The sequence below is a fragment of the Pelecanus crispus genome, chromosome 7 (assembly GCF_030463565.1).
Source record: "Pelecanus crispus isolate bPelCri1 chromosome 7, bPelCri1.pri, whole genome shotgun sequence".
In the NCBI taxonomy this organism is placed as follows: Eukaryota; Metazoa; Chordata; class Aves; order Pelecaniformes; family Pelecanidae; genus Pelecanus; species Pelecanus crispus.
In genome coordinates this window covers 38,219,624-38,277,941 of record NC_134649.1, presented here as the reverse complement: position 1 = coordinate 38,277,941, position 58,318 = coordinate 38,219,624, and the positions used below count along the sequence as shown (strand labels likewise).

The 58,318-nt window shown below is 41.2% G+C and overlaps 1 protein-coding gene across 1 annotated transcript; it reads left to right on the top strand.

The window, feature by feature from the left end:
• Positions 1–22,682: 22,682 nt before the first annotated feature.
• KBTBD12 (kelch repeat and BTB domain containing 12) lies at positions 22,683–52,257 on the top strand. Its single transcript, XM_075714549.1, has 5 exons — positions 22,683–23,752; positions 24,705–24,975; positions 28,285–28,435; positions 40,193–40,390; positions 52,088–52,257. Exons 1-5 carry the CDS (start codon positions 22,683–22,685, stop codon positions 52,255–52,257), a joined length of 1,860 nt encoding a protein of 619 aa, XP_075570664.1.
• Positions 52,258–58,318: the final 6,061 nt, after the last annotated feature.

Below are 58,318 nucleotides of genomic sequence, written 5' to 3'. Positions count from 1 at the left end.
CACTTTTAAATTGTTTGTATTAATGGCACAGATTTAGGCCTTTTAAGTTTCATCAGGATACAATTACAAACTTTAATTTTTACATGCCTACATATACTTAGAGGTCTCAGGCCTTTTTAAGAAGAGGCAGCTATTAATATTTTTTAAAGCTAGGCCGCATGCTCACTGAGTCCAAACCTGGGAACAAAGGCTGAGGAAAGGAAAGAAATATATGCTAACAATAATAACAATGAATGTCAAACCTCAGAGATGACCCATATAAAAATAAAAAAGAAATCAAACCGAGAATTTTTCCTCTTCCAGTGTCATTTATATTAAATGCCCGGGGGGGGGGGGGGGGAGTTATAAAAGGCAAAAGCAAAATTACATATTCCTGTAACTGCTATTGTTTGGAAAAAAAACCCAAACCAACATTTATGGTTGTTTATAATGAGCGAGATTTAGGTCAGATGGGGTCTTAACCAGAGCTGTGGAAGCTGTACTTGGAGGTGTCCAATTTGCTAGGCCAGATACTGTCTAAGCACGGATGGGTGGAATTAGAGCTATCACAAGCCAGCTCCAGAGTTGGAAGGAGCAAGGGCATATGTATTTATTTAAAGGATACAGATCAGATAATAACGAGATTAAGAAGCAAGGAAAGAAGCCTCTTCCCCTGCTCACACAGTTTATCTGCCAGGAACACTTTACTGCTTCCCTACAGCCATCCGTGAAACCTGATGCCAGGAATAGGCTCCTCTCCCGCTGTGGCGCTGGGAATATCCGAGTTCCCAGGGCCGCAGAGAGGTGGGGGGAGACAAGGAAAAAATCTCTTCCTAAAATTCAGGATAAAAATAGCATCTCAAAGAAAATGACCTTTGTTGGGACACCAGGGCGAGATCCTGACTTTGAGAGCCTGTCCTGGTCAGTCCAGATATATGATTCCCTTGATACCCCGTTAACCTCCGTGTAGCTAATATTGGAGGCAGCAGGACTGTGGTCCAACCTACACTCTCTGCCAGGCCCGGATTCTCACCGTTGCACAGGAGTGGAGGATCAGCCGACCTCTCCTTCCCTTCTCCCCACCTTCCCTGAGCCCCCAGGAATTTGGGGACATTTCTTCTCATAGGTAGCACACCCTCCCCCATCTTGTGATAACATCATAAAAATGAATGAGAAGCAACTGCTGACTAGTTACCTCATTATTTTATGGCGTTTACGCCATGAATGAAAAGCCACCTGAGAAAACTGGATTGGGTCTGAAGAATTCACCTGGCTGATATCTAAACAATATACAGGGCTTTAGCAGAGCAATTATCGCATACCAGCTCCCTGCGAGAAATCAAAGGGATGTCTGAGCGTGCAATATTTATGAGACTGTAACATCTTCTCTTGTCTCTGTGGAGTGAAATACATTTTGGAAGTACAGTTTTAGCTAAATCAACTTAATAAAAAACGGAAATACACTTGGTGAAATCTTTATGCTAACTCAGTAATTGCTTAAGCCTTGTAGGGAAAGGTGTTTGGTTTATTAAAGGCTGAGCCCCGCTTAGTTTAAGTGTCTCCATTGACTCCCAAGGTACCCACAGGAGTATAGAGAAAAGGATTATGCCCTCAAATAAGGTAAATTTCAGGAAAAGAATCAATTGCTGGAATGACAGAGAAAACACATACAGTGAAAACTTCTTATCACAGCAAGGGGAGAGGGAGAAAGGGCCAGAGAGAAGAGAAGGGAGGGAGTAGGATGGATGGATGGAAGACAGCATGGCAGGCTGGCATGTAATTCTGATGGTGGGGTAAGGGAAGGAGTTAGGATTTGCTTTGTCGTTAGGCTTGCTTTCACAAAATGAATTTTGAATGGATCATACCCTGCTGGCATGTAAAGGTAAATAGACTTTATGAGATCCTTCTGCTCTGGTTGACAATACCACACTCTTAAATTGCAAAGGAGTATTTTTGTTTGAGAAGTGGATTTGATGGGGTGCGGGTGCTAAACCATTTGGGATTCTGCTCACCAGGACACAAAGAGAACTTTTGCTGACAAGAAGGAGGAAAAAATAATAGAGAAGGAGAACTCAATAATAACAAATCTAAGAAGTATGTAGTTACGGAAGAATCTGCTCCAACATAAAAATGCTTGAAGCTACAGCAGTCAGGGAGCAGCTGCAGAGAGCAACAGACAGCGCAAGCAAGAGAGCACATGGGAAACAATGGGAGATGGAGCATGAAGAGGAAAAATCAAGTGAAAAGCAAAGCAGCCAGTGCCACTAAAGCTGTCAGTTTAGAGTCATTATTTTGGATTTGCCCTTCTCTTTGGCTTTTATTTTTTAATTTATCCCTAGCCAGAGTCCAGGCATTCAGCTTTACTTATTTGTGTAATCTGCCTTTGCTTGCCCATTGGTATTCCTGAGTAAGACATGTACAGGGATGAGACAGGAATGGGGGCTGGGATAAACTGCTTTTGTTTTCCTGTAAAATATCTATTTGAATGCCTTGCAGCCAAAAAATAAACTTGGTGTCAGGCAAATTGGATTGAGGAAGAAAATGTTAAAGGACAATATTTTATTGATCAGGTGAAGATTAACAATATCAGGAGAAATTGTAACTAGCTTGGCATTGGTCTGCAATTCTGCAGTCTCATGTACCTCTTCGCAAATTAGTGCCAAATGAAACGGAGAAATGTTGAAGGGTTAGTGCAGGGATATCTGAGTATGACAGAAATTGTTTGCAGGCTTCCACTGATTTGTTGCCCATCAGTAATTTCACTTTCCCTAATCAGTGGGAATAGAATTATTAGATTAAGCTACAAACGGTTTAATACCCCTAGATGCAAACTACAGTCAAGTAATAAAGTATTTTTACCATGTAAATGAAAATAGTTAGTGGGAAAATAGTCCTAATTTTTTTGTAGGTAATAAAAATTCTGCAAATCATGCTGTCATTAGAAGTCGTTTACAAAGCTGTGGCTGCAAACAGTAGCTATATGAGCGAAGCGATCAGTATCTTGCCTGTGCTCCTTATTTGACAGGACCAAAAATACACACTTAAAAATACACTCTTTGAATATAGGTTTCAGTCCTTTAAACTGATGTATAGAAGATGACCCATCCTACATGGATGCTAATTTGAGAGCTGGTTGTTTTTAATTACAGAAGCAGTACCCTTTTTTGGGGGGAGTTTGTTTCAGTTTTTTTTAATTAAAAAACCCACAAGAATATTAATGCCATATTCTAAGGCATTCTTAGTATGAAGTACACAAAAGGCATCCTCCAAAGGTAGGAAATTCAAAATGAAAGATCGAAATTCTGCCCTAAAGTTTTGTCTGTAGAGGGGAAGTTGAGAGAGTTACACTAGCAACTCTCTTACTTGAGAATAACTCTGCCTTGGGAATAAATATGGTTTTTATAAAAGTCCGGAGTTGTGTGACCTTAGCAGTGTCCCACCAAGGGAGCTGATCCACACTGCGTGCTGCAAAAGCAGCTCGCTGGTGGATACTCTCAGGTGCACAAGCCCCTGGTTCATAGAAATTGCAGTTAAGTATTGCGGGTCTCGGCACTAGAGGGCACAGCCACAGCTTCTCTGTGCCCTGCGAGCCTGGGGACACGCCAGCCCTACCAAATCCCCCTTCCTCTGAACTATTATTTTTTTCTTAAAAAATAATTTTCCCCTGTATCATGAGAAGGTTTTCTTCAAACATTTGTCTCTCTTTATCTCTGCGGCTCAGTATTGGTTTCTAAATAAAAGTTTCCGGTGCTGGTATATAGTTAGTCCAATTTTCCTTCCAGAGTTACTCACACCACGAGAATAAACTTCAGTGGTTTATACCCTGGACAACCACATTGCTGCAGCACTTGAAGGGAAATCCTGTCCTTGTCGCTGTCAGGACAGACAGATTAACGAGTCTTTTATGGGATGGCATTTCCTATTTTACTGCGATATGACTGTATGCAGCCGTATTAATACTGATAAAATGTTGGTCACCTCGGTAGAAACAGGGTTTTTATGGCAGAATACATAATTAAAAGGTATCTTAAAGGAAAAGGTTCTAAGCTTTGAATTTTAATATGCATAAAAATCAGAATAAGACAACATTATACATTTTCTCCGGATGGAATTATGGTCTCAATTTTGAGAAGTACCTGACCATTCCTTTTCTCATTTCTATGACTAGGGATGACTGCATAATCCACTTTACAAACCCAGCATCATTGTATCGGGACTAAGTAATACAGCCAAAAGATACAGCTATTCTGTCATGGTTAGAGTGGTGCTTTATTTTGGTAGCCAAACTGGAAGCATTGACTGGAGAAGAGTTATTATTGTGCCGCCTGGTTTTCTTGCTGCTTTGCAATTGACAAAGCATCATTTATCATGCTTTGCATTCCAATTTTTCTTTGCATGTTTTCCAGCTCATCATAACATAATTATGTTTCTGTTTCTTCCAGCCAGGGGCCGATACTTTCTTTTACTAAGACAACAGCTGCACTGCACAACCTTGATGAATCCCCATAAGGGTAAAATGTGTCTGTGCTGCTTGTTTCTGCCTTGGCAACCCAAATGTTCAAGCTCTTTTTTATGACAAATGCTGTTCTAAAATGCACCCAACCCCGATGCTTTCATAGCATTTCTCAAAATGAGGTTTTATATTGTAATTTAGACTTGAAATATTAAACATCCTGTCTGGTTTGTGATTTTAAAGGCTTCTTTTGTAACATTTCTTTTTATAGTGTTTATAGGTTCATAAACACCAAGGTGGAATTTTGGTGGGCAATAGTTACTGATGTGCAATTTATTTTTTGAGCTAAATTGATTTTATGTGTGAAAATCAGCACAATCTGGAGGTCTGCTTTATGCCCCTAAAAGGCATCTTAAGGGAGCTTTTGTGGTACAGGTGCATCATTTCCTTACTTGGCCTCAGCTGGTCCAGCCACACTGCAACGTAAAGGTAATTATACCAACATGGTCTATGAAGTGCATTAACTGCTAGTAATGGAAAATGTCGTAAAAGACGCACAGTATTTTTATTATTACTTACTGAGATTTTTTTTTTAACTCTAATTTAGTACTTTGAACCTGAGATTTCCAAGTACTTCGGAAAGAAAGGATAAAATTTTTATTTTATGGGGGGAAATCAAAGCAGAGAAAAGTAGGGCTCAATGCTGGAGGCAAACTGAGGGCGGAATCCATTCTTAATGCTCCTGATTCTGTTTACTCAGTTATACCATTATTAACTCCCACCTCATCTCAAAATCTAACCATCAGAGTACTGTGAACAACTGAAGCAGTAACATTTTCCCTCATTAAAGATTACCCAGACTTGCAAGTATAAGGAATATTGTGTCCGGGACAAACCCACAGCCTGGATAACCACATTCTTCAGGGCAAAAATTTCCCTCCAATTTTGCTTTCTGTGCTAATTTCCTGGATGTTATTACTGCCGCCACCATCATTTGAAGATTGGTTGTATTTATATATAAAAATTACAATAATTCTGTACATGGAGGCAAGAGTTTTAACTCATATGGTCAGTCCTATTTACACCAATGTGTGCCGTGATCTAAGGATACTTTGGGATATTGGAGCATAAGAGTGTGTGTAGCAATGTTTTAGTTCTGTCCACCACATGGGTTACTGATGTAATTGCCTGGAAGTCTCTTAGATGTTGCTGAAGACTGTACCTGCCCAGCCGGGGCTAACTTCATCTTCTGTCCATGAATGGTGAATATAATTCTGCTGTTGCTAGAAAAGGTAGCAGGCTTGTTTTGGATATACAATGAACATATGGCTCATGAGAAGGGCTTGCCTTGTGCTGTTTCTTCCTTATAACCCCATGGCAAATTCTGGCAGATTCCGCTCAGATATACTGTAGCTTTTTTTCTCGCTTATCTTTGGTTTCTTTACTCAGTCCACTCACACATGTTCAGTGTAAGATGTGCATTTTCCTTCTGATTCATGTACAGTAATTACTTCCTAACATCTGCCTAACAGATTTTGTAAGAAAAGTAACTGCAAATATTAAGAAAAAATTAATGTATGAAATCTTTGAAATCTCTATTACTGGGGCTTGTTATCCACAGCTGACTGGATTCATTCCCAGCCAGGAAGCTGGTTCAGCAAAACAGCTGCATTAGTTATTTAATGGAGGCTTGATTCTGCTCTTGCTCACACTGATGTAAAGCAGGAGTAGTACTAGGGAAAATAAAGAATATCCCTAGTGTGAGATGCATGTTGGAGAAAAAGTAAGCATTATGGCATGGAACAACAAGAGAATTCTAGCAGATACTCTGCCATCCTGGCATAGGTGTTAGGCAGTATCTTCATGTCTTACAAAAACCTCATACCAAATACACTGCTCGCTCCTGGGAGCATTCTCCTGTATATATACTCTGGTAGCACCAAGTGGCAAACAAAGTAAGGCCCAGTTGTGCTCCGTGTTGCACCCTAATACCATGAAGTCACATGTGACTTATTCTGTACTAAGCACCACATTCATTACTGTTTGTATCTGGTTCATAATTGTTCCCTCTCAGTTATTTAATTTTTACAGTATCTGCTACAATTTACTTCATACGTTCTAGTGCAGGAAAACACACTCACTGGTTTTCCTCCTAGGCTGAATTAATGCATGTAATAACTAACCCAGAAGCACACTTTGAGAAAGGGGATGTCAAATGAGGAGCATTGCAGTGAAAAGGGAGACAAAGCATCCATAAGCAAAGTATTTCCTATATAAGGTGACAATGCTATATCTCAGGACAGCAAAGGATTGTTACCAGAGCCGCATGTGCTTTAGAGATGGACATCTTCAATCCTCAAGGCCTTTAACACCCTTTGTATTTGATCTTATTGTAAATTAGCAGCATGTGCTGTTAATAACATCAAAAGTTACCATATCTGAGAGTTCACCCCCCAACCCTCATCCTGTTTCCGCCAACACAAGATACGTATTATACTTGGCTACAGTCATTGACTCTCATGTAGCAAAGGTATCTGTGGGCTTGTTTGTGCTTTGGAGTCACGAGCATCTGCAGTTGCTGTGGGCTGATAATGTCAGTTCCGATTCCTGTTACGGACCTGTCGGTGGAGCTTCCTGAACTCCTGCCCATAGGAACCTGCCAGTTCACAGTACTATGTTTTGATACCTGCATGTGTTGATTATTTCTACTTGTTGACTTTTCCTACCACATTACTGAATCTTCTCTGGAGTTACAGTAACTTTTTAAATGGAAATCTGAGGTTTGGAGATGCTATCCTTTCAGGCAGAAGAGGAAACGCTCAGCTCCTGGGTGTAGATATCTGCATGAAACTCCATCATTCCCAGACCTCTGGAGGTTTTGAGGAAGAGGATAGCAGAGGGAAGACATCAACATTCCGCACCTGAGCCAGAGAGCACAAAGCATCTCTTCCGCTCCCGTGCTGTGAAATGTGTGTGAGACATGCTGAGCAACGTGTGTGTCCTCAGTCCCATCCCGAGACCCGTGCCCAGCACCTCAGCACCTGCAGGGATGGGATTACAGCAGCATCTACGCTTTGGTTTAAAACAGTGATAGACTCCTAGCCTTTGATTTTGTGGGTCTCAGTCTGAAATGAGACAGGGGTGAAACCAATCCAGCAATACCTGCCTGAGTCCAAAACCTCCCTCTGCAGTCCAGTTCAGACACATACCCCAGACTGCGCCCCAGCAGCATAGCTCTCTGCCATGGCTCATCTGCCTCCACCTCTGCCCCCACTTTCGCACCTCTTCAGCAATATGTTCTGCAACAAACAAGGATTTCTGGGGCAACTTCAGTAAGATCAGAAAGATATCCTTCTGCTGCTTTGAAATCTGTGAGCGTGAACAATTCATTCAGCACAGCACCTCTTGGCCATTCATATCTATCTGATGATCAAATATATTTTTAATTATCCATCTAAGGTGATTTATTTTTTTCACTAGACAATACCCAACTGTATTGTAAGAGCTGTTGGGACTGAGCCAGAGAATTTGGCAGCAAGATAGGGAACATTTGGTCTTTCGACACTTAGGAACATATGGAAAGAGGTTTGGAAGACTGCCACATGGGGTGTAACTTGGAAGATGCTACATTTCTTCATCCTTTTTTTGTGGACAGAAGTAGAAGAACTTTTTTTTTTTTTTTGAAGGATCCTAATTCTTGTTCATTTTCTATGATGTACTGCTGCTCTAGAATAAACCACTATGCTCAGTTGCAAGGTTCGAGCAAAATCAGCTGCACGTTCATGGGCAACTGTAGATGGGCAATTAAAAGAGTGACAGTTCCAAGTTTTTACCTCCTAGTCCATGACGTCCCTTGCAGGTGAAGTCACAAAGCTACAGTCTGGTGACTCAGATCATGGGGTGAAAGAGGATATCTGGTGCCTGGCCTGAGTCAGGATGTGTGCCATTTACCGAGGTCTTTGAAGATAAGGCCCTGCTAGGTGGTCCGCCCTTGCTCCCTGTGACCATCTATCTCCCCATCACCTTGACACCCATGGATGGATGGACAGTTCAGGCTGTCTGTCTGCCTCTGGGACACAGTTTCATCATGTGGGCTGGAGCTCCAGCACTACGCTACAAATGCCAGCCATAGGCAGGGCAGCAGGGGAATGGGAGAGGGGAGCCACCTCCAGCGCAATGCTCAGGAGGGACGTGTATGAACCACCATCATCTTCATACCTCTTTAGGGACAGATACCTCACGCCCATGATGGAACAAATCTGTGCCGCTCAGAGTTATTGCCTCTGTCAGAAAAGCGATGCATAGTTTGCTTCATATTTGGTAATTCATTCACAATAACCGCTGTGTAGGAAGGGTTTTTTAATGCATTTTTCATGGCACAGTTGTGTGCCAGGTTGGGGGGCTGCAGCAAATGCAGAATTTATTGGAACAAACCTGGATACCCTTCTTAATTTGCACAATTGGCACACAGGCCATGCAGCTTAGTGAATACTAATTAATCTCTCTGACTGGTAGGAAAGCATCGTCATCCTGGTTTAGCGATGAGGGACAAAGACCAAAGAGAGTTGCAGGGGCTTGTACTGGGAGACAGATAAAGTCACAGCAGCCAGAATTATGGTTGTCTTTGGTGTCCTGAATAGTAAATCACCGAAGTGTGCCAATATTACATCTGAACAGCAGGATGGAGGCACTCTGGGGCTTTTCCCTCAATCCCTGTCCCCGATAGCTCAGTTCAGGGCAGGCTGCAGCTCTCATCCCACCCAAGTGCCCAGGTTTCCCTTCCTTGAGGACTAAGAATGATGGGAGGAGGTGTATGCCAGCTCTGCCTTCAGCAGGGAGTTGGCCCGGGTATGCATTCACTTCTGGGAATTGGAAAGCACTCTCAGACGTTTTGGTTATAGTCTGAGTGTTTCTTGCCCACAAATTCACAGTGGCTTTTTTACTTGCATTTTCATGTGACAGTTTGTTTCAACACATGCAGCCAAATAATGACTATTCAAGGCAAGTTCCTGTTATTTCTTTGCTAACGGCATGCTGGGGGGCACTACGGTATCTCTAGGTTATGAAAGGGATAAGTGAAGACTAAGAAGGTGACATCCAGGAACAGAAATTGAGCATGGAGGAATTGGTGACCAGAGCAGAGGAAGAGCATCTCCTCCAAAGGAATTCAAAGACCTATGGCAATAGCTCTTGAGGACTGACCATGTAAGTCAGGAGAGCAAAAAAGCTAGGCAAACCCCAAATCATTTGAATGGGATTTATTTTAGAATGAAACCTTTGCCTTTCTGAATAAAACCTGGGAAAGATTGGATGAGTTTGGAGCATTTTTTTGGCCTTATATCCTGTGGCTACAGCATTTCTGAGCCAGCTAAAATCTGATTTAGATCATTTTTAATATTTTGCTTCCTCTTGTAGTACATACCCTGAGAAACATTATAGTTATTTCTACTTTCTGTGAACATAATGGCCCCAAGTTCTGCTATTCGGAGTGTGCACTTCCCTTCCTGAGTTTCAGTTTTGGTGTCCCTTTCTGACCCTAACACAGTTTTATCTATAATTTTCTTAGATTAAAAAGCACTAAAATTAATATACAGAACAGTATTTCCACAAACCCCATCCAGTTACATGCTTCTTTGCATCTCCATTCCCATCTCTACTGATCTAAAAGGAGAAAAAATGCTCTCCTATCAGCCCATTCCTTCTGTCTGATTAACTGGCGGCTATCACAGGTCTTCCTTCATGCTATTACAGTTTCATTTCCAGAGAAAAAAACTGATGGATGATGAGCTCCTGGATTGTGGCACCACTGCAAAAAAAAATCAGGTTTATGTTTATACCAAAGGGCCAGCAGTACTTCCTTCATCAGGCTGTGTGTTCATTGGAAATCAGCAGATATTTTGCCTAAAAGCCTCTGGCAGTGCAGTATAACTCCAGAATAACTGCTTATCAGGGGATTGGGGGGACACCCCAGAAGAAAGACTGTAGTGCAGTTAGAAGCACCGGTGAGTAGTTGACTTTGGGGGCTTTCTTTTGCCTTTTTTTTTAAGATCACCTGAATTTGATGGAGGCTCGCTCATTTAAAAGACAGAAAGACCTACAAATTAAGCAACATCTATCTCCTAATGTGTGAAACTGCAATTTGCATACATCATGGCAGCTGCTGACTCGGTCCTTATTACCTCCGCTGGAGTGTTAATTTAGCCACAACTTTCTCATTTATTTAAATGAAAAAGCAGCGGGTGGCTGGCATGCCACATTATCTGTCAGGCAACCTGGGAATCAGGTTGACAGAGCCAGAAAGAGTTTTCAATTCAGAGGGACTGCAGGGGTGCTGTCCCCTGGACCGGTGGTCACAGGCGAGCTCAAGATTGCCCTTGGTCTGCTCTAAAGGTCAATGCTTACCCCAAGAAAAAAAAAAAATCAATGTTGTATTTGGACTGACATAAGAGAATAGATAATAGGATTAAATTGGAAATCTCTCTGTTTCTGTTTTTTCTCTCCCTATGTATCCAAACTGGCACTGTATATACAGATATGATAACCAAAACATCATTACTGGTCCTAACATAATACAAATAGAATAATTGCCATTTGTAGAGCACCTAGTGTACTGTGGTCCAAACCCACCCCCAGGGCCTGAATGTGCTCCGGCTCTCTGCCCAAGCAGGAGGATGCCAAAGCTGCCCATGTGGGACGTGCCGGGCAGAGGGAGCAGCTGTGGCAGTGAGCGGTGTCGGTGCCACCACCGCTGCAGCCAGCCTGGAGGCGCTTCCACACACGGCTAACACCAAGCGGGTGAATGGACTTCATGGAATTACTCACACGCAGAAGGTCACGCAAACATGAGGTACTAGTCCCCAAATCAGAGGCTGAGGAGCCCCAGAGAATTTCTGAGCCGGGAGGAGTGAAGAGCAGTGGCCACGCTGGGGAGTCAGCCATGGGTACGGAGACAAGCGAGGGTCTCCTCTTCCAAGCTACAATGTTTAATTGTTTAATGATGCGTCTGTATAAAACTATGTATTTGTCACCAGGCAACGTGCCAGAGCAAAACTGCAGAGCCATGGCAAGAGTGACAGAGGAGGTGAGCTTAGTTCAGCACATTGTTTGCAATGTTTCACTGGCAGGAAAGAAAAACCACATCCTGATACCACCCAGAGTTTAAATGAGCTGATGTAGGTCTTCTAAAGCTCAGCTATAACTGACTGTGGCTTGTGGGTCCGCTCATTGCAAGCCATGGTGTTCCTTCACCTATGGACAATTTGCATGCACCCACCCAGCAAAACAGGTTTGCTTCTTTCGGATGAACGGTAAATGTTGCATATCTGTTCCCCAAGTCTTTACTCTGAAAAACATACTCTTGGAAACTGGTCAGACTTTTGCCTAAAAAGGGAGTGTTTTTCCAATAGGTTAACCACTAGCAGTTGAGATTTAGAAGGGAATTTCTTTGTCCATGCATTTCCAGGAGGGACTGTACGACCGGTGCCATGCAAAAATTGTTCTAAAACGTTAAATTCAACACATATTTCCTAAACACTGAAATATTCACATCAAATGTGTCTCTTCCGTCTCTGACACCTACTTCTTATCGTTGTTTTAAAATACATTATGTTAAAAGGTCAGGCATTTGTTGTATTACCACAGATGTTTTTCCCTTTGCCATTAACTTCACGAAGTTCAGCAAAAACTTTTGTCTTCGCCCACTTCTCAGCCATTCACTTTTATAATTAAAATCGCCATGACAACAGATAATGATATCAGAATGAAAGGATTACGACTTAATTACATGAAGAAGGTGACAACAGGGTTGGCTTACAGCAGAGAAAGCTTTTAATTCTAGCAAAAATATCATGGACCTGATTCACTGTGGTGTTACTCCATTTGTGTAATTATAAAGTGCTGCTGAGAGCTGCCCAGCGGTTGCCCCGCTGCAAGATGGGGCATCCCGGTTAATTCAGTGAAGTGCAAGGAAGTATTCAGAATTTCATGAGCGATAAAAAGGAATTTTGTCTTAAAAGCATTAGTTAGTGGGTTTGTGAAACAGGCTCATTATAGAAATTAGCTGAAGAAATGCACCCATAAAGGAAACATGATTATTATTATGGTAGCAAAGTGGTTTCATATAAATAAAATGTACTACATAAACACTCCATGTTAACGATCATGATACTATAAATTGTTCCACGTACAAGGAGAACAAGGCAATTTAGGGAATATGGTCCATTTTTATCACAGCTGTGGCATTTCATCAGTTCAATGTTCCATCTTGGCTTCTGTGAAAGCTATAGTATCAGATTGGATATTTTTATTTCTAAGATAAAGCTGAACTTTTAATAAGAACAATCTGGGAGTTTAGACAATATATATCTTTGTAATCTCATCTATCGAATTTTCTGACATGAGTAAACTTTAATCACTTTGATTTTTTCCCCTAGTTTTGTTGACAAATGATATGAAATATGCTTTTTAAAATGATGTATATCTTAATTTTTCCCCTAAAAACAACAAAGCGCTATTAACAGTTGAACATTCCTGAACAATCCCTCCATGGCTTTTGGAAAAACTCTGTAATAAAACCAGCAGACTAAAAATCTAGATAAGGAAATACATTTCATTTTCAATTTTCTCAGAAGCTATTATGATCAATCAACCAATTAGTAGAGCAAATAAATAAATTAATGCCATTTAAAAAAGAACATTCTGAAAACCCCTTAATGTCTTTCTCAACTAAAAGTATAGGCTCAACATTAATCAATTTTATAAGCCTAATTTTTGCTTAATCTTTTTTCCATCTTTGCTTAAACATATGGAGATATAAATAGTGTATTATGGCCCTCTCTATTCCCCTTTAATTTACAGAGTACAAGATCTGCAGCTGATGTAAATCAGTGTGGCCCCATTACTCTGGACCAATTTAGTGGATCTGTTTCTGATTTACATCAACACAAACAAGAAGATAGTCAGGCCTTACGTCTGATCAAAAATATACAGATAACACATTCAGTCGGGAATCCTTATTTTACGCACAACTTCAGCTCTTAGCGATCTAGCAAGGGCAGGCTAAACAGTTTGGGGAAGTTCCTCGCAGTTGTAGAGGCAGTGGCCTTGGTTTTGAGAGTGACTTGGATAGGGTCAACAAGGAACGGCATCTCCCCTGGTTTGGCACCCAGACCTCGGTGGCAGGCGAGAGTCAGTCTGACCATCGCCCGCGCTGGAACTGCTCCAGCCGCCCAAAAACAGCTGCGACACAGAGCTGTGCCCGGTTGCGTGCCCATGGCAAGGTCCGTGGGGTGGCCATAATTCTTTAGGTGGGCCACCGACACAAGCGGCGGCTGTGCCATCCCACAGAGGAGCCTGCTGCTTTTTAGCACCGAGTCTGGCTGGCGGCGGGCCAGGCGGCGTGCAGGCAGGGGGGAAGGAAAGCAGCACCAGTGCCAGTCGGCTGAGTCCTAATGTGGCCCTGTGCATGACATTAAAGCAGCTCCTCGTCCCAGGCAGAAGCCCAGCGTGGGCTATTTATAGCCCTGGCTCCTTGCTGCTCACCAGAAGTGCTGTGCTGCTGTGTGAGATCTCTGTTTGCCTCTCCCACGCACTCTCACAGACACCTGCTGCTCCCGGCGTCGGAAAGGTACATTTAAATCCTTTCCCCACTCAGAGCAGGAAAGAGAAGGGAGTTTGGTGCTGAGATGGATGGGCAATGTGGAAACATCAGGGCCAGGCTGCTTTGGTTTACTGGGTGCATGGGAAATTTGTGGGCAGGGGTACTTGAATGCATGTCTTGGGGAACCCTTAAAGGTGCTGCAGAGGGGACCTACACATAGTGATGCAGGGCCTGCTGCAAGGCAGCTACGTGGCAGGGAGGCAGCAGGACCCTTGTTTAGTATCTGTCAGTGCCAAAATTGAAGCCCTCTCACTTTTTATGGTGCCTGCTGTTTGGTTCATAATGGAAATGTAAGAGATTAATTACAAAAACAAAGCTAGGATGGGAACTCCCAAACAATATCAAACTTGGGGTCTGTTTGCAGCTATATGCTGTTTGCCAGCGGTGTGGAAATAGGGTCAGCCTGCGGATGCAGAAATTTCGGTGTCTGAGGTCTGTGCATGGGGTGGGTTCTGTGCCCTCCACAAGCCTGTAAACGCGTAGACTTGCTTCCAGCAAGAAAGCTCAGAGAAACTCTTGTTTCTCCTATCAAGGTATCTATATGTGCCTGGGACTGATCCTCACCGTCAAGAGGCTGAACATCTTTAATATGAGGATTCAGTAGGGATTGCAGATTTAGTAGGTATTGAATATATGTGTTAGAGCAGGGGCCATTTTGGAGATGGCTCTGTGTTGCTGCCATGGGTTGCTATGATTTTTCTTTTCTGTAGGTATGGTCATACCCAGATATTTGCTTGGTAGTGATTGAAATTGAAACTAGAGAAATTTATGGGGAAGGCTGGATTCAAACAGTAACTAATGGAATGCTGACGTCAAGTTATAAGGGTTTACAACTTGCAATTTATTTTAATTTCACTGCTGAGTGACAGGGATATTAAAGCTTTTACGTACTAGCATTTGCTCACCAAACGGATACATACTTCAGAGTTTTATATAAGTATTAGCAATTAGAGTTCACAATCTTTTCTGTTGTAAAAATGCCAATAGAGTCTAGTTTGCACCAAGTTATTAAATTATGTTTCTTTTAATTGTGATACAGTCCAATTTACACTGTACGACATAATTGTTCCAGAAAGTAAGCCTTTCCTATACTTGCCAGTATGTTTACACAAATGCAAAAAGAGAAACCTCTAAGACCTTTCCCAAGCTGCTTAAAAAGCTACTGAAATACATTTTAGAAATACATTTTCCTTCTGCTGGCATCTGTCATTGGATATGTAAAAAAACTTGTGCATCCTCCTTCTGTGAATGAGCACTTTGCCATTTCAATTAGTTTTGATATGTAAGACAAATGATCTGCATATATGAACCATAAAAGAAATGTATGTATATATTTAGCTTCTATTCTTCTCACGCAATTAATGCACATAATTGGCTCAGACTGGGATTTGTTTATAGGCATTTGTTTGTGAGCAGAGCCACATCCATTTTTTACTTAAATCTTGGGATTCTTTTGACTGACTTCAGTGAGCTTTGAATCAGAGTAAGATTAAGGTCAGGTGAAGGCATATTTGAAAAAATGGCCCACAGGGTCTTTCATTTTCAGCTGCTTTGATTTTTTTCATGAATCTATAACAGTTTAAAGAAAAAAAAACATGCCTGGTATTTGCTGAGATAGGATCAATATTAATCCAATCCCACATCTAGGCCTCTGTCTTGGCAGTAAACGGAGCTCAAACTGTCAAATCTTTCCAGAAGCATAAACTACCCCAAGGCTTTGAAAACTGATCAAAGCACCTTCAGGTCTCCAATGGTCAAACGTGTTCCCAAACACGGTTTCTAAAGCTTTGCAGGCTGCTTAAAACCTCACTGTTAGGTGTCAAGCTTCTCCTAGCCCAAAGAGCCTTGTTAAGTCCCATTTTATTTTTATTTTAAATTTAAAAAAAAAAAAAAGCTACTGTAGAAAGGACGAGCTGTGTATTATGTAGCAGTCTGGGTGGAGATGGTTCCAGTCTCTGCTGGCAGTGGGATGCTTGCAGCAGCAGGGGTGCAGTGACGCACGCAGGGGAACCCAACACTGCCACAACTGTCTACACCTACGGTCACCTTTGCTGCTTGCAGGTCAGCAGCCTGTCTCTCTGCACCGAGAGCTTCCTTTTATACCATTTGCGGGCTGTAAATGCCTAAGAAATCTCCCATGAACACGCCTAGCAGCCCGTGTCCCAGCAGCAGCTGGCTCATGCCTGGATAGCGTGAGACCTTGACTCAGGCTCCTCAGAATTAGGTGGCATGTGAAAATAAACAAGGTGCCACAGGGATTGAGGGAGAAAAACAGTTAAGATCTCTCTCAGAAGGATCGTCATACTTTATTTTATATAGGCCAATGATATGATATATTTGGATTTGTAGTGTTCACCATTCCAAAAGCTTACAATTCCTTCTTCCCTTCCAGCAAAAAGGGAGGATCACCTGAAACGTACCTGCTGTGGGGCTGATCCTGGGAAATCGATAGGGCTGAGCAAGGAGAGTTCTTTCTCTGACTTTAATGGGAAGGAGAACATGTCATCTGGCAAACCTTTTAAAGCTGCCTATGCCATTTAAGGCTGAAGTTTTACCTTTAAAAGTGATGCAGATACTTCAGTTCCTAAATTGCGTAATGAGCTTAAGTAGGACTTGGGCTTTTAGCTTAATTAGATGCCTTTGAAAACCCAGAAATCCCGGATCTCCAAGTAACTAGCAACTGACAGAATACAGAAAGCTTCAGAAAGGTACCCTGGCTGCTAGTAGTTACAGTGATGCTTGAGACACATCCAAGCGCTAAACGTCAAATTGTCACAGAGAACCATTTATTAGAGACACTTACCTGTATGCCCTCTCAAACCATATAGACATAAATTTCATAAAAAAGAATTGGCTGTTCTCCCACTTAATGCTCTACCACAAGTTTGTATATTTTATCTGGACAGAATGGATGGAGTTCATTCAAGAAATAATATCTAAGTCAAAGGAAGAAGGTAAGTATTCCCTGAAACTGAGTGACCTTTTCAGCACAGATCTCTAGGCACAGACTAGAAATGCTTCCCAGTCTGACCACCGATAACTATTCTTTGAATGTGCTTTTTCAGCTAGTTGGGCACCTGACTTATGTTGATTTAGTCAGTTGATTTCATCACAATTTGTTTCTAATGATATAATCATGTAGGACTGTATCAGTAACTTCACTCAAGACAAAGTATCTAATTTATCCCCTATTATTCCTGAAAAAATTAAGAAAATTAGATTCGATTGACACAATTTGTTCTTGATAAATAGGTGCTATAGAGTCTTTTATGACCTTATTGGCCTCTAAATTCTTATAATTCAATCATGTAATAATTTCTTTCCAGGTATCAGAATTGTCAGATAATTATCAGGATATTATCAGAATTATCAGGATAATAGGAACTATTATCCTATAGATATAGGAACATCTATGATCCCCCAGAAGCTTCCTTTCTGTATCTTAGTCTTATTACATCTTTTCCTTATATCAAGATTAGCATTATTATTTGCCCTTCGTGAGTACTGCGGGATCTTTTGCACAGTTTAAAATCTTGATCTTAAATGCCAGCACAGCCTTCATAATTAAACCCCCAGATTATAACATTATTATCATTTGGGTACTGATTTCTGCCTCGCTGTGGCTGTCAGCCAAATGTCATAATGCATACAATTAACAGATTTGCTTCTCAGCTTACCGATAACAAAGGAAGCACAAATAATTCATAGGCAGAGGCACTGGTTCTTTGATGTGACTGAACTCTGATCCTTTCAGCACCTGAAGGGAGGCAGGCTGAAGACAGGGCAGCCTCATTAAGGCAGAGAAGAAAAAAAAAAAAGCAGAGGAGGAAGAGGAGGATGCAGGAGGTGCCCCCTGCGCTGCAGCCCGCTGCCCCATGCTGGGTGCTGTGACCTCTTCTGGGTCAGGTCCCACAGCTCCCACCCTCCCACCACGGCGCGGGAAAGAGGAGATTCCTTGGAACTGGGGGGAAAAGACAAGAAAAATCTATGTCCCAGACAAAAATGCAGACAAAATAATGTCTCTAATTACAAGGTAGCTTTTTTTTTCAGAGGTTAAGGGAAATTCCTGATGAGATACTTCCATCTGGTTTACAGTCCCTTTGCGCTGGGGCAGTTCAAAGAGGCTGCAGTGTAACAGAGAATTGAGGACAGCATTTATTTATAGTTTGATAGCCTCATAAAAGCCGTAGAGCTGAGCTCACAGCAGTGCGCTTATTTATGTTTTGAACTACTCTTGCAGCACCCTACTGCCTTGCAAAACGTATGCTGTAGCTCCTGCATAAAATTATATATGACTCTTCATAAGGTTCATGACACAAAGGCAAAAAAAAAAAAAAAAAAGTGAAATTAGACTAACAAAAAGCTGATATAAAAATAAAAGTAGCAGCCAGAACTGGAGGAAAATTAACAGCATGTCTCTGAAATAAAGTAACATCAAATGAAGATTTGCACCTGAATCCATTTTTCACAATAGAAGAAAAAAATATCCAAAAACTCTGAATAAGGCAATAACTCTGATTTCAGCTCTGGTGACATTACGAAGCATTTGAGCCTTGCATTGGTTTTTTTTAATGACAACCCAGCCTCTGGCACAATCTCAGTATAGTGTCTCACTGCGAATTATATTTGTATCACATTTATCCTTTCTTTTAATATCAATGTACCATCTTTTTTCCTCTGTAACCCAGAGGGGAAAGCAAAGCAGCACCATTTCATTATTACCCTTTAATAGTCTTTCCAGTGATATAAAGGAGAATATTAATATCCTTCTAATGACCTCACCTAAACACTGCTAAAAGCCAGGAAGGGAGTGACAAGTTTGTAGCTAATGCACAGGGATGAATTTCTGAAATTAATGAAAGGATTTCACCCCTGGGTTTTAATCCTGTTTTCTTTTTAACCTTTTAGCTTCAGTTTCCTCAGATGTAGGATGGAGAAAGTAGACTTACATACAAATTGACAGCATGATTTTATTCAGCACAGTTCGGCCAGGAGCTTGGTGTGCTATCAAAGCAAGGAGATGAAGAAGGTGCATTCTTACAAGGAAAGGCAAATACTGTCTTCCTGAAAGCGTAAGGTAACCAAGGTGCCCAAAGCATTCTATGATTCTATGATTCTATAGCTCTAGCTGGGGAAGCAGCGTTGCTCTGCAGAGCTCAGCAAGGTGGGTGAAGAGGAGGTTGGAAGATTCCAGACTGCAAGGTGGAGACTCCTTGCAGAATTCAGCCCAAGGATGAAGTGATGACTGGGTATGCACCAGCCCCAGGAGAGAGGCGGCCACCCCATCTACCCCTCACAGGCTGTACACGGCTCTGCTGCTGCTCCTGGGGAGGGTGCCCAGAGCCGACCCACCAGCTTTGTGGGCACCAGAGGAGACCTCCCTGCACCAGGTGCAGATGGGCAGTGCCCTTCATCATCTGGGTAGCGGGTATAGGACTTACCCATCAGATAATTTGTGCCTAAAGTAGTGATGGCATGAGTAAATGGCATGAGCTACACTGTGCTTTAAGATTCCTATTGCTAACGTCTTAATGATGAAACAGAGGAGAAAATGGCTGTGAGCTTGTTGTGCCAGATATCCTGATCACTGGTAAATGAACACATAAAATTCACAAATCTAATGAACAGTGTAATCAAAGACAAAAATGTTGCTCTTAAGAAAGCTAAATTAACAGTGAAAGAAAACTTAAAGGTGACCAGCAAAGGAAGTGAAATCATAACTCAGTTCTACACACTGCTTCTTCCTGATCTGTACAAAAGTCTGGGAAAGATGATGATGATTAATCATCTCACTTGTTCTTCACATTAAAAATGCACATTTTGTCCATTATGAAAAAGCTGGAGGATGTGTGGAGCTCTGACATCACAAAAGAGAAAGGAGAGAAGCTGATAATTTTGGAGGAAAAACCCTGGTTAGTCAGATTGCTAAACAGGATGGGGGTCTTGTCTGTAGTTATTAACACTTTCATCCAGTTGGAGAGTGAACAACCTGATTAAAGATGCTACAGCTCATCTGCTTTAAGATATGCGTGCTTATAATACACTATCTTTGAGATATGGTGTGGTTCCTTTATCAAAGTGCAGTGAAGATCAAATATTACAAGGTGATAAAATTGCATGAGGGGAAAACGATAAACTGGCCATCTAATTATCATGTAGGGTTAAAAAAAGAGAGCATTTTCTATCTCGTAAAAGGATTCTGCTCACTGTAAAGAATCCTTCAGAGGCTGTTGATGCAGGATTAAGACCTACGTTTTCTCAAATGCAGTATTTCATTTCAATGCACCCAGAACAAAAAACCCCAAACAACCCAAGTTCTAGATTTTGGAAATACCATTGCTTTATTTTTTTGTACAAACTTACTGCCTTTGATTGATTTTAAAAAGTACCATAAGAAGAACTCAGAGCTTGGCCCACATTCAGACTATGAAGTTAATGTTTTGTCTTCCAAATCCATTTTTAAAATCTGGTAATAACCCAGATTCATTTCTCAGATGTGTTGCTTCTAGTTCCAGATTTGGAATATGGAAAGAATTGATAAAATCAAGGAAATGCTAGTCTTCAAGCATGCCTGGTTTTTAATTTAGCACTCAAAGTGAGGAATTTATGTAATTTGTTAAAACAGAATGATGACTACTTCCAAAAACAACTGAACAGCTAAAAGAGTAGGTCTGAGATTGATGATATAGCCATAGATTTCCTTTTCACCCAGGAAATAACTATAACATTTTAAAAAAAATCCATCTATCTAGATCTGTAGAGAAAGCTGGAATGTTTGTGAAAATACCTTCAGGTGGGTTTCAAAGAATTTCATATACTAATTTTTTATGTTGATACATATTTCTTTAATGAAACTAAGACTACTCTTCATGCTTCCAGGATTTGAGAAAACCAGTTCAATCTGTCATACAAGACCCTGATCCTGCAAACATTTAAGCTGGTGAGGACTGTTGCTCATTTGAATAGTCCCATTAAGCAATTCATAGCATGTTTACAATGTGTTTCAAACATGGTTATACCACAGCTTTAGGACTTGTCTGTGCATTGGTGATTCATGACAGGAGTCCTTAATGCATTTCCACAACAGAACTCTCTCAGTACCACATTAGAGACAGAAACTGTGTTAAGGCCTGGTATCGCTAAAGTGATGGGTAAACGTCATTCTCCCACTGACAGTTCTACCACTGTACCTCACATTCTGCAGCTTGCTGATCTGAGAGCCTGAGCGGTTCAGTAAAGCCCCCCCCCCCCCCAAAAAAAAAAAAAAAAACCAACCAGAAATGGGACCACGAAGTTCGTTCTGTTTTCCCCATAAATAAAACTAGAGGGAGTATGTGAATAATTACAATTTAATTAAAAATCCCATTTGAGGTTACAGTAAGCGGAACCAAAACTCTCTTAATCTGCAGCACTTGAGCATCCTGCTGAGAAGTGGGAGGACAGCTTGAAAGCTGGCCCCTATTTACTAAGCCTTTGTTTATCCCAAAGCAAACCACTAGCAACTCCGTGAAAACCAGTGAAAGAGTAAAGAATCTGGCCAATTAGACCAAGTTGCTTCCTGCCAGTTCCACCACCATACTTCAGGGGTGGAATCTGTCTCTGCCCACAACATTGCCTGACTCTCTCAGCTTGACGCCTAGGGAGAGAGCTACTGGTAAAGTGGGGCGTGATGGGGCACAGACAAATCTATTGGTAGAGTAATGAGGCGGCAGCTTTCTAACTGCTTTGCAAGGGTGTAAGCACAGGGCTTCTGAATCGAAACCGTTCTGCAAACTGGTAGTCAGGCCTGGTGGTAAGGCAGGATATTAAACATCCACATGTACACTTATGCCTCTGTAAAATGCCGGTGAACTGGGTTGTACTAGTGGCTTTATTTCCCACCCGCTTTGCAAAGGTGTAGATGGCTGTAAAAACTAGTGAGAGAAGCAAGTCTAATGTTTTTTCCATTTTTTTTAGTCTTGTAAACGCCTTTTCTGAAGTCTCTACTTAGGCATAACTCCTAGTTTGAGAGGAGCTGTGAACACTGAAAGGGTACTACTCCATCTGGCTGTCTAACCTAAGGGGCTGTTGAAAATATAAGGTACTTTCAGCATCTAAGCAAGGACTAATGTCCTTCAGGTGCATGTGAGAGACAAAACTTGAACAGCCAAGGGACAAAGGGCCAGACCTAGACTTTATTAAAGTCAGTGGATTTCCCTCGATTTTAATAGGCTCTGGATCAGGATCAGGGAAAGGAGGGAGAAGGCAGCTGGAAAAGACTGTTTTGAAGGGAAATCTGTAATTTTCTTTAAACAATCAAAAAAACTTGTGGGGGCGTTATTGAATATTGAAGATCACTTGAAGTGTCAGTGTTATTTTTCTGTGTCTTGGAGACCTTGAGCCTAAGACCTCACCATAATTTTACATACTTTTATGCATTACTGATTTATATCACACTCTATAGAATGACTAGCTTTAGATATTAATAGCAATATTCATTTGCCCAATAATTTGTTCTTATTGGACAATGTTATGCTTCTACCTCTAGAAACATTCCTGATGAAGACCTTGAATCCTGAGGAGATTTAAAAACAGGAAGTTTGGAGATCAACCATGGATCATAAGGCTGAGGAGAAAAGCAGGCAGTGCCATAGCTTGACTTTATTGGAACAAGTAAGGAGAATGAAAGAATCAACAGAGATAATTGATATTGTGCTAGTTGCAGAAGGTGAGAAATTCCCCTGCCATAAGGTGGTGCTGGCTGCCTTCAGTCCCTATTTCAAAGCCATGTTTACCTGTGGCTTGGTTGAATGCACGCAAAGAGAAGTGGTACTGCATGACATCTCTGCAGAGAGTGTGTCCGTAATACTCAATTACATGTACAGTGCAGATTTGCACCTCACTAACCAGAATGTGCAGACTGTTGCACTTGCTGCATATTTCATGCAGATGGAAGATGTTTTCAGTATGTGTCAGAAGTACATGATGGACCATATGGATGCTTCCAACTGTGTGGGCATCTACTACTTTGCAAACCACATTGGGGCAGAAGATTTGTCTGATCAAGCAAGGAAATACTTATATCAGCATTTTGCTGAGGTGAGCTTACAGGAAGAAATATTAGAGATTGAATTCCAGCAGCTGTTGACTCTCATAAAATCAGATGATCTGAATATTTCCAGGGAGGAGAGCATTCTGGACCTCGTCATTAGATGGGTCAAGCACAGCAGAAAGTCACGTGTAGAGCACCTTATTGAGCTCCTGAAGCAAGTGAGACTGGTACTTGTCAGCCCTTCCTTTCTTGTGGAAGCCCAGAAAAGGAACACGATGATCCTGTGCAATTCAGAATGCAATGATATGTTTGAGGAAGCACTGAAAACCATCAAGCTATCCAGCCACCCTTCTCTCAGCCTGCGATATGGCATGGAGACTACCGATCTCTTACTCTGCATTGGCAACAATTCTCTCGGCATTAGGTCAAGACATGGTAGCTATGCAGATGCCAGTTTTTGTTATGCTCCTGCGACACAAAAGACTTACTTCATTTCCTCTCCAAAGTATGGAGAGGGTTTAGGATGTGTTTGCACTGGTGTTGTCACTGAGAATAATGATATTATTGTGGCAGGAGAGGCAAGTGCCGTCAAAATGTCTAGACAAAAGACCAGGAACATCGAAATTTATAGGTGTGTACCCTCTGTCAGAAAATCCCTAATTATTTAAAAATTTTAAATCCAAATAATGTTTCTGGGAACAAAAAAAGACCACTAGACAAAGCGTTCTTTATTTGAAAGTTTTCCCAGAGATTTTGATTACTCTAATCAATTTGTCACAATTGATCTTTATGGCACAATGAATTATATACATGCAACGAAATCCTGATGCCTTTTCTCCTGAAGGAAGAAGGATTTACTGTAGTGGCATCTCTGTGTAAATGAGCTTGATTAGATCCTACATCAATGTATGTGGATTTTATATTCTCCTTAGTCAAATCACGACATTTTCCTAGGATGCTCATTTCTAGGTCATTAGCAGGGGGAAATGAGTCAAGCAAATGACCTGAGGAGTCCAGTAAGACAGAGATAACACACTTCTCTGTTGAAGTTGATGATAGTACTTCAGAGGTTAAAGGATAATGACGGATAGCTTTAATCCCTCATTCTGTTTTTACTCGCGTCTTTTTCAGATGCACCCATTTTAAAGAAAAACAGACATTTTCTGCATTAAAGACAAAATTTAAAAATTGTGACAGCATTTTCAAATACAGATGCCTAAATTTAAGGAAGTAAATCCGTCCTGAGGCAGATGAAGTGGCCTTTTTTTCAGCAGTGTTGAGCTCTCGCTCTTGCCACTAATTTCAGTGGGAACTGTGATTGAGCAGCACATGCAGAAATAAGGGATGACTTACTTTAATCAGGGTCAAATATCTTTGAAAGGATGCCTAGGATTCCTTATACTAAAAATGCTTAATCTTACAAACATTAGGCTCAATTTTATAACTTCTCTGTGAAGGAGAAAGCTCCTCTTGTCATCGTACCATTGTCTGAATAAACATTGATGATGACGGGGGTGACATTTCAAACAAGCTGATGGGACCTCAGTGAATGAGGGCATTTACAACTCTGGATTTTCCTACAGATACCACCAGCGAGGAAACCAGTTTTGGCACAGCCTGTGCACAACTCAGCTCCGTGAACTCTACGCATTGGGCACTACCCATAATGATCTTTATGTAATAGGAGGGCAAATGAAAGTGAAAAATCAGTATCTGGTCACAAACTGTGTGCAGAAGTATTCCATGGAGCAAGGCACCTGGAGAAGCACAGCGCCTCTTCCAGTACCGTTAGCCTGCCATGTGGTGGTGACGGTGAAGAATAAGCTCTACGTGCTGGGTGGCTGGACACCACAGGTTAAGAAATGTGCAAGTTATTTTGTTTTGTTTGTTTACTAACAAGCAGAGCCATGCTTGGTTTGTATGATGTGTAATTTTATGGTGCTTCTTGCACAGGAAAAGTACATCAGTGATAACAGAGGAATACATTGCTCACATTCCTCTGGTTAAACATCTTTTGTAGGAAAACCAAACAGGGTGAAGAGGAATGATATCCATCTTATGCCATCCTCACTATAATACCAACTTTAGGAAGGGCAGTTCTTTCATAGAGACGTGCACAGTGAGCAAGAGTTTAAAATACATCCCCTGTATCAACATGGGTTCAATTTTAAATAACTACTGTGTTAAACACCTTATTTTTTTCACAAGAACTTGAATTGAAATAACTAGGATTATATTTAGTACTTACTTGGCACTTTTTTGTCATCACAGGCTGTGAAAAATGGATTAACTTCAGCCTTTCCTTTCCTTATATACTGTCCACTTAATTTTTCTAGGTATCAGTAAATAATGGTATTTAAATCATACAGAGGCCCTTAACTGAGCCCTGTCTTCAAAAAGGGTGTACACAGGTAAATTTCAGGGACAGATTTGTATCTGAAAGGTAAAGTTCACCTCAATTTCTCAGGAAACCTTCTGGGTTAACCAAAGTTCATTTATTTGATTTTCATTAAATTATATTTTAAAGGAAAAGTCAAAGCATTCTCTGGAAAACAGATTCCTTTAATCAGTCCATTTATTTGTTTCAGTTCCATTGCTTGGTCATGTAATGTTTTAAAAAGAATTTTCAGAAGGGCCACAGATACCATATTCAGGAGTACAGGGAATATACAGAACTATGCTACAAGGAAGGTGGATGTCAGGAAGAGTGCTTGCTTTCTCCAGTTGCTCCCAGTGCAAAAGATCTTTTTTAAGAGCGTAGCCCATTCTTATTTACTGCTTGGTGCTGTTTAAATATGAGCATTCAAGATAAAGACCCACATTCACTTGACGATGAAGTAGAACATCTGTAATTCTTAATGCTGACAGCAGTATATTCAGACTGTCATCACATCTCATTGGTTTGTGTTCTCTTGAAATAAATTACTGTTTAATGTATTTAAAAGTGAGATGCATTCAGCAAACAAGATTTCCACCTCTTCGGATATTTTGAGTGCAGGAGTCCCCCAAGGAGACAACAGAAAGATCAGAGAGTATTTCTGATACTGAAACAACTGAGCAAGGATACCTCGCGATTTAAAGAATTAAAATATAAAAATATACTTATGTAGAAACAATCTATCTGTAAAAAAACTTGAACTGAAAGATATGCTATACCGCAAAGATAGATGTTGAAGTCAGACAACCAGCTTTGTCTTTCTTAATAGTTCTCCAGATCAGACTGTAAGGAGTAAAAGTGGCTTAGAAGCACAAGTCAGGAATATTGAGCGAAGAATGGTTTTAAAAAAAATATGGACACCTTGAAAACACCTGCAGTGGATACCTGCTGACCAGTACTATCAGTAACAACACATCGGAATCTGAGTTTATATATAAATAGGCTTGAGATGAGCAGATTAACAGTGATTGATTAAAATCCATAGCTTTGTAAGATTAGGGTGTACCTGAGCAGATCAGAACAAATTAGCTAAAGCTCTTAAAAAAGTGCTTTAAGACCAGCACTGCAGAGTGCTGAGGAGTTCTGGTACCATATATCTGCCACATTCACCTGTCAGATGCGGTGATTGTCTATGTGGGGCTACCACAGCTGCGCTCTGAAAGCAAATTAGTTTGTCAAGCCAGGAGTTGTCCCTATGCTCAAGCAGCACTGAATGTTCTGTCAATCCTGAACAAATACTAACGACACAGCATTGATAGAGTGCTGTAAATGCATGTGTCCATTACAGGACAGAGATAAATACATGTTCCCTTCCCACTCAGGCTTTGCAATTGAAACAAGACAAGACAAAGTCAAGCCAGGACATAAAATGATGGCTTAGGAGGGCGAGGGCTCGACTCACAGCAGCATTGCTCTGGCTCAGCGCTGGGCTAGCCTTACTGGTGCTAGCAGAGCTAAAAACCCAAGTGACTCCAGCCTTGGTAACTGGGGGCTCTTAAAATGGAAGGAGGTGTTTGGTGAGGCTGAGAGAAAGGTTTCAGACCACTGAGACAGAGAGAAGGGCTGCTGGATGTTATGTTTTCTGTACATAAAGAGCACACTGTGCACTCTGAGGTGAACATTACCACAAAAATGAGGTAGGATGTGAACTTACAGTATGTCAAATGATGCCTTCTCCTAAGTATATGCTTACTCTGTGTTGAAAATACACATTTTACCCCTCTTTCAGTGAATAAATCAGTGTTTCACACTTATGATGAAGAAAGAGCATGCCCCTGGGCATTTACAGGGGGTAACCAAGGGGCTATGTAATTACTTTCTAGTTTGCCTCCTACTGTCTTGTCCATCACATCAGTGTTGTAAAGGTCTTTTGGGAAAGAAAAATAACAATCAAAGCAAGAACACACATAACAACATCACAAGTAAGCAAAGTAGTTCTCTCCTTCTCACTCTCTCTACGTGAAACCTTTCATCCCAAAATATTTCAGGATCCTCCCCCCACAGCCTACTGCTTATAGTCAAGGCTGTCGTACCCAGAAAACATAATCTGAGTTCCCTGCATCACACTAGACAGGCAGAGAAAGGGGAAGAAGATGAGAGAGAACAAGAGGAGTAGGAGTGAGTATAAAAAGAATATTATGGCAGCAAAGATATAGCCGGGGGTTAGGAGCTTATTATGAAAACTATTGAAGGAGAAGTTACAGCAGTTGAACAACATTACTCTGGTTAGGCTGACTAAAGAAACGTGCAAATGACTTGAGAATAAGTTAAGTTTAGATACAGGCCTGAGAAAGGCCAGCTAAGTACCTCACTGACACTCACAGTAGAGTCTGTGTAACAGTGGGAATAGATTGCAACATTTAGGAGGAAGAAAAAATGTCAGATAGACTGGTTTGCCCTCTATTATTGTTAGGACTTCACAGCAGCCTTGTGAAAGAGGTACGTTCTGCCAGAGCTGGGCCCATGAATGTATTGTTATTACCCAAATCCTCAGCTTTATCACTGCAGAATATAGATGCCTTCTTATTCATTTGCCTTCCACAGCGTACTCCCAGCCACAAGTCATGGGTGCTGTTAAACCCTAGTGAGTATGAATCACTTAGCAGCTATAATTGATGTGTTTATGTTATTTATCTGCTCAGCTGTCTGCTGTGATTAATTGCATGCAGGCGTGTGCAGAGGGCTCCAAATGTTGTATTATTATATGGCTGTCATATTTCATACAGATGGATCTGCCTGACGATGAGCCGGATCGATTAAGTAACAGAACGTTTCGGTACGACCCAGGCCAAGACAAATGGACAGAAGGCGCGCCAATGAAGTACTCCAAATACCGCTTCAGCACAGCCGTAGTCAACAGCGAGATTTATGTCTTGGGTAAGAGGAAACAGATTTTTAACAGATAGTACCATGACTTTTTCTTCTTTCCAGCAATTTGCCTCTGCAAAGTGAAATATCTCACCCTTTGCTATGTACGCAGGACAAAGTATGTTGGACTAAATGGGTAGTATTTTTCTAGAGTTATTTTTTCCCCACATAATGTCTTCCTTCCTTAATTTATGTAGATTAAATTAAGTGAATGTTTGTGTTCTGGATTAACGTAACAAAGATACTTCGCTTTTTAAAATACTTTTCTTTTGAGTATCAGTGTGTGCTATAAATAATAATGAATTTTAAAAGGTGGGTAGAGACGTCTTGTTAGCACCATTTCACAGGTGAGCAGTGAAAAGCTAAGGAACATACCCAGCACCATGAAGGAATAGCATAGGGAAAAAGAAAATTTGGATCTCCGGTCAAAACCAACATTATTTGTGGATTCTGATAAAATTCAATGAATCATTCTCTTCCACCCACCTCAATGCAGTACATTTTGAGATCTTTCATTTTGTCATTTTTTGATTGAATCTTTTCAATTTTTTGTTTCAAAACAGTATTTTGACCAAAAGTTTTAAGACTTGTGTGAAAGAGTTCAATAATCTCCTACCCCAAAATCTTTTGTCCCAGAATGATCCCCATCCATATCCCCAGTTCTGCAGTTCATTCATAACATGACTCTTTTCCCAAAGACCATCCTTCATGGCCCCATCCCAACGTCTGTCCAAGCCAACAGAAAGAACATCACCTGTTTCTGAACACTAGCAAACACCTCAGAAGGTGTCATGCAGGGAATCTTTCTGGAGAAAATTATGATGTAAGGCAGGGAAAGGCAGATGGAGAAGAAAGGTATTGCGGGCATTGGGAATGATATGGGGGAAAAGGTGAAAGGGCATCTTGAAAGGAGAACAGGAGTCAGAAAGGTGAACAAATGAAGTAAAGAAGGATTATAGACAGGTGTATAATGGGAAAGTACTTGAAGAAGTGGTGAAAAAATTTTGTACAGTCAATTAATCCACAGGTGGGCTGTGGGTTATTCATACCCTTCCATGCTCCCAGGGTCCTGTGGGCAGCATCAGCCATGCAGAAGGCAGCAATTATATCAGTACCTCAGGACACTTCAATCCCTTCTGCTTCAAACTACTCCTGCTTGCAAGCTTGTCAAAGTGAACACAATAAATATGGTCTTATCAACTTAATACACCTCCTGTATAAAGGGTGTTCTGGTTTTGTCGGGGTTGTTTTATACCATGGATAAAGAAGAGTTTGTTCCTGGCATGTAATAACAGAAAGTGTTTTGCAGGGGGTGTATCTAAGAAAGGTGTCTTTGAGGTAGAAGAGGAAAATGGCTTTAACGCTGCATTTGTCTTCTTTTAGAGAAACTTCTTAAGTGGCTTGAGACAGGCCCATAGTCACAACCAAGAGAAAGGGCGAGAGTGGCCTGTATGGAAAAAGAGAGCTTTACAAACAGAAAATAATTTCATTATTGTCAAAGGTTAGTGATAGAGAACGTCAGTATGCTGCAAAATAACAAGAGTGTTGGCTTCCCAGGTTCAAAGGTGCGTCAAAAATGTGGAAAATCCATCCTTTGCAAAAGGTTAAATCTATATAATTATTTATACTGACACTGATGCTGTAATGGGGCAGCAGAAGCAGCCGTAATAGTTGGGAAGAGAAAGGCTGTATTCATGAGTTTCAGTAAGAAGCATTCTGAGATCAAGATCACGAATGCTGTGATGACACAAGAGAGTCAGGGAGAAAAAAAAAAAAGGAGCCGCCTTGGGATGCATGTGATAAAACAAATTGACAGTCATCTTCACAGCAAGCCTGACACTGAGACAAGGAAAAGGAGTGGCTAATAAGGAAAACTGCATCCATTTTCTTCCCTCAAAATCTCACAAAGGAAGAAGCATATCTGAGTGATTACAGTAATGAAATGTACAGATTGAACAAAAGCACAGTATTAAATCTGAAAAGTGCCTGTTTAAATGGCATTGAGGAAAGTTCATGGTCTCACAGACCTTCTCAAGCATTTTGCTAACATAAAAATATAAAAAGCAATGTTTTATTATGTATAGCAGTCAGTGCTGCAGTATTCAGGGAGCTGAACATTGACTTGAATTCCTTCTTACATGTCAGCCAGTACCAATAATTTTTTTTGTGAGAAAAATCTTTGTTAACAATCGGATCGGTGCGTGGGCCAGAACAAGCTCTTGCTCTGTCTCCATCACTTTGCTGTTTCACGCACCTTCTATGAGCAGTCCTTATTCGGGCAGTCCTAAGGGAACCAATGCACTTAATCCTGTGATTAACAATTTGCTGCACTGGACCCTTCACTCCTGCCACTAAATGTAACTAAATACACATAATGATAGTGTTTGCTCTCAGTTTTGACAGAGAATCTGGGGTAATTTCACTGTAATGAACAAAGTTGCCTGTAATTTATACCAAAGGTATAAGCTCACACACTGCTCCAGGGAGCAGGTTTTTGAGAAAGATTGTGTTATTTTTACCATTGTGTTTCTGAGCCTGCCTCCGTTCTGATGCTCCGTCCACTCAAGGTGTAACTGTAGCAAGTGTAGACACGAATGAGTTACCATCAGGTAGCATGAACATCAGTTGCAGGGAAGACATTTTGACCTAGGTCTGAGCTGTTTTCACAAGCTCCTGATTGCCTATTTTCACAAACCTTGTGAGGACGTTAACGTCCATAAATCTGTAAAATTTGGTTGAAACTGGCCAACAGGAGCAAAAGCTATGAAAGGCAGACAAAATAATCTAAATGCAGATAGAGAACACACATGCAGTGAGGGTAACTGCATGAGTCTTGTTTCCTTAGGAAATCAAATAATATTAGAACAAATTTTTTAATTGAAAGACAAACCTGACACTGAGCCAAAAATGATTTGTCAACAAATTCTACCTTTGAATATGCTGGTTTAAATCCACCTTTAACTATATGGGTGGAAATGAAGATTTGTCTGTTAAAATCGAGAAGACTATGTGGTTGCTAAATGTTAACCATCACTGTCTGAAAACTCTGTGGAAGAGATTAAAGTATTTTCCAAGACTTCTCACAATGATGAAGCAATTTCCAAACGAATTCTGTTTGGAAACAGTGATAGAGTCACTGATATTGGCATCTTATTCTGCTGATATCACACATGGCCTCAACTCCAGCTGTAAACTCACACTCGCCAACTGTAATTAAAACCTTACACAGAAAAGCTACATTCCACGGTTTATTCGTGGTGACAAGTTCTTGTTACCTTGTGAGTTCTCAGGCTGTTGGGCTGCGAGATGGGTACAGTTTTCCTTTGGAAACAATTGCGACGGTAACCCTGGCAGTGTGAACGGGCAATTCATGGCATTGAAAGGAAGACAGTAAAAACACTCTTAATCTGGCTGATCTGTACTTGGTCATGCAGATGACATTCAGGAGAGAATGGGAATGGAAGGAATGGAGGTTGATGCTGACAGACCAAAGAATAGCAACTGTCAAGAGGACGGTAAAACCACTGCAGGCTGTTCAAAGCTGTGGGTCCCTCGGTCATCACACTGCTTCACAAGGAATGCGGGGCACTGTGGGAGTCTAGAAAGATGCTGTCAAGGGCGATTTGTGCAAAACACATTCTGAAGAGGGTCACAGCTCATAGGTTGTCCTCATGTAGTGACCTCAGAGGCATCCATGCTCAGGCATAATGACTAAGCTTCTGTGCTACAGATGAGAGAGAGACTTTCATGGAGTCTCTACCACTGCCATTTATACCCCTTCTCTCTCCAAATGGGGATTCCCCATAGTGAAGTGTGTGTGCACAGAACTTGAGCATCTAATGGGCTCCCACGGACACTCATGGGACACTCAATGAAGGGGCAATTCAGAAGCATGCTTGATGTCAATGCTTGGATTCCCACAAGCATCACCCACTTCTCCTATCGTACTTGTTCCTTGTGATGTGATGCACTGTCTCCATGGGCTTCCTGCAGTCTGCACCCATGTAAGAAGATCCACTGGGGACTGCTGGGGGCAGAGGAAGGAGAGGGAGGGAGGCAAGGTGGAAGCAGGTAAATACAAGATATCTTCTGTATGCCACGAGAACCAAGCCCCGCTTCCCAGAAATGAAAACATGAAATAAAGAAATATATAACTCTAGCTGGATACATAAAGCAGCGATGCAGAGAGATGAGACTTCTTTCAAGCAACTCTTGAAAACAAAGTCCTTAAACAAAGTAAGTTTGTCAGCTCTTTTAGGCAGGATCTCTGTCTTCCTGTACAGTTCATACAGGTGTCAGCACATTCAGGATTAGGTGGGACTCTAGAGCATAAATGAAAAATCACTGCACTAAAAGTTGATCCTCTCTAATGTCTCTGATGTGTGAATGCAATTTCTATCATAAATATGAAGCAAAAAGCATAGATGGAGCACTAGCTTTGAAGAAGATGCAACAGCAGACTTTTTGATATACAAGTATAATTTTTGCTCTCATCCATGTAGGTGTAAACCTATAGTAAGTAGTCTGCTGATGTCAGTTGTGTTGTGTCAGACTCATTTTGTTCTAACTCAGATCAGAATCTGATGCTTAGCCTTTGAAGTGTTAATTTCTGAAAAGTCTTACTGGCACAGAACAGAGAGTACATAGCCACTGTCTAAAAACTCTTCCCAGCCTAATTGCCAGCTCCAGCGTGTAAAACCCTAATGACTTAAATGGAATTATTCTAGAGTCACACTGATGGAAGGAAAATGAAAAATAGATTAGAGTTTTTGGTCTGAGTAATAGCATTGTTCAGGAACCTGTACAATGTGTCTTAATCAGCAATCCTGCAATATAATTGTCTGTTTGTTGTATAATGTTCCTAGAGATTCTTATGCTATTTATACAGTGTACATAATCCTTATAAGTAAATGAACAGCATTTCCTAAGGCTCAAAATCCTTTCTCCTATTCATCCCATTTGACTGGTCTTAGCTCTTTCTCTCCATATTTTCCCAGGAACATAACTATATTCGTTGGAAAGCCCAAGAAAGAGCAGTATTGTGTTCTTAATGACAGAGGCAATTGAGACACTTTTGGATGAAAACCAGATGGGAGGGCTCTATTTAAGGTCATGCATTTTAATCTCTTGCTTAAAAAAATATCCTTTCCAGCTAAGTCTCTGAAAACTCATTACAGCCAACAGACAAATTAGGAAAATTTATCCAAATGAATCCATTTGAATGCCATATTAATTAGCTGATGTTAAAACATATTCAGTACAAGTACTGTCTCTGAAATACAGGTCACTGGTAAAAAATGTTGTATCACCATGACAGCTTTAACCATGTGTTGCTTTTATGTTATATAATTCCTGCTTTATAAATAAGAACATATAGAAGGACTTAAACGAGAAACTGTATTAGGGAAGGTTTAGGAATCAAAGAATTTTTGTTTATCCTCCTTAGCCTGGCATCCCACCTCTTACAACTTGGCTTTTTTTCCCCTGAGTTCTTGCTGAGAGCTTCTTTTAAAACTTTTAAGCAGTTAAATGAGGTTCAATTAAATACTGAATGTCTCGATCATAAAATACTTATCTGAATATGTACTTTGGGGTCTCTCTGGAAATGAAAGTGTGTGTAGGAGGGGCTGGAAGGAGACATTTTAGCTTTCATGCTTGAGTATTAACTGTGCATTTGAATAACACCTTCTTCTAAAATAAACATGTCTATTTATAAATATGCTTTGGACTTCTGACAAGTAGCAGCTTATGTGCCTGATTCTGCTCTGTTATACCTGTTCAACAGCCTCTGTAGTGCCTGTGTGCAGGGAGAAACAAAAAATGCAAAAATTTGGTCTGATAGATGAGATCAGAAATGCTTTCTACTCACTTAAGGTTTATCAAAGGAAATGAGAACAAGGCATTACGGGAGAAAGGGAGGAGCTGGAACCAAAGTGTTGACCACATTTAGGAAGACAATCATCTGTTTTTTCAGCCCTGCTTTTAATCAATCTTTTGCCCTCGTGTCTTCTACAAGCTGCATTACCTCATCTGCTTTGCTCTGTGTTAGTAAAGAATGACAGTGCTTCTTGGTTTCATCTTTGGAAGTGCCTGCCAGGGCTAGCTTTATTGCTCCCTTATTTCTCTGAGAAACCAGCTTAGCAGTCCTGCTTTGCAGAGAGTGAGAGAGCAATGTAAGTGCTGAGACTCTTAGCTTGAGTGCTGTTAAAGAGTAATGAAGGGAAATGTTACAGAAGAGATTAGTGCTATTAAATCTATTGTGCATTCCAGAGATCAATTCAATAGCAAATTATTTTACGGGAGCAGGAGGCAAAGCTTAGATTTCACTTGCTTGTTGGAGAATTACTTTTTTTTTTTTTTTTACGCATTTTTCAGGTTCCTTTGATAAAAATTCAGAGAGGCGCTACTAAGAGTACACGTTGCTCCGTATTGCAACCTGAGGACTTAATTATATGATAAAGAATTACAGTGTCAGTGCCCTGAGGGCACTAATAGGTCTTGATCATCCTGACAAGCGTCACCTGGGGCCTCCACCCATACCCTCTGCCCATAGGTCCAGAAGCATCATTTAAACACAGGCCTGAGGAATCAGCCCCTTCTTGTCACCTTGCCTTTGCCTGACAGCTGCTGGTAGGACCTTCTGCAATCATCTGCCTCTGGTCCTGTGGAGCTGTGCCCTGATGGTGAGCTCACTACCTGGGTCACCTTCCCTTTGGAAGCAGCTCTGCTCTTGTTGCTCCCTGATATACTCCCCTGGCTGAGAGACTGTAGTTCCTGTCTAATTTCAGGTGTCTGCTAGTGGGGGAACCAAATTAAATGGTATGAAGCCTGACATTCAGAGGTCCCCATCACCCTGCCACTCTCAATGCACTACATAAGCTCTTTTCAGTCCTATCTGGATCACCAGCCACCTTGTAGGTGTCATTTTGGTCAGCCATTCTGTCTGTTCAATGAGCAATACAGACTTCGATATGGGTGGCTATCCTGGGGGGAAAAAAAATTGTCCATGTTAGACTCAGCTGCCTGGCGAATTTTGCTGTACAGGTGCTCAGTGTGGGTGAGACTTGGAAGTGCAATTGCTCTGCACCAGTGCCTGCTTTTGCAAGTATCAGTGACATGGGTGAAGTCATTTGGTACATGTAGGTAGGAATGCTCCCTATCTCTTGAAACGCAACTGCATGTCAGTCTCACTCCTATAGAAATATACAGATGTATCTAAGGCACTTATTGCCTTTGCACCTGCTGAACTAATTATTACTAGTGACTCTTTACCACTTCACTGCTGTTACAGATGTTCCCCCACAAGTGCTGGAAGGCTGTTCTATTATTAGAACTGATGTGACTCAAATTGCGTTCAGTCTTCTCAGATGAGCATGGGGTAAGAGGGAGGCGGATGACCTCAGCCAAAGCAGCATGCTTTGCCTTCAGCCATGAGTAGCGTGTGGGTATAGCGAAGCACAGAACCACACCTCATTGAATTTCTGAAGACATGCTTATCGCATCATATACCCTGCTTTGCCTTCTTGCGTCAAAGGCTTGTCTTCTCCATCCCGATTTCTTAAGAAAGATCATGTATTTTATTTATATGTTTATTTTACTAATGGAGCTTCATGTTAAATTTAAAGTCCATTAGAACCACTGCCTACTGAGTGCCCTTGAAAAGTACGTTTGATTGCAGAATCATCCAAGTGTGATATGGAGAGCTCTCAAGCATTAATGTGTTTGGGAACACAAAGGTGGCTTCACTGGCTTTTTCAGTCCTTCAGTGGCATCTGAAATGTCTCCTAGGGGAAGCGCATGATGTAAAAAGCCTAACGTGTTGAAAGGGTGTATTTGTAAGGGGGCTGGGGGAAAGATTGGGTTCTGGGATTAAATCCTCATGTGTGATGAATGTGAAAATGAGAGAAATGTTCAAAACTCCCAGTGAGAAATCCATCTTCCCCTGCACAAAGGACATATAATTGTGCTTTATGCAGAGAACTAGGCCAGGTGGTGTTGAATTCACCCACTGATGAGACAGGTGAGTGTGGGCTAACGAAGGACCCTCCCCAGCATCCATTCCAGTCCATGGGCATGGAAATAGCAATTGCTGCCCTTCTGCATACCTGTCAGGACTCCTGGGAGGCTGCGACCACAGCATGGGTGTTTTAATGACCCCATCTATAGTTCTCAGTGGTTTAAGGTACAATGACAAGCACAGATCCACATGCTGACGGCAGGTCACTTGGCACAGGCGTCTCCCACAGATGACCTACAACCTTCTGCCCTCTTTACTGCACTCTCCCTTAGCATCTTCAAGGTTACCCCCATTTTATGTAGAGGCTCCTGTAGGAGCAGAGCATGAACTCAGTTGTTCAGCTGCTCTACTCAGAGAACATGAAATAAAGATAATCTTCATGGCCTTAACTGTAATTCCATATGTCTCCACTTGCACTCCTAATGGTTTCATAAATCTGAACGAAGAAAGCAGTGGGACAGGGTGATCTGGAGTCATGACTGACAGAGCACAAAGCAGCCTGAATTGCCTGACACAGCAAGTTGGGGTTTGGTTGTTTTTTTTTTTTTTTCCAATTTGAAGTCTTGCTTGGTATACACATTGTAGATGATGGATAGCCTGGTTAATGTGAGATGCCTCCACTTGGCTGCAGATGTGAAGTTGATTTAAGTTTGAGAACCTTTTTTGTTGATTTGTGTATTCGGTTCTTTGGGAAGAGGCCTGAGACACCAGTATCCGTAGAGGAAAAAAAGGGTATTGTCTCACAGGAGTATTTCTCAACTACTGCACCTGGGAATACAGCAAAGCCGTGCTGGTAGAGTCTAATATCCTCAGATTCCTTTGTTAGCAATATTTGAGTGTTAGCATTGCTTTAGAAGAGGAGATTGAAATTCTTGATTTCTTGTTTTTTCAGAATGCTGTTTTTCTAAGCTTGAAAATTAAACTTTACTCCCCTCTGATTTTTCCTTCTTACTTTCTATTTGCTGAGAACTTAGTTTTGCCTTTGTTGTAAATTGAACATGAAATTGGATTTATCTGAAATGGCTGTGGAGGGCGTAAATAAAATGGAGATATTTTGTACCTTCAGGACTGTGTCTGATAATGACAGGATTAAAGGAGGTTAAATGTAAGATGCTTAAACTATCCAATAAGGTTTCATAAATGCTTGAAAATATATGGCAGCTCTTAAACTTTTTAAAAGATGCTCCAACAGGTCACAAAAGATTTCTTTTCTAATAACTATCCAGGAAAAATAATTGGAGGTGGATCCCCTGGATTGGCAGCTGAATGTATTTTAACTGGTAATGGCTGTGATTTTTTGCAAAATGTCACTGACTGTGCCATAGCAGTTTTGTATCTGATTATTTCTGTTCTTTCTGAAGTTACCATGCCCTACAGTTACTCAATTTAGAAAACGACAATAAAAATGCACTAAGAAATAAACAGCAATTATGCTTCTAGAAGAATTCTGGGGCATTTTGTCCACTGCCCTCCTTGAAATATTGAGGCAATCAGCAAAGCTATTGTTTGACTCTGACATGCTGCATGCATTCCCTAACTGGCACCATTCACTCCTCTGACTGAACAAGATGCTCTTTCATTCTTCATATGAAGACTTTTCCTTTGGGTGAGTGCATATTCTTCAGTGGTGTACAGTAACACCTGGGCTAATTTTAAAAAAAGCTAGCTTTATAACCAGCAGCAGTCTGTCTTTGGCACCACAAAGATGTCTTTTGAACAGATCCAATTAGTCTGTGGGGAGCTTTGATGTTATTGGTTCCCAGTTAAAACTGGCTTGACTATCTCTTTCTACGTTACACTGTACTCAGTAGACTGTACATACCCTGGCAGGAAATTATCTTGCATGCTGTACTATGTGATTCTACCGAAGGATGCCATAGAATCAGAAAGACTACGTGATAAGCTATCAATTAAATAGCCTTACCAGTTAAAAAATTTGATCAGGCCTTAAAACTTTTCTTGATAGATTTAGGGGAATTATTAGAGTGGCATGCCTCTTATAAGCCATTAAGGAGTAGTGGAGAATACTGCATAGAAGAGGGTAACACTCCTGGCATAAAGAACAATACAGTAAGTAAATGTTTGAATTCTGAAACTTATTCTTGTTTCCAAATAGTCCTAAAGAATAGCTCAGTGAGACTCCATTGTGAGAAAGGCTCAGCATGACGATGCATACAATTCCCTTTTTGGCATGGAAATGATTAGAAAAATTCATTGAGGGGAACCTAATACAAACTGCTAGGACCTTGTTGATCGGTATTAGGGCAAGTAAAGATTTGCTGTGCATGGAAAAGGAACTGAAAACCAAACCCAGTGAAGATTTTCAAATTCAAATATTGAATTGAATCAAATGCTGCTAAGTTCAGCTGGAGGAAAACTTCCTGCTGATGACAATGGACACTGAATTTGGTTCTAATTTTGCTGCTCTGATACCGGCATAACTGATCTTAACCTGAATCTAAAATGCAGATTAGGAATACAGTGGTAGCAAACTTGAAGCATTACAGTCCCCTTTTCATGTCACGGCCTCTTGCAAATACCTTTGGAGAATGCACAAAAGGTTGAAAGAGTAACACAGTCCATATTAAGAGGTAGATGGAAAACCATATGCAAGTAAAACTTTGAGCACTAGGGGCTCATTTCGCTGACAGACCAGCTTAGCAGCATTAGGGGCAATATATTTTAAAAGCAGCCTCACTAACCTTACACATGTTATACTTGCAGTCCTTTCTCTTTGCATATGCAAGGACATGATTACATGCCATACAATGCATTTTGGATTTGCACAATTCAGCAGTCCTACACATGTATCTGGAAAGCTAGCCTTCATGTGGAAAATGCTTGCATATCGCAGTCATTTATATTTAAAAGTGGTCACATACACACACATGCACAAAAGAACTGCTTCAGCATGCCATCAGTGCTCCTTACAGGGTACTGTGTCCACTGGCACAGATGGAAAACCTGCGAGGGTACATCAGCATATTAATTCTCAAGAACCAAAGGCTGTGAATTCAAAATCTGGATTTGATCACTGGAAAGGATTTGGAAAGGCAGTGTTTACACTGTGATTTCAGTGTACAGTATTTGCAGTGTGCACTGAGATCTTAGGTATGCCTGCAGCCTGTTGCAATACATCCCAGTAAATGAAAACCGGGATCTGTTTCAATGCTGCACACCAACCTCAGGCATCCTAATTAACCCTTCAACAGCAGGGCTTGTCACAAGTAACTCAATCGGCATTCCTGCATATTGGATGGGTTTTTTCCTGGAAAGTGATTTCCTTAAGAAATGGGTATCATCTTTTTCTTTTATCAGAAAAGACATCAAAAAAATCCAACTCATCATTGATTAACAGGTGTTAGGGTCAGATCCACTAACAGTAATTGGAGAATAACTTTTGATCCATTGCAACTTAATAATAAAGCAATTTGTCCAGCACACAGAACAAGTAATTATGATGATTTGTACTATATAGGCAGAAAAGAAGACAAAATACCTTTGCATTTTGAAGACATACTGCTTGTCCTTCCTTTGATACAAGACTTCAGAAGGGACCTTGCTTCAATGTCTGTAGATAACATGCAGTAGCCTCTGCTTTGAGTTTACTATCCAACAAACTTCTGGAGCTGCAAAAAGGAAAAGAAAGGGAAGGAGATGAGGACATGTAAACAAAAACCGATGCAGCCAGCAATATATTTTTCAGCAGAACCTGGGACTGCTACATTTGACTTATGTATCTTTTGCAGGAGGAATTGGGTGCCTTGGTCGTGACCGGGGACAGACACGGAAATGTCTTGATGCAGTGGAGATTTATAACCCTGATGGAGACTTCTGGAGGGATGGACCTCCTATGCCTTCTCCCCTCCTCTCCTTACGAACAAATTCTACCAGCGCAGGCTCTGTGGAAGGCAAGCTGTACCTCTGTGGAGGATTTCGCGGAGCAGGTACTAAAATGATTCTGACATTCTTTATGTAGTTGAAATCAGTTTCACTGTACACAGACTGACCTGATGACTGACCAATCCTATCAGGTGGCACTGGCATGCCCTGGAACCACAGAGCTGATTCAGGCCTTTGGACTGTCAGCTCCTAATGTCAATATGAATTGTGCTCTGTTTGTCCTTTGCTTTTTTCTTAACAAAACATGAAAAATTAAGGATATTTCTGATCTGCACTAAACCTGTCCAAATCTACATCCAGAGCTACTGAGATCAGGAGCTTAGTGTGTTATGGACATTAAAGAACTTGGACGTATTTGTTGAAGATTAAGGCGCTATCCATCTGTCCTTAGCCAAGCTATCTGGCTCTGCCTATTTACTTACATGCTTTTCATAATCAATGTTGAAAAAGCTTGTGTATTTAATGATGTACAAAGAGACTAAAATTCCAGATCTGGTGACTTCAAATAATCCTAGCCCCATGGCCACCTTTCTCCTTTTAAGTCTTCCTCCTCCCAGCTGTGCTTGGCTCTATCTGAATCTCCAGTACTGCTCACCATTACTTTTTTCATTATAAACACAGAGTCTCTCAAAACACACACACTTAAAATCTCCTGCTACATAGCAGCTGCTACCCCAATTTCCTTTCTAGGAGAAAGCAGTAATACAGATGCGTTATCCACTGCTAATAAATGTCACGTCAGGCTCACTGTTGCCCAGGAATGGCCACGTGGTATCACTGGTGATGTGTCCTTCACATTACACTGACTCCAGTTGCATCAACTTTTATTTGTATAACAAACTCTAAACTTAAAGCTGTTATTTTAGGATGCTGTTATTTTAGAATGATGATTTTCATCAGCTACTTCACAACTCACCTTCCCCTCCCTTCAGTTGCTACTGTTTGAGGAAGCTGCTTCCTGAAAACAATTGTATGGCAGCTCTCTAGCAGGCATGTTCTCGTGTCATCTCTGATGGAAGTTCTGTGACCTCAGAGCAATTATGGTTATGATACATCACTGTGTTTCCATAGCAAACATTGTGCCATCATATTTGTCTTTTTCTCAGCGGTTAGGAAAAAGCCTAAAGTTAGTGGGTACAAACCTCAAAAGGCTGATTGTTTGCACTGGCAAATGAAGCAATTTCATTCAAGATGACTAACAGATTAGTATGAGATTTTCTGAATTAAGGCAGCTTCAGAGCCATAAAACCAGTCTCTGTACAATACCACCATGTTCTGTCACTGAGTCATGTATAAAGAGTGGTAGCATCGGGAGAGGTTGGAAGTCCCCCCGTGGATTTCAAGACGGCCATCTTTTGTATGTTTGTATAATGCCAGCTCAATGGGGTCCTGATTCCTGACTGTACTATTGCAATCTGTATAATTATGTATAGAACTCCCCTGCACTAGAAGTGTTATTTAGATTGGAAAACAAGAAGTCAGAGTTAGAAAATGCAGGTTTTGTAGTTACCTGTGCAACCTGAATTCTGACCCCCTATGCGTGCAATTTGTATACCAGCGAAGAAATAGTATATGATTGTGGTTTTAGATGTTGTTATGATGTCTATTAACAAGGGAGTCAAAATAATATTCTCACTCTCAATTGTAAATCAGATGTATCCAAATGTCTGAGGAGTTGAGAGGAAGCTGTGCCTTGACAGGCTTCTTAATATGACTTCCAGCTATTAAAGGAAAAGAGCTTTCTAAATCTTCATAACAACAGCTTCCAGCTACCATCATCAAGAAAAAGACAGGTGGAGTCCATATGCTGAACCTGAAGAGGTTATCTAGCTGGCCTCTCTCCCTGGCCCCATCTTCTCTGCATGCTGGAGGGAGCTCTTGCCTGATCTGCTCTTTGGGGTGAAGGGTGGAGCGAGGGAGAGAGGGTTATTACTGTCATATGGGAACTTGGAGCGCGTGGCTTGACTCTGCTCTTTCACAATTACAGCTGCTCAGCAGCTTCAAGATATTCACAGAACAGCATGTGCTGCTGCTTTAGTAGCAGATAGGGTTATTTCAGAATGTGCTTGTTTGGTTTTAGTCTTTTGGGTTTCTTGGCATGCCACTTTGATGAGGGATGCAACCAAGAGAGGATATTCCAATTTTACAAAACATTGTAATTTCGTTTCAACCAAGTGGAGTTTTTGGAACAAGCTGGAGGCACAGCTGTAGTCTCTGGGTTTTCTGCCTGCTGAACGCTAAAGGGCTGCTGTCAACATTCAAGAATGAGTGCTGCTCAAAAAAAAGAAAATAAGCCAAAAGTACTGCTGCAATAGAAAATCTTAGCCAATGTATACAAGGGGCTGCAACCAGCTCCCTATATACTATAGCTATGTCCCCAACACCTCAGCCTCAACTTGTCTTTGCATTTGCTTAAACCCACTCTTGATGCAGCATCCCCAGGAGCAGAGGAAGAGAAATTACAGCTACTTAGAGTCTCCAGAGGGAAGTCAGCTTGGCCAGCTGAGAGTAGAGTTTGAACAATGCAGAACACAGTCTCTCTAAAGGATGAGTGGACTCCACAGTGTGTCCAAACTTCATCAAGAGAAAGCTTCCTCTGAACTGTAAGGAATGCTATTCAACGTTGAGCTGTGGTGGTAAACAGAGCTTGTAAGACTTCCCCTGCTGAGGCTTCCTCAAGTTAGAAGCTTGCTCAAGGCCTGGCCATGAAAAGGGAAAGGGAATTAATTCCGCTGAAGTTTAGACACTTATCTGGAGTGCCTACACTAAGACCTTAGTGACTTCAGGCTCCCTGCAGCATATGGAGAAGCACAGACGCTTCCAGAGGGAGGTTCAGGCCCTTGGTGCTTTAAATCTGCTTGAAAGACTGGAAGGCTATTCAGAACCCTGAGGCCCTCTCTTGTCTCTTAATGCTCCATGTTTTTTGATCAGGATATGAGGGATTCTAACCTGGCTTACCTAAGGCAAACACGTCAGGAGCTTGGTGTCTATGATTAGATGGTACCACTCTGAGACCTCTGTGTTCTATCACTAGCTGACAAATATTTTATGTTCTTATGATCGTGGTAAGTACCCCAAAAAATATCTTCTGCTTGTTTTGAATTTGTTTCCTCCTTAGCAAGACTTGCAAAACTTCATCTGCTAGCCAGTAGTTTATGTGAATTAGCTCATTTTCTTCTAAAACTACTATGGCAGATAGGAACCATTAATCTGCTTGCCTCTAACACTTGGCTCCAGCTCATGTAGCCTAGTGTCATGAATGTTGCCTGTCATTTGTCAGCAATGTTACAGCATTCATCAAGATATTCAGAAATGTTTAAAATGGTTGGTTTTGTCCATTAGTTTGTAGTTCCGCACAGAGTGAAAACATCAGCCGTAGTATGAATATTCAGAAGGACTCAATGCACAGTAGCCAGCCAGCTTTCTACTAATTTGTTAAAATGTGTTGCCGCATTTACTGCTGTAACTATGGATTTTAAACAAGCCTTTGCAGCCTGACTGTGCCATGTTCTTGTTGCCATGTTTTATTTCCTTTGCCTTGACATAGAAATGAAACCTGCCACCTGCACAGGCTGACAGCTATTAACGTTAGCCGTGCATGGCAGGAGCAGCCTCATTAGCGTGCCTCACCGAAGGAAGTGGTAAGCAGCTCTTCAGGTATGCAGCATTACACGCTTATAAAATGCCTGTCAGATTGGGTTCCCTTTCTTTCTGACTGCTTCTGAGTATTATAAATGTTTTTTTCTGGTGAAAATAATGAAGGCAAGGGTGTGCACCTGTTTGCTAGGACTGTGTCATCTGCTGTCACTGCCAGCTTGCAGAGGCACTTGTTTGTTGACTTTGCATTGTTGCTGCACAAATACAGCTCTCATAGCCCGTTTCCGGGGACTGGGGGTTGTAGCCTTAATTTCAGATTATAGATGTTGGTCCAACTGCCCGTCTCACAGATTTGAACTAATAAATTCAAATCCAGAATTGATTTTTTTAACTTTATGATTTTAATTAGCATGCCGTCTTTACTGTATACCCATGTGACATCAGCTGATGTGCAAAGTAAAGAGACAACACCTCAATGCAAATATTGTTTAACAGGTCTGCTATTAGCAGCACATACCACTTAAAAAAGCCTTATGATTTCATCAGCTAACAGCACACTTGATGTGGAACTGTCTTTCTCTGAACTAGCACTTTTGCCATCTCCAATGCAGTTTATAGCAGAGAAGATACACGTACTGCTTCCCTACTATATATGTTGAAAAATTCTGTAATATGTTTGGCATCATGTGTGGGACCAGAGCTGCTCAACCCAGTTCTGTTATTTACTTACTGATACCAAGTAGAAATTAATTTTTCACTTAAGTGGTGTTACAGTCAGAGGAAGGGGAAAAGGAAGAAATACCTATGAACTTGAAATGCAAGAGTCTCAAATTTGTGTTTGCAACTGTTAGTCAAGATAGGTGATAGTGACACCGAGTCCTACTAGCTGTGTAATTCCAATTCTAAAAAAAAAAAAAAATATGTACTTACCCTAGATTCATTTTCTGGCCTCTTCTTCCTCATTTACATAAACTGCAATCCATACATCGGAATAGAAGTGGCGCTGCTTGCGGCAGTGCAGAACCGTGTAGTAATTACTGTATTCCAGCTGAGCTAATGAGTTTGTATCTCCACGCCATCCTCTCCTGACAGTGGACTAGCTTAATAGTTATTTATTTTGACTAATCTCCCATAAAGGCTGTTCCCCCTAGTCTCCTCCATTATGTGATTTAAATGGAGAATCATTCTAGTGCTTGTTTTTTATTATAGTGGTTATGGAACATTACTGGAATCAAATTAAATTTAGACATATTAAGAAGTCTGGCACAGTAAATACTGCACTTGTGAAGTTTGGGGGTTGAGGGATTGGAACAAAACCTGTTTCTCCAGCACCTTCCCATGTTCCCAGCTAAATAAAGCAGAGGGGCAAACCCCGGGCTGCCTATCTGCAGCACTGTTTGTTTCCCTCTGTTAGAATTTACTGGGCAGCGATGAATAATTAAAGTTCTCCTGCCCACAGTTGTTACCATTTGAATAAATATTCCCACCAATGAAAGGGATTCAGGGTCCCTGTGCTTCGCTCAGCATAGAAATCTGCTTGCAGTCACCCGCCGCACCACAGCCACTGCCACAACTCTCCAGCCTGCGTGCTGAGTCCCCCCCGAAAAATGATACTTGACCTTTTGCCTAATTCTCCCCAGCACCGGCATGAGCTGCTAGGCTGCTGTTGGGAACCAGCGTGTGGGAGAGACCTCCTCAGCTTGCTGCCTTCCCAGGGAGGGCTGCCCATTTGCCCCCCGCTCATTAGCTAGAAACACGCTACCGTAAATAAGGCCAATACAGGTCACGGGAACTGCTGGAGAGCAGCACCTGCTCATTTCAGATCTAAATTTGACTCAATAGCTGACAGCATAGTATTAGTAATTCAGTCATGCTTCTTACTAAGACTCATTTATAGCTTATAAAGGGTTAATGAATGATTAATAGATATTTTAATGCATTTTAATTAATTGCTGAAGAGGTCAATAGGTTGTTTAGAAACATGGCTTGTAGCCATGTATGACATCTTCTATTGTGTTCATAACTGCCTGTCATGCATACAGTCTAAACATGCTTTACATCCTCTATTAATAATGCATTAACCCATTGTAAGGCATTTAGAAACAGCATCTTAGGATGGTCTGAGACCAGTAATTCTTATTCTGATCTTGCAGCTTTTACTCACATGAATGGTGCCTTGACTTCAAGAGCACCGATCCTGCTGCCACTGTTATCTGGGAACCTGCTATCACCTGCAGCGCAGGCAGGACCAGTGCTTGTAAGATTATGTCTGAACGAGGCCTTGCCTATGAACAACAGGCAAAATCTGGAAAGATTTTAAAAGCTGAAATAGCTGGATCAATCCCAAGAAACACAGTTGAAGTAACTGAATTAGAAGTTCCTTCCTGTAGACCATCACATTCTTTATATATATATATATATATATATATATAAAAATTTTAATATATATTGATTTGTGAGTGACTGGGTGGATCATGAAACTATGGTCCTGAAGAATTACAGAGCAGAGCAAGAGGATAGAGGTCCTGTCTATGAGAGTGAATATCTTACCTTACTCCATGCAGGTGCTCTGAAAACAGTAAGCTGCCACAGTTGTAAATTCAAGCCCCAACCTGCCTCCCAGCTTTCGCTGTGTCTGGTGGGATGCGCTGCTTTGATACTTGACATCACGAAGGCTGGCCAGCATGTTAAACAGCCAAGCCAAGTTCCCTCTCCTGTGTATTCTCTGCCTGCTTCTGCCCACAGGCATAGATGATGGATGTACTTGACCCCACATGGGGTGTTCGCTGTGTTATGCTAGCAAGGCTGGTAGAGTTAGGGGGCAGCTCACATACGCAAATGGGATTGAAGGCCACAGACTTGATGAACTTATTCTTTTTCCTACTGCAAATGAGGAGCCAGGACATCTGGTGGTTATGATCTAAATGCACTTTTATCCCATTGCAACACAAACGTGAATTCCCAAGTTACCTAACTCTGCCATCATGTAATTATGAAAGCAGCTATTAGTGGCGAGGAAGCTAAGTAGCAGAGGCTAGTCCCATATGTTTAAAATCATTCTCTGGTACAGATAATGGCATGCAAAACCAGGTACCAACCAGCAGTGGAGGCTGAACTGTTTCAGGGCAGCTCTGGGGTGGCTGTTAGGTGACAAGAACTGGGGAAGCCAGTGAAAGAAACACCCAAGTAAACATTTGGGGGACTGTTGGGGAACTGGCAAGAACCTTGTCATGTTCCAGTGCTTTTTTCCATGGAAAGAGCAGAGCAGAGAGTTAACAGTTTAACCACTACAGGTTTGGTGTCTTTTTTTATAAACTGATCCACGGCGAAAGAAGATAGAGCACATTAGGAAACTGCAAACCAGAAAGGAAAAGGTGCTGTGACAGCCTGAGAACTGGCGTCAGCAGGAGATCAGGCAAGTAGCCTGTGTGAAGATGTCCCAGGGCACGGAGCTCATGGGCAAGGACAGATGAGACACTGAGACCACCCCGCACTACACAATGCGGTTCTGTGCTGAGGTACCTGCCCCTGCTCTGGATAAACCTGCTTAGGTACTGCTGGCCATGTAACAGTGTGCCAACGGAGCTGTGCTGCAGCTAGTAGGTATGTGAGCTTGTCCAAAACTACTTTGGATACCTCTGCCCTGCACTGATGCAGAAGCACCGCAACTCATGACTTGGCACATGCTCTCGCTACCTCCGTAACTCTCTTTCCTCATTCATAAAATGGAAGTAAATATACCAGATGATGTCAATGGGCTTCCATAAGAAATAGTGAAATATTGACCACATTTCAGCAAACTTGCCATATATTTAACTCCAGTGGACTAAAGTTCAGCACGAATTTTTTTGAGTTCAATGCTCTGGACACTAAACAGGCTATAGTAGAGTGAATTTATTCGTATTGGCTTAAAAACAAAATAGCTGCATGGTTAATAGTCCTGGATGACCTATAGATTTTCTACCTGTTAAGCATGTTGCTTAATTCTTCTACATCTGCATCCCTCTAACCCTCCAAACCCCAAACCTAATAATTGTATCTGAATGTTCAGTTCCAAATAGGAAATAGAAAGCAAGGTCAAAAAAGACCAAAAGTGGTAATATATACTACATTCACACAGCAAGTTGTTCCTCCCCCCAACCTCCAAATCACAAATGGAATGCAGTTTGGGGGGAGGAACAAACAAGAAAAAGCAGATCAAATATTTATGTTGCCTGCAGTCATACCGGGTTTTTTTTCGAGAATGGTTCATCCTGATTTATGGTCATTCCTGATTCAAATGACATGAGAAAACTTACAGCATGAAATGAAGTCTGGCCATATTTGGGGAGTGACTCATATTTGAAAATAAACATTTTAAAGAGAAAACAAGATTGTGTATATGGAGTGCAGGCCCTCACTGAAAATTAATATTTTTGTTGTTTTTTTCTGCATATTCAGAGAAAAATCTCACATGAAAAATTGTCAGAAAGTGTTTTGTTTACAGACCAGAATATAAGAGAATTTAAAGATTAGATTCATTTTTTTTCCAGACTACTATATTTGCATACATGAAATCTGATTTTAGCATTTATCAATTAAATATTTTCAGGTATAACTCAAGTTCTTTCACTGGGAAAAGATGGGTTTGTAGGTTCAGTGTTAGCCTTCAGTCTGCACTTGTACATCAAAAAGGCATACTTATACCAAAAGAGCTCTAACTTTCTTTTAACATACCACAGTTTCTCACGGGGATAAATTTATGCTGGAATTAATGTTCCCTATGCTGGCTTAGCCTTTTCCTTTCCTGAATAAGAATAAACCATACTGCTATAAACACTGTTTTACTGCTTGAAAAGGATCTGTATTAGGGTTAGGTTTGCACTACCTGAATAATTCTAATATAAAGTGGTTTAACTCCTATGCAGAAAAACATAGTGTAAAGAAAGTTTCTTAAAACTTCTCATGGTTAAACAAGAATGTGCAGAAAAATATTGCCTCATTTTCTAGAAAAGAATGAAAGCATTTGGAAAGGAGTGAAATCCTTTCATTAGGTAAGGTGGTTGTCTGGTAAGTGATGCAGAATAATGCTATGTATGACAGGGAGTTCTGTGGGGTGGCTTTTTAAGCAGGTAATCTGTGTAATACAGCCAATTTCTTTTTGTAGATGTCACATTATTCTCCTATAAGCAAAATTGTCTGCTAAGATATTGCTTTTAAAAAAATATTGCATTAAATAAGGTGAACCAATGAGGCAGAATCTGGAATTATTTGCAGCTTCAGGATTAAAACTGTTTATTGGTATTAAAGCCCAAATTCAACATTACAGCCTGGAATCAACGGTGCTATTCTCTTTTCTGTTGTCCTAACCAAGGGAAAAAAAAAAAAAAAGGGCTAAAGAATTGAGCTCTTTTAACTCATTTCCCTTTTAAAAATAACAGGCAAATGTGATCTTTTTTTCTGTATGACTGTATTTTGAGCAGTGCTTTTCCTCACATGAACTTTCTCATCCAAAGGGTGCTGCTTCCTTTCATATTAAACAAGATAAGACTGGAGAAATGATTGCTTCCCTTACTCCAACAACATACTGTTTTTATCTCCCAAGGGTTAAGAGTTAACTAACACTCCATGTGCTGGAAAGCAGAATTTGTAGAGTGGAACAAACCCAGTTACAGCATCCCACAGAAAAGGGGAACAAGGGACATTAAAGGTTGTGAGTCACAGGGGTCACAAAAAACCACAGCAATGCTTGTAAGGAAGGGTTGCTGAATCTGCCTTTGATATTTTAATTATGATGATTTTTTTTCCCCCTGAAGTGTTGCAATCACCCATAGAATGTTTCAGTCCTGGTGTTTGTTTCTTTTTTCCTCTGATTGTCTCATTTTTGCCATCATCCATGCCAAAGAAAATCCAGGCATGAAAATTTATTGCATAAAGGAGATGATCTAATAATAAATACAGGGACTGGAGCCTCCCATGTCACAGCCTAGGTCTGTTTGTGTCTCCGTATTTGCCGCTTAGGAAAAACCTGTTCACTCTCGCAGGGTCGTACAGAAATGAGCTCTTTGCTGGTACTGGTACATGTTATTTGTTTGCAGTTTTCCAGTCATGCCTTCTCTCTTCACATGCAACTGGGTTTTTTAGCAGTTTGCTGTATTCTCTCTTGGATGGATGCATATTTCCTGTGTATTATTATTCTTCTCCTTTAATATCCAGGTTCAATAAGCAAACCGTCATGACTATTGTTTCACTTTCTGTAAATAGCAGAAAGGAATGGACTATTCAGATGAGGCTAAATCCTGAAATCTTACCCAAATTTTACTCAAGCAAGCTCCTAGATATCTATGAAAGTCCCAGAGGGTCTGGGTTTGGACCAACAAAATTTATGCCACAATTAATTGTGACACAACTGAGGGTAAAATGAGTACTAGCTGTGGACTGTGGGAAAGAAACACTGTGCTGCACTCCTTTATCAGGTGAGAGAGGGGGCAGGGATGGTGAATGGTTGGTGAGTGGTTTCCTTAGATAAACATGACAAAAATGTGCAGAAATTTCCATAAAGCTGTGACATCCGCAACTCCCATGCATATGCAGGACCTGCAGTAAACAGAACTGTCCAAAACAGCTCATTAAGGAAACCGATCCTGGGAGGGGAAGAAGTCTTGTTTCCATCCGACCTCCCTATGTCCCAAAGCTACTTGCAGAGGAGCTCTAGGAGTATGTTAAATCCCATGACGCTATGTCATCATAATATCAACACCAATTTTGCATGGAACCTAAACCACAACAGCACTGTCTTGGGGGTACTAAGCCCTCAGGGTTGCTGTCCTCTGGAGGAGTATGTGGTCTGTGTTTCCAACACGAGAAACAACATATGCCTCTGGATGCTCTTCTGTATTTCACACTTTTCCCCTTCTTCAATCCTTTGCTGTTGGTTCCACAGAAGGGCAGTATCCAAACAATGAGATGTAGTTGAAAGATGTGAAGGATAGGGTTGTTGTTGTTTGAGTTTTTTTTTTAAAAAAAGAATAGCTTTCTAGAAGGCATAGCTGAATGAGAACCTCAGTCTGGACCCTGTAAAGTTTAGCCTGTCACCAGTCTTTTAAGACTCAATAAAACTAAAAAAAAAAATAAATAAAAAAAGTGTGGAGTATTCAATGTTTCTTGCTATGATGGTTCTTATTCTGGTACCTGTAAAGTGTGCTTGGAAATCTCTGGGACCTGGCTTTAAATACATCTATCCAGAAATACTCTGTCCAGAAGCTGACTGCAAAGCACGTGCATGTCCTCAGCTCAAAGTAAGAAAAGTTTAGACTAAGGTTACCTTCTGCGAGGAAGCAACTTTAAGATGAAAAGAAAAACTGAGCAGAAATGAAAGACACTTTTTATTTTTAGGAGAGTACTTGGTTTTGAGTAACAATTGCTGGAGTGTTCAGGACTTTTGTTAGCAAAGAAAGGTTTTGCGTTCTTACAAGAAGTTTAATATAGCACTGCTGGTTGACTATGGTTGTCTGCCGCAATTCTTTCATTATTTTTTGTTAGTTTCAGTAAAAAAACTTCTTGTCTTGAGACTGGCTGTGATTTAATGGCATTCTTCTGACCGTTCACGACAAATTCCTCAGCACTTCAGAACAGCTAAAGTACATTTAAAGCCCTGGAGGTTTCTTTCTGTCTTTATTTCTCCCCAAATCACAGGATGTTCAGACTTCGCACCCAAGAAAAGGCATCGTATTGGAGTGCTTCCAGGAGCCCGAGAGCTGCATTTTAGCTGGGGCAAAGAAAAGACAATATACTGCATGTCGGCATACTCATTAACAACAGGCAATACTCTGTCTCTAAAAGATGAGCATTTGACAATTGATTGCACAATGAAATGCCACCTGCATACTTGTACCAAGATGGAGCACTTCATGCTTTTGTCCCTGCAGCTGCACCTGGAGCCCAGAGCGTGAGGACTGAATACACTGTGCAGATCTCCATCTGCACTATTTCTTTTGCTATATGTTGACAACTCGCATACTCTTCAAACAGCGTAGCTGTTAGTACCACAAAAATTACCTTTTCATTGCCACCTTACAGAAGGGCCATAATAATAACTGCACAAACCTCTTTGATGCTGTTTGACTTGACTCCTGATGCCTGCTTTTGTTGCTTCTGTTTTTCAGCTCGTCATGAAGTTATCACCAAAGAGATCCTCGAGCTTGATACGTGGGAGAACCAGTGGAACGTGGTGGCCATCAACGTCCTCATGCACGACAGCTATGATGTTTGCCTTGTTGCTAGGCTGAACCCGCGGGATCTTATCCCTCCTCCCCCAGATTTAGTGGACCAATAGAAGTTCAGTGACTCTCAGTGCTTCCAGATTCTGCAGAAATTGAAGAATTTGGAGAGACAAATGCTGCATTGGCTCTGGATGAGAGCCGAGTCCCACGGAGAGGAGCTGGCAACACATGTTTAAGGACAGAATTGCCTTTGAGCTGCGCTTCTCAGATGATGCTTAATTTGCTGGTACTGGTACTCTGGACTTCTGTGATTGAAAGTTGAGGTTGCCCAGGCTTTGTGTCTTCGTCTTCGTCTTCCATCTGGCTGTGCAAGCTCCAGTGCTGGGTGCAGCCAGGGCTTCTGGGACCCTTTGCCTCACAGGCATTGTGGCAGCCCAGAGCTCGTTTCACAGCAGAGCATGACATATGAAGGAAAGCTGTAGCCAGGGAAATCCCTCCTTTGCTGTTCATCCCACCTGGTTCTACTAAGCTACCGAGGAGGCTAAGAAATATATAGTCAACTGATGAAAACCAGTGCAGCTGTACCAAAGGGCCGGACTGTACTTGACTGATGCAGGAGCAGAGGGAAAACAGAGAAGACCCTTTGTTTTAAACAAAAAAAACATTAGCCAAGGTTCATTAGCCAAGTACACCAGCTACTGCAAACATTACCTAACTCACAGACAGGACAGTCAAGAGATCCTGTCTTTGCCAACAGAGCTGAGCCTGTGCTAGTAGAAAAATAGTTTTTGCCAACAAGTCACAAGCAAGTCTTCCAGCAGGGTTAGTAGGTAGTCTGTACCAAAGACAAGAAGAATCCTAAATTTTCACATAGATCTTACCTGTTACAAGGTCTGGTGTGACCAGAACCTTAAATCTCAGTTAGAAAATACTCTTCCTTTGAGAGGTGAAGGGGATGCAAACTAAAAATTAGTAAATGAGACCAGTATTATCTGCATATCAGCTCTGCAGCTACAGGGAAAGGATAGATGTGCTAAACAATAAATGTTTATGTAACAGTAGCTGTTTTTATAGAAGTAGCTTTAATGAAGTAGCATAAGCTAAATTCTCTACCAATGGAATTGGCTATAATCACAGGGAAGAGGAATATTTCAAACAGTGTTTCTTAGGGCAGTGTTAGCCTTTATAGGGCTTGAAGACAGTAGGTTAGAGAGAAAATTGCTACCAGTACTGCTATCACATTTGAATTACCAATAACTATTCATCAGTTCTCTGGTGCCTACCTTGTAGTGTAGCATTGCTGCCCGGGCAGTATGGACAAGAGAACTGGAACTCTCAGTTGTGCTCTTGGGCCGAAATTGCAAATGATAGTATGCTGCAATGCAGAGTGAATGTCAGAGGCAAACACTAAGAATAAACCATGATATAGTACAAGAATGATCATTGTCAGCAAGAAGTTGCTTTTGAAGACTACAAAAGCAGCAACAAAGCTGGAAGGAAATGAGGGAATCCATCAGGTAGTTTGTCCATAGTTACTTACAGGAGTTGCACTTCAGAGCATTGCCATTCTCCATTCTCTTTTTCAATCACGTTTTAGGCTGCAAAAATACCAGCTGGGGTTTTTTTTTTGGTTTGTGATTTGTTTGGTTTTTTGTTGGGTTTTTTTTTTTTTTTTTTGCCTGCAATGCTTATGGCAGAGAGGGATGGAGTGGATGACCCAAAAGCCCTTTCCCAATTGTGACTTTTCTGATTCATGAACTATTCTCTAAAATACCCAGTGGGAATATTAAACTGTCATATAAAAACTATTAGCTGGAAGGTCACTGGAGTCTACCTGATAACTATAGTAGGACACAGAGGACTGCTCAGACAATAAGGGATTTGGTAGGGGGGAAACTAAGGAAAACATGTAGAAAAGGAGTAAATCTGGGAGCCTTACAGCTAATCTCTTGTCTCCCTTTATGTTTCCCAGGCAGAATGAGTGTCACAGCCTAAACACATACTCTTGTGTTTGTATCATTTCTGTATCATCCAGTCATTCTTTTTTCTTTCCATTGTTCATATGTAGGTCATCATCTGTCTAGAACAAAGTTGTGACAAGCATGAACTTCAGTGGTACAAATCAGTGACCAGTTCCAAGAATCTTAACCACTCTGGTCACTAAACGCAGTTGTAGGTATAAGATCAAGGAGGCAAACTCTGCCTTAATGTATTTTTAAACAAAATCAGTAGAAAGTGCTTCCAATTAACCAGCCAATACTGGAAACACTTTTTTTAACTTTTGTTGTTACTGCAGAGTAAAGGTAATCTTGTTCTAATTTCTCTAAAGAGCTCTCAAGGCAGCTGGAAACAATGTTCTTGAGCATCGCTTAAGTGTTTCCTTGTGAAACTCCAAATTCTGCAACTGTATCTACTGATTTTGCTTCTTTCGCCTTTTTTGTTTTAAGGAAGAATGTTTTAAAGGGTTTTTTTGTCTCCGATCTCTGCTCTGTGGTCTATTCCTGACAATTCAAATCCCCCTGCAGTTTAAAGCCTGAGTTAGTCTACTGGATTTTGCTCTCTGAAAGACAGTCTACTTGAAATATTTCAAGGGGAGAAGGGAGACTTTTGCAGGCTTTAATTAGTCATATTTGAACATATATGTGGAACACAGCTGAGATTCTTCTATTAAACTTTTATTTCAGTAGTGAGTTGGCCTTTTCTTTTCCACGTCATATGTTTTGCTTTTTAGACTGATATGCAATGAGCTGGATGGAAGGAAAGTATGTACTCTGAGTTCTGCCTTGATAACCGAAGAGAGTAATTGCATATGTTTTATATACTGGCCTTGCAATAAGCTAGCTGTAGTGGGCAGTTAACAGGCTTTTCTTCATGTGCCACTGGCAAGTGACCTGCCCTCGCGTGCACCGAGCATTGCGCTTCCTGCTGCCCACAGGGTCTGACTGTTAGCGGGGACTCTTGGGTGTCCGTGTCTCTCAGTTTCTGCCCAAGTCTGAATGTCTAGCACTATGTATCAAGCAGGGAATTGTTTTCTTCTGGATTAAATATCTAGAATGAGGGCACTAACTTCTTAATTCTGTGTGGGCCCCCTGTAGTTCATGGTTTGCCCTTGGGGTGACTACAATTTCTAAACCAATACTTGTAAATGAAAGCTTGACTGAGGAAGGAAGGAAGAAGCAGAAAGCACGCTTATTGAGAGGTATAGATCTCAGACAAAATCATTCTGAGAGCATATGAATATTGCATGTCTGATATGTCCATGGATAGTCTCACATTGCTGGGAAAGTCCTTAAGAGTCTTAATTTCTCCTATTACAAATCTTGATGCAAAAAAATATTACAGAATATGTATTCTCCAAGCTTGTGATTTCACTGAAATAGTTTACCTCAGCCCCTTTCCGTCTGAGCAGTAGTTAGCTGAGCGTTTAATCAAGGCTGTCTTGACATCATCCATAATTCTAAAATGCAAACAAAGCAGCGCTGGCAAGCTACCTACTATTTAAATGAATGGGGGGATTATTAAGCAAAGGCATACACTTCAGTTTCACTTGCAATGCTGAAGTACATCACTAGTTGCCAAATATGAAGAAAAACATTGGAGAGGTCACATGGCACAAAGGGAGTAAAGCAAAAAATGAAATGCTATAAAAAGCTAATTGAAGCTCTCCATTTTTATCCCCAGCTAATGTTTTATTTTGAAATTGTCCCTGTAAAACTGATTTCATAAGGGTCCCTGTAGATCTCTCTCCTCTGTTTTCATACATGTGGTCATTGGAACTGCCCACATATGTAAACCATCAGGCATCTGATTACCCACCCTCACACAGCACTGCTGTCACTGCCTGTGGCTCAGTCCCTGCCCGTGCCCAGCACACACACACATTTGCATGTGTGCAATACTGAAATTTATGGGGCAGTTTCTGTATTGTGTTCCAGCCGCATTGTGCCATTCAGGAAGCCTTGATTTGCCAACAGAGAATTGCCTTGGTGTACACAGAGCCGTCAGCTCCTCTACCAGCAGTCCCAAATATGCTCCAGGTAAGAGGCGGAGGGAGCATCAAAACCGAGAGACTGGCAACAGAGATGAGAGCTGCTCCCAGAATGTTACAACATGCAGCGGAGCCAAGGTGGGGCGGAATGATCCTCCCCATCTCTTCCTAGGGAGGGTTCAGATGTAAAAGGTTTTGGCCCTGGATCTTCATCTTATATTTTTCCTCTACTTTACTTGAAATGTGTAATGACATCTTTGATCACCTGAAAAGCAATGAAAACAAGTGCTAGAATAATATATGTATTTTTTTAATGTTAAAATATATTCATGAAGATCTATATTGTTTTTCTGCTGATCTGGAAGACCATAACATTCTTTTAATAAGGTGTTTACCTAGTGATTGCTATCTTAGCTACAGTCATGGTCTCTTTCACAGGCTGCTCTCCTAATGGATTATGTAGCTCCTCTGAAAATTTGTTTCATGAATCACAATGCTTTGAATCACCAGGTCAGAATTTCAGTTACTCTTTTGCAAATTTCTGTGGTGCTCACTACAGCTTTTCAAGTGGACTCTAGCTTCAGCTTCAAAGAAAAGCTATTTCACCCCCAGTTGTGCTCAGCTGGAACTAGTGCATTTGCAATTTACTAGCGTTTGACGTATAGAGGTTGAAAGCAAAGGAAATATTGGAAAATGGCTAAAATATACATAGAATGTACGTGGAAGTATACTTCCCTTCTTTTCTTGGTGAATGTCGCCTCTGTGTTTACTGCCCTGCCTGGGTGTCTGATGGAATGATTTACTAATAACCTATGATTGCAGCCACAGTGGAGGCCACACTGGGGCTACGTGTTTGTGCTGCCAGAGCAGAGAGAACCAGCATGGTGCTGAGCTGTGGCTCCTGACAGGCTGGCCTGCCTCGCCATAAGAAATTACCTTCAAATGAAAATGCATTCCAGTGTTCCATATACTCCTATGTGTTTTATATACATATGTATAACATTATTTTTAGAAGTTTTTTACTGACAGCAGTAAGATCCCTTTTTTAACACATACCTGGCAACTCTGCCTTCTGCATAGTTCATCAAAGTACTTCAAAAAAAGTGCTGGTCTTTAAATATATGGAACTATTCCAGACTTCAAGTCAAAAAGAACCTTAAATTCCTTGCTGAGCTAAGGAACAACTGGGGAAATCTTTTAGTCCTTGCCTATGTCTCCTTCCTTCTCCAATTTTTTGCTGGCTGAAGCGCTCTCCTCAGAAGCTGAGTCTTCTTGAAAGCTTTGTGCAAGTCTGTTGTTTCTCTTCCTGTAACCCCATTTCTGCTTCAGCCTACTTGTCTGACGAGCCCTTAAACTCCTTTTCCCCTTCAGTTCCCCAGAAGATGGGAGCAAGCCACTCGGGGTCTTCTCAGAAGCCTATCACTCCAGCAACAAATCAGCTTTGAAGCACAGAAGGAAGACCATACCAGCTCTCTGGATTTGAGGTCACTCATCTTTGAGCAGGTTCTAGCTCCAACCCAAATTCTGTGGTTCAGTCTCATTGCAAATAAAACCTGCCTGCTCTGCAACGTCACTGGTCCTCTGGCTATGACTGGGGTTGGAAGGCAGGTGACCTGCATTCTACTTAGTCTTGCCACTGTCTCACTGTGTGATGCTTTAAGTTTGACATTAAATGCCTTGCATACTGTGTGTGCCATAGCTGTAATGATTGCAGGCACAAGCCATTATCATTATCTCTGATTCCTGAACACTAGCTGCTACAAAAACTGTCTGAAGCACAGAGGGAGGCATCTTCATTATTGCATTATAACTCACGTCTTAAAGCCAGGTTTTCTCCTGCAGTTTCAGTCAGGCCAGGTTTCACTAAAGAACCTGGTCTCTAATTTATTAGGTTTTAGTATTGGTATTTTTTCTCCACTTTGTCCTTTCCTAGTCATTCTTTATAAGAATGCAAGTGACTTCACCAGCTTTTCTATGAAATGCATTATCCAAACTGGCCTCTTGAGGCTGCTGGCTTTTCATTATCAGGGTCGAAGTACAGCCACTAAAGTGCCAGTCAGCTGCACTACTTTATTTTCTCATTCAGCAACTTCATAGTAGAGGAAATGTATTTCATACATACATACAGTAATGTGAGAGGAAACCACTTCCCACATACACAGATTCCTGACTCATTCCTTTTAAAT

Coding starts and splice junctions, on each gene's coding strand:
- KBTBD12 (XM_075714549.1), top strand. CDS start 22,683: ATGGATCATAAGGCTGAGGAGAAAAGCAGGCAGTGCCATAGCTTGACT. Junction 23,753..24,704: donor AGGAACATCGAAATTTATAG/GTGTGTACCCTC, acceptor ATTTTCCTACAG/ATACCACCAGCGAGGAAACC. Junction 28,436..40,192: donor CAGCGAGATTTATGTCTTGG/GTAAGAGGAAAC, acceptor TATCTTTTGCAG/GAGGAATTGGGTGCCTTGGT.